The sequence below is a fragment of the Daucus carota genome, chromosome 4, assembly GCF_001625215.2.
Source record: "Daucus carota subsp. sativus chromosome 4, DH1 v3.0, whole genome shotgun sequence".
Classification (NCBI taxonomy): Eukaryota; Viridiplantae; Streptophyta; class Magnoliopsida; order Apiales; family Apiaceae; genus Daucus; species Daucus carota.
This window is the reverse complement of record NC_030384.2, coordinates 6,949,053-7,021,141: the sequence shown is the minus strand read 5'-3', so window position 1 is coordinate 7,021,141 and position 72,089 is coordinate 6,949,053. Positions and strand designations below refer to the sequence as shown.

At 37.2% G+C, this 72,089-nt stretch overlaps 2 protein-coding genes across 2 annotated transcripts; both read left to right on the top strand.

The window, feature by feature from the left end:
* Positions 1-4,388: 4,388 nt before the first annotated feature.
* On the top strand, positions 4,389-4,802 carry LOC135152142 (uncharacterized mitochondrial protein AtMg00860-like). Its single transcript, XM_064091974.1, has one exon. The coding sequence runs from the start codon at positions 4,389-4,391 to the stop codon at positions 4,800-4,802; it is 414 nt and encodes a 137-aa protein (XP_063948044.1).
* Positions 4,803-21,555: 16,753 nt separating this feature from the next.
* On the top strand, positions 21,556-66,169 carry LOC135152141 (uncharacterized). The gene is made up of 2 exons (XM_064091973.1): positions 21,556-22,654; positions 66,147-66,169. Exons 1-2 carry the CDS (start codon positions 21,793-21,795, stop codon positions 66,167-66,169), a joined length of 885 nt encoding a protein of 294 aa, XP_063948043.1. The 5' UTR covers positions 21,556-21,792.
* Positions 66,170-72,089: the final 5,920 nt, after the last annotated feature.

Here is a 72,089-nt window from a genome sequence, read left to right as displayed (position 1 = left end):
TATTAAAACGGTGATCGTGCGCTTGCGATTTAGAGGTATTATTTCTAGCAAATCAAGTTTTTGGCGTCGCTGCCGGGGATTATAATTAATTTTTCGCTCCTTTATTTTTAATCTTTCGGATTAGTTTGTTTCTCACTTTTTGTTTTTGTTTCGAGAAGGAATATTCGGGAATCATGGATTAAAGTGGACGGATTTCGCTTGGAATTCGGGAAGCTTGCTTTGGTAACCGTATCTCTCCACTTCTATCTTTCGTATTTATTTAGAAAATCACAAACAAATATGAAAATTGAAAAACACAAACAAATCAAAAATTTAAAATCCAAAAAAATATTAGATAGAAATACATATGTGTTGCATCATGCATTTAATCACTTAGGGCACATCATCTAGATTTTAGTTTTTGTTTTTAAATATTCGTACCTATATTTGTGGTGATCGTTGGAGGACCCAAAGGTACGTTAATTTCTTCTTTTCTTTAGATAAAACACGTAGTGTAGAAGCATCCATATTTGTTTACCGCATTTATTATCTCGTTGTGTGGTGCATCATTTTAAATAAATCTTAAAGGAAAAACCCATTCATAAGATAAGGGAAGGGATTTCATCACTCTTTCCTTGGCCCACAACAACTAATTTCTTCATTTGCATTTACCTAGCCTATAATAAAATTGAATTAGACGTTAGCCCCTAGGTTTCGCGCTCAATTAGGAAGGTACCTAAAGAACGAGATAATATTTAATTATTCCGACTCTTCGGTGTCTAAGGACAAGCGAAAGCTTACCTAGCCGATTAAGGTTTGGTGTCTAAGCGCGGAGATTGGCCTTTTGGCAATGCCTGCTCCAAACTTGCCAAACCGGTCCGAATAATTTTGGATTTATCGAGTTTTTGGTGGTCCTTAACGTTAGGAGCAAGGTGTAGGTCATTTTTATTAGGGAACCCTAGAATTAAGTTTTTCTTTCACTTTTACACCCTTTCTTTTGTTTTTTTTATTTTTTCGCACTTATTTGCTACGTGTTTACTATCTTGTGTATGCGAACTACTTGGGTTAGGAACGAATCATCTAGATTAGTTAGACCGATCATCGAGATTCCGTCTTCATCTTCTTCCGATTCCGAAACCCTAGAAGTTCCAGAACCGATAGTAAAAATGGCGTTGTCTCTTAAAGACCGTTGTTACCCATCCCGTTCCGCTCAACCATCGTGCATCACCCATCCTCCCGTTAATGGGAATAATTTCGAAATCAAGGCACATCACATTAGTATGTTGCCTAAATTTTTAGAGAGTGAAGATGAGGATCCCTATCTTTTTATTCAAGAATTTGAGGAGGTTTGTTGTTTGCAAAAACTCCAACAATTGAGCGAAGACTCCATTCGGCTTAGACTAATCAACTTTGCTTTGAAAGAAAATGCTAATAAATGGTTGTATAGTCTTCCCGTCAATTTTATTTCCACTTGGGAGAGGTTTGTGGTAATGTTTCTTAAAAAGTATTTTCCAAACCATAAAACGACTCGAATTACTAATGAAATGAATCAATTCCATCAAAGGGAAAATGAGTCTTTTTGGAAATTCTTTGATCGTTTCAAAAATCTTTTATCACAATGCCCCCACCATGGAATAGAGAAATGGAGACTTTGTAAGATTGTGTACGAGGCCTTAGATAGTCAAACAACCGCTTTGTAAGATTGTGGGAATTTTTCGACAACTTAGCCGAAAAAACAATGTTATGGGAGTCTACTAGGGAACCTAAGAAGTAGATCGAGGCGTCTAGCTCTAGGGGTTTGCACTCGATAGGAAACAATGTGGCAACCGATGCCAAATTAGCAACCTTTACTAAGAGACTCGAAGCTTTGGAGTCTCATAGTAGCCCTTCATCTTTGCCTATGTTCCCGAACTATCATGCTTCCCATCCCGAGATCCAACAATCTCACGATTTTGATCAAGTGAACGTGATGTTTCAACCCAAGCCTAGAAATGACCCGTTTGCACCAACGTACAACCCCGGGTGGAAGAATCACCCGAATTTCTCGTGGAACCAGGGGCAAAAATTTTCAAGCCCCACAACCTAATTTTCCTAGGCCCAATCCCAATTCTTTTCCGAATTATCAAAACCCGAGTCAAGCTCCATTGAATCCTCCCGGTTTTAATGATTCGGATAAGAGACTCAATTCCTTAGAGAAGAGCATCGAAACCTTAGTAAAATCACAAACTAACTTGACTCAATCCCAACAAACCTGCATGCAAACTTTAACCCAAGATCGGTAACTTTTGCATTCTAATGTGCAAGCCGTGTGTAAGTTAGAGTCCCAATTGAGTCAATTAGCGAGCACGTTGTGTGAGCGAGAAAAGAACAAATTCCCTAGTCAACCGGAGCCGAACCCAAAATTTCCACTCAATTAAAGACCACCGGATAATGTGCACGCTGTCATTTCTCTTAGGTCGGGTAAACAAATAGATACCCACGTTGGTGAGAACCTTGGCAAAAAAAGGGATTCGACTTCTAATCCAAGTCCACCCATTACTACCATTAATCATGACAAACCCGAGTGTTCAAAAGCCCGTGAGGAGTCGAGTGACCCAAACTCGGAACCGAATTCCGAGTTACAAAGTGAAGTCGTCTATAAACCAAGAGTCCCTTACCCTTAAGGACTTATTTCACCGAAGCAATCGGCTCAAATGGAGAAGATTTTGGAAGTGTTTAAGCAAGTCAAGGTCAACACTCCCTTTTTAGATGCAATTCAACAAATTCCGTCATATGCTAAGTGTCTTAAGGAGTTATGTACCCATAAGAGAACTAACCATGTCCCTAAGAAAGCTTTCCTTACGTCTCACATTAGTTCGATTCGCTCAAACCAAATTCCCGTGAAATACAAGGACCCCGGTTGTCCTACAATTTCATGTGTCATAGGAGAAACTTTTGTGGATAAGGCGTTACTAGATTTAGGGGCTAGTGTTAATCTCCTTCCATATTCTGTCTACTAAGCCTTAGGTTTAGGGCAGCTCCGACAAACCAATGTCACACTTCAATTAGCCGCTCGATCCGTGAAAATTCCTAAGGGAATGATCGAAGATGTGCTAATTAAAGTAGGTGATTTTTTGTTTCCCGTAGATTTTGTCGTCCTAGAGACCGGGGCGGTTAAGAATCTGAAGAATCAAATTCCCATCATCCTAGGACGACCCCTTTTAGCTACATCCAACGCTTTGATTAATTGTAGGAACGGCTTAATGAAGCTAACATTTGGCAACATGACAATCGACCTCAACATATTTCATGTAGGGAAACAATCTGATGATTTCTATGATCAACCTATGGATGTTAATCTAATTGATGAAATAGTTGATCAAGATCTCATGAATCCTAAAGATGCCCTTGAATTTTGCTTAAAACATTTTGGAGAGGATTGGGATGTTTCTGACTACACACATGAGGTCAACCAAATGTTAGAATCCACCATTCCTATAACAAGTCAAGAGCGTGATGTTGAACCCGAGCATTTTCCTTTACCTAAGAAAACGGTTGAGTCACACCCGCCGGAATTAGAACTCAAACCTCTTCCCGACACTCTTAAGTATGCTTTTCTAGGCCTTAACGAGTCCTACCCCGTTATCATTGCCTCTAATTTGACTACGTCACAAGAGGAAGAACTTTTAGGAATCCTTAGAAAGCATAAGGGAGCGATAGGGTGGAGCATTTCAGACATTAAAGGAATTAGCCCGGCGATTGTCCAACATAGGATTCATTTGGTAGAAGATGCAAAGCCCGTGAGAGAACCTCAAAGGAGGTTGAATCCTCCCATGATGGAGGTAGTTAAGAAAGAAATTCGTAAGTGCTTAGACAACAGGATCATTTATCCCATTTCCGATAGCAAGTGGGTGAGCCTTGTCCATGTAGTGCCTAAAAAGTCGGGCATTACTTTGGTAACCAATGAGAACAATGAGCAAGTTCCAACGCGTGTCCAATCCGGTTGGAGAATGTGCATAGACTTTAGGAAGCTCAATGCCGTCACTAGGAAAGATCATTTTCCTCTGCCTTTTATCGATCAAATGCTAGAGAGGTTAGCGGGTCATGCTTTCTATTGCTTTTTAGATGGTTATTCGGGATATTTTCAAATCCCGATTACTCCCGAAGACCAAGAAAAGACCAGTTTCACATGCCCTTTTGGAACCTTCGCATATAGACGCCTAGCTTTCGGCCTAACCACGGGCCCATCCACATTCCAAAGGTGCATGACTAGCATTTTCTCGGAAATGATAGGTGACTTTCTAGAAGTCTTCATAGATGACTTTTCCATCTTTGGACCGTCTTTTCACCAATGCCTTGACAATCTTGACTTAGTTTTGAAAAGATGTGAGGAAACGGATTTAGTGTGAAATTGGGAGAAATGTCATATTATGGTTAAGGAGGGAATCGTTTTAGGACACAAAATTTCTGAAAAAGGGATTGAAGTAGACAAGGCAAAGGTTGACCTAATTGCTAATCTTCCACCTCCCAAGTCCGTTAAGGAAATTCGCTCTTTCCTTGGACATGCGGGACTTTATCGTAGATTCATTCAGGATTTTAGTAAAAAGGCTCGACCTTTGACCAACCTTCTAGCTAAGGATGTCAAATTCGAGTTCACAAGAGAGTGTGTTCATTCCTTCAAAGGCCTTAAGAGAGAATTGACTTCGGCCCCGATCATGAAGTCTCCCGATTGGAGTCAACCTTTTGAGCTCATGTGTGACGCATCCGATTATGCCATAACAGCGGTTTTAGGACAACGAATAGATAAGAGGCCTCATGTCATTTACTACGCTAGTAAAACTTAAATAATGCCCAACTCAATTACTCTACCATCGAGAAGGAGCTTCTAGCCGTAGTCTTTGCCTTAGAAAAATTTCGCTCTTATCTTATCGGGTCCAAAATCATTGTTTACACCGACCATGCCGCCCTTAGGTATCTTTTCTCTAAAAAAGACTCAAAAGCCCGCTTGATTAGATGGGTGTTGTTGCTCCAAGAGTTTGACTTAGAGATTAGGGATAAGAAAGGTTGTGAGAATGTCGTCGCCGATCACCTCTCTCGATTAGTGGTTGAATCTACTAATGACTTGCCCTTAAGCGAGGCATTTCCCGATGAACACCTTCTCTCGATTTCCACTCTCCCTTGGTTCGCCGACATAGTCAATTACTGAGCAACCGGTGACATTCCCTCGACATGGTCCAAAAATGATAAAGCCAAGTTCTTTTCTCAAGTGAAACATTTCTGTTAGGTCAAAGTATCGTAGAAGGGGGGGTTGAATACGATACTCACTACAATTTAAAATTCTTTCGAATCTTGCGGATAAACAAATTGCAGTTCTGTAATGGGTTTCGTGTTCCGGATATTTATTGGGTCGATTTCTGAGGATATGAAAATATTAAACCAACACACAATATTTTCCAAGGTATATCTGTATATTGATAAATACCTCGAAGGTGCTATAAATCCAAACCCGAAGGTTCGGCTACAATGGCCACTACTCTCAATATTACAAACTCTAACCACTACTGATATTTCTATTACAAAGCTAGGCTAGGGTGTGTGTATAGTGGGAGTAGCCGTGCAGAGCACTTGGCCATTTCATCCCGAAGGATGATATTAATTGTGAGAACCACAATCACATATTTATAGGCTTTCATAAACTAACCATGGTTAACGAGTTCGTCCTGGACGACTTGAGTTCGTCCTGGACGGATTCGATTTAACTGTGGTTAAATTGAAAACGTCCAGAAATAAACTAACTCAAATGTATACAAGAGATGGCGCCAGTTCTATATACACACACATATATATACCAAAGTTGCGCTTGAACATGTATATATGTGTATATATAGAAAGTCAAAGGTTGCGAGTCAATTGTTGCGCCTCAAGTATTGCCACAGTGGTCACTGTAGAGGGACTTAGAGAAATCTTGCACTCTACAAACTTGCGCCTTGGACACAGTTTGGAGTCGCAACCTTTGACTTGGTCAAAGGTTGCGCTCCAACCATAGCTTCTACTGTCTTCACTGCATAGGTACTTAGAGAATTAATCCAAGGGGAGAGTTGCGCCTTTTGAGAGATGGACAGGAGGCGCAACATTTGACTTTTTGGTCAAATGTTGCGCTCCATTCTTTAGTACACTATCCTCCTTACTTAGCCGATTTCCCAATGAATAAACCAAGCGCAAGTTTTGACTTTCAGTCAAACTTGGCGCCTGATTCATTCACCTCACAGTGTATGCACTGTATGTACTTAGAAATTCTAAGTGATTGAAGGATGTCGAGGCGCAAACTTTGACTTGGTCAAAGTTTGCGCTTCAACAATGTTGGCGCCTCCCCTGTACAGTGTAGAGTACTTAGTCAATTTACTTGTACTCCCATTTTGAAGTACTCCCCTTGATATCTCACAGTTGACTGAGATTTGACTTGAGCTTGCTCCATCCATATATTTATATTATATTATATTCATAATATTATATAAATATATGTATAAATAAAGATATATATATAAATGTATATAAATAACATTTATATAAACATATAGTAATATATATATATACATATATTTAAATATATTCTCATATATTTAAATATATATAATATACATAAAATTATACGTAAATATAAATATAAATATATATAGGGATATATATATAATTACTTATAGATATAAATATATACATATTTATGCACATAATATAATATATATATATATACACTTAAATATATAAGTGTTTATGTAAAATATAAATTCATATACTATATACATATATATTTATTTAAATATATATACATATAAATATACATATACATATGTTTAAAAACATATATACATATATATTATATATATTATATTTAATTAAATATACATATATACATATATAATTATATTTGTACATATACAAATATATAAGTGCACACATATATAAAATGTCACTTCCTGATATGGCTTTCTGTGGAAGCTTTGACATATGGCATTTGAGCAGTAGACTTGATACAGCTTGCAGAGGCTAGGCATTTGGCTTGGCTTTGGAACAAATGACTTGTTATGACTTGATCAATTCTTCGATTGATAAATACTTTGCAAACTCCGTACGTGCTGACGCTTAGTGCACTGGTCTGGTTCACAAGCGACTAACACTGAAGTCAAACATTGTACCGTCTTTGTTAGCAAACATTGATCAGTCGGTTCCGGGTTAGTTATGCTTCAGTTTGTTGATTGTAAATAACCAACCAAGATATATAGAAATATCTTGCTTCAGGGGTTGCACTGAAATCTTTCGAGTACTCGGACAACATCTTCATTACTTCCACAATCTTGAATACTTCAATCTTTATTCTTCACTGAGGCATGAACATATTAATGAACTTCTTCCAGTGAACTTATTCCTTCAAGACTGTCGATGGCTTCTTCAACCTTTGTCTTCGTATCTTCTGATTCCGGTGCAGGCGTAGTGTTATTTACTTGTCCTGTTCTATTGTTGAGTTATCATCCCTATGTAACAGATAGGGTTGTCTTTACATTTAGACTTACAATCTCCCCCTATTTGTTTGTTAACCACAACAAGCAAATCCTCTGGAGGATAACTCAACTAACACTAGAAAAAGTAAAGTCCTGGACTAGTAAATAATGCTACAAAGTTTCTGGATCATATAATACATTTCCAGATTTCATGAATAGAAATAACAAATGTGCATATCACCTGTATTTCCTTGGTTCTTGCTTACCTGCCAGATAATCCTCATAGTCTGTCTTGAAGAGAATTCAAAACATTCCATTATGCAAAGAACAATCAGCAGCTTCATTGAATTCTTCAGTGGTAATGAATAAGTTCCTGTCTACCACTTACTGAAGAATAATTGTATCACCTTATACTTCTCCTCCCGTTACCTTGATCAGGTTCCCCTTAGTGATAAGTAGTTGTCTCCCCTTAGATGAAAGATCAATCCTCCTCCTTAGTTGAAAGAAGAATCTCCCCCTCAGTATTACACAGCTAAAGAGTAGTTTAATCCCCCTTAGTTGTAGACAACAGAAGAAAGCTAACTTACTTTTTCTTCCCCCTTTCATAAATTCTCCCCGTAAATATATTCTCCCCCTTAGTTGTGGAATCCTCCAAGGATATGTGGTATCAAATAGGTCAAGGAATGTGTACAATACTTCCTGTACCAAAAGATAATCTCCCCGTAGAGAACTAAACAACGCTAAAGCTGGGGTCGAAGAAAGAGTTCAGAAGAAGGGTTTACTTTGATTGGGTTGGTCCCTATGCTGAAAGAATAGGTTCCAAACGGAAAAGTAATGAGTAAAACTGACATTCCAGTAACAACATCCACTTTGTCTTTAGGTATAAATTTGGTAATTAGTAGGTGTCAACATCTAGGAAGAATCACTAGGAGGAACATGATGCCTATGAGCCCAATCCTTGTTATAGAGCTCTTTGATGTGTGGGGCATAGATTTCATGGGCCCGTTTCCTAGTTCGTTTGGCCACCTTTACATCCTTCTCGCGGTTGATTATGTTTCCAAGTGGGTAGAAGCCATCCCGACCCGGTCCAATGACAACAAAGTTGTCCTTCGATTCCTTAAACAGAATATCTTTTCTTGATTTGGTACGCCTCGGGCTATCATTAGTGACCAAGGGACACATTTTAAGAACCGTCAATTCGAGTCCCTTCTTAAGAAGTACTCAATCACTCGTAGACTGGCTACCCCTTATCATCCTCAAACTAGTGGCCAAGTAGAGGTTTCAAACCGGCAAATTAAGCAAATCTTAGAAAAGACGGTCAACTCGAATAGGAAGGATTGGTCCACCAAGTTGATAGATGCCTTATGGGCGTATAGGACCGCCTTTAAAACCGTCTTAGGAATGTCTCCCTATAGACTTGTGTTTGGTAAAGCTTACCATTTGCCGGTTGAGTTAGAGCATCGGGCCATGTGGGCCACTAGAGAATTGAACTTCGACTTACCCACCGCCGGTAGTCATCGGAAGTTGCAATTGACCGAGTTAGACGAACTTAGAAATGATGCCTACGAAAATGCTAAAATTTACAAAGAGAGAACCAAGGCCTTCCATGATAAAACCATTTTAAGAAAATCCTTTTCTCCCGGCCAAAAAGTTCTTCTCTACAATTCTAGGCTTCATTTGTTTCCCGATAAGTTGCGTTCTAGATGGGATGGTCCTTACATTGTTCAAGTTGTTTTTCCTCATGGTGCTATTGAAATTCAGGATCCTAAAAATGGTAATGTTTTTAAAGTTAATGGTCAACGCCTAAAACCATTTTTAGAATTGCCTGTTGATTCGGAGGAAGAGGTCATCCACCTCATCGACCCTTGATCATGTAAGTTGCTTCAGTAGTTAGTAAAAATCCCCTTCATATCCTATTCAGGTATTTTTCCTCTTTAATCTCTCATTTCAATTCTCTCTTTTGCATACATTGAGGACAATGCATGATTTAGGTATGGGGAGGGCTTTAGTGTAATTCTTAAAAAATGAAAACCCTAAAAATTGAAAAATTAGAAAATCCAAAAAATAGAGATGTTTTAGCTAAGTTGTCTTTCCCTCACTTGAACTTTAGGAGTAGTTGGTGTTTAGCATGTTTTCGAAAAGTATATATATGTGTAATGTCTTTTAGATAATTTGAACGTAGTTGAGTAAGGTTGTCTTTTTGAAACTTGTATCGACCGATTTGTACTCGTAATTCCAAGATGGCACACACAGTTGCACAAGACCTTTGATGGAGAGATTGTCTAGTGATGTTATTCGATACCTGAGAGAGAACCCACATGTTGAAACAATGTCGAATCGAACCTTTGCGAATAAAAAAAATAGAAAAAAAAGAGATAGAAAAAGAAAAGGAATAACTACTTCAATACCCATTGTTCTTTATAGATAAAATCTTTAGATAAATGGGCAAAAGTAGATTGGCTAGTCTAGTTTTGTGGCCTTTGTTACTCGAGCAATTAAGTCCGTAGGGGGATTTTAAAACCTAGTGCCCTAAGACCGTTTGGTTTGGGAGTCACTGACCTAAAGCTCGCTACATGGGTAACATAGAAAGCCTAAGAAAACGGACAAAATAAAGTCAAAGCAAAAAAAAAAAGGAAAAAAAAAGGAAGAATAAGAGTTTGTGTAAATTTTTGTGTCGATTCAAGTAGATTAGAGACAACTGTATCTTGATTATTAGTAAAAGAGTCTTTGAGTCGTATTTTCCTTAAAAACGCGTTTGTTAACACCAACGAATTTAGAGTAGAGTCGAGTAGACGCTTGTTAGAATGTCTCGAAGATTTTATGGGTATATCTTCTGTAAACCCTTAGGAGACAAAACTCCTCTTGTAGAGATCGTCTACGAATTTAACGGGCTGGTGAACCTAAAATCACCCGTCGCGCCTACGAAAAGGAGCCTAGGAATCGCATCTAGTTTTCTTAGTTTATTTTCTTTTCTTTTGATTTTACTCGAGGACGAGCAAAATATAGGTATGGGGAAGTTTGATAAGTGCATATTTTTAATATTTTAAATGCCTAATTATTGCTTGTTCTCACTTATTTATTTGTTTATTTGTCTTTTTTTTAGGAAAATTTCAAATGCTTGAAGAAATAAAGAATAAAGCAAAAAGGAGAAAAAGATGGGAAGAAAAGGATCATAGGGGAATATTCTCAAGGAAGGATCTAGATGGGACACCTACACCCCCTCAACCCTAATTTTCCCCTATAAATACACAACTCCCCATCATGTTTCAAGCACCTAGGATTTTCTATTTTTAGTTCACTACAATTTTAGGGTAGCCTCTCTTTTCTAGTCTAGATCTAGTTTTGATTTGTATGCTCTCTTCTCCTTTTGTAAACACACTTTAATATTTTAATGCAAGGTTTTACATTCTTGTTCTTACATTCTTGTTCTTTATGTTTCCTTTGGCTATGAAATCTTCCCCTAACTACAAAAAGTTTAAAGTTGTTTGTAGATTGGAAGGAGCCATTAATTAATTGTAGCTCTCTTATTTAGATTTAATTTTTGGAAGAAACTTAAACTCTAGCACAAAAGATGATTTGTGTGGGGGTTGAATATCTGGATTTAAAGGCTACCATATATTAGTGTTAATTCGGGATTTCAGTTTTTATTATAAAGTTTTTGCAGCCCTTTTAGGTTTACCAGTTCAGTTTTTAAATATAAAACACAAAATGCTCTTTTTTCAAAACAAACCCCTTTCCCCTGTTTAGATTAAACAACCCCAGCCCTGTTTTTGGTTTAAAAGCCCCAAATCACACTCTGTTTCTTTCGTTTTAAAAAAACTAACAAAACATATTCCGAGTCACCAAGTTCTTAGTTTGTAATTGAGCTGCTTCGTTTCTTTTGTTTTTGCTGCGTTTTCATTCTTTTCTCTGAGTCACGCTGAGTTGCAGGTTTCAGTTGAGTTTAGTAGCTGGGTTCTGTTTCCACGGGTTTGATTTTCTTGTTGTGTTTCTGAGTTCCTTTTCACCGAGTCGAGTCGCTGGGTTTGTTTCAACTGTCGAGTTTTGGCTGCGTTTTGTTCTTTGTTTAAGCTGCTGTATATCGAGTCATCATTGGTCGCGAGTCTTGTTCTTGTTGTTTGTCCGAGTCGGAGTCGAATCTTGTCTTGAGGTTTATGTTGTCTAGAACCGAGTTTTAGTGTGCTTTGTTTCTGTTTTGAGTTGTTGCTCTCCTGATGTGCTTTCTTTTACTGAGTTCGTTTTGATTTGTTTTGCTGAGTCGACTCGCTGTGCTGCAGATTTTAGTCCGGGTCCTGTTTTTCCTGGTTTTTGTTCAAAGCTGAGTTGTGTTGTAGTGTAGAGGTTTTCATTGAGTTTGCCTACTTGAATCCATTTACTGCCTATTTTCTTTTCGTGTTTAAATATCGAGTTGTATAGTTTTTATTTGGTTACAGAGTCTTTTAGTTTAGCTTAGTTTTAATACTAGTTTGTATGCTGGTTTTTTGCGTCGTAGTCCATTCATTGTGTCACTTCTGTATTGTTTTAATTCGTTTTGTTTCAGAGTCATGGTCTTTGTTTCATTAGTTTAAGTCACATCTTTTATACATTAAGTTTATGCGTAGGTTTTGGTTTCTATATTGAGTAATGTGATTTAGATTGATTAAAGATTTCGTCGAGTATGGCCACCTGTTAATATCAAGTATTGGTTTAACTTATTTAGTTTTGTTTTTGTTTTTTAATTCTCTCGCTATATCTAGTTTTTGAGTAAATTCAGAATAATTAATTAGTTAAGGTTTTGAGAACTAATTAGATTAGTTAATATAGAAAATTTAGATTTAATTTAGAAAAACCCTCTTCAAATTATATGTTCTAATTCGCCTAGGTTAATAATAATAGGTTGCGAAAATAATTTTAATCTCTGTGGACGGAATCATAAATATTAAAACGGTGATCGTGCGCTTGCGATTTAAAGGTATTATTTCTAGCACATCAAGTTTATACCCATCGTGGCATGTAATTTATGGTGTCTAGAATATTATAGATATTACTGGAACAAATTTCTTAAATTAATACGAATAAATACGAATTTTCTTTATCTCTGATTTGGGGCGATTTCTAAGGCCTATGGGTATTAAGTGAGACCGATGTGACTCCTCCACTGCCTAAAATTTAAATCATTGACGAATATTGAATTGAAGTGTTCTATTCAAAGAATATTGGAAGGTATACATGCCGCCCATCGTGGCGTAGTTCCGTAGGTTTCAGATAATTTAAGATTTGATGATGGTATACACATAGCTATGAAAAATAATATAGACCACCCCAACGTGGCTTATTGTTTAGTAATAGGACCGAAGTAACGTTTAAACAAATTTAGGTGGTATACATGTCACCCATCGTGATGTACCAGAAACTTATGGTGTTTAAACGTTAGTGCATTTAATTTTAATAATTGTTTGATGAACCAATAGGTCTTAATTTTTAATGCACCCTTTTTTATGTGTAATGTGATTTTTTCATGCATGATTCTCAGGATAAAAAGGGGCTTTAATCCACTGTTCACAATAGTTAAGGATAACAAGCTTGCCGGACCTAACTATATTGAATGGAAACGTAATCCGGACATTTTGTTGACTGCTGAGGAGTACAACTTTTGCACTTATGAACCCAAGCCTGAGCAGCCTGCTGCTGATGCTCCTGATGAGGATAAGGAGTATTATAAGCGGTGGATAAAGGCTGATGAGATGTCGCGATGTTACATTCTAGCAACAATGTCGGCTGTTTTGCAGCATCAGCATCAGGCTATGGCCACTGCTTCAGATATGCTCTTTAATCTCGAGGAATTTTTTGGAGATCAGAATAAGGCTGCTAGGCAAGTCGCGATGAAGGCTTTAATGAACACTCAGATGGCTTAAGGTACACCTGTAAGGGATCATGTTCTCAAGATGGTGTCACATCTGATAAGATTTTGGTTTTGAACAATTGTCTTTATGTACCTTCTTTTAGAAGGAATTTGATTTTGGTTTCTAAACTTGCTATGGATGGTTATAATGTTTGTTTGGATCGTAATGTTTCTATTATGATAAATAAACGGATTATATGTTCTGGTACATTGCAAGACAATTTGTATCTAATTAATCCTAGTCAACCTGCACTGCAACTACAACATAGGGTATTGAACAACACATCTTCTACCTCTAATAAAAGAAAGGAACCATCTAGTTTGAACCCAACATATCTTTGGCACTTGAGATTAGGTCATATTAACTTGAGGAGGATTCAAAGACTGGTAGTAGAGGAGCCTTTAAGCTCATTGGCGGTGGAGCCATTTCCAGTTTGTGAATCCTGCTTGGAAGGTCCAACATATTCTCGCACTGTGCCCGTCCAACTTGTCCGCCTCCGCCATGTCACGAATGTCCAACAAGCAAGAAGTGAATGCCTTCACATATTCTCGCACAGTGCCCGTCTGCTTCAAGTGCTTGAGCTTCTCCCTAGCCACCCATGCAGCATTAAGAGGCAAGAATTGCTCCTTGAGCTCCTTCTTTAACACCTCCCAGGTCTCCACCTTAGGCCTTTCGGTGCCATCGATATCAACCATCCTGGTACGCCACCATAAGTTATGACCAGCAAGATACATACTAGCCACAGTCACTTGTTCACCGTCAGGAATATGAGCCGCCTTGAAATACTGCTCCATATCCAACAAGAAATTTTCCAATGCCTTGGCATCTCTTACCCCGTCAAACGACTTAGATTACGGCACCTTTATCTTTCTCCCGTTGTCACCCGAGGTCTTGCCCCCAACAGCCACAGCCTTCCTTAAGATAGTCACCTCCTCATAAAGTTCTACAGAAGATTTCTCCAACTGAGCAAATCTCTCTTCAGCTTCCACCATGTGATTCTCAAGGACCCGTGTAATATTATCAATATCAGACCTCACAACTGCGAACCGTTCCTCCAAAGGCTCCGCATCAATTGGAGGGGCACCAATCAATGCCTCAAGTGCAGCAACCCGGTCACTAAGTGCAGCAACTGTAGGACCAGCCATAACTCCAACCAAGTTTTAACACGAACCTGGATCTGATACCAAATGTCACGAAGGCGTGCGGAAGCGTGCTAACACGGCTAAAATTTTCGCCTAAGTGATGCACCAACTCTACTCCTAGAGCTTGGCCAGCAATGCGCAGCTAACCCAACCTGCAAAAGGGATTAGTAATAATCAACAGAATCACAAGAGCCACGATATTCGGGGAAACCCCCAACCTTTTTATTAACACAAAAAGGTCCTAACAATCTAGGCCAGTTGTCCTTATATATTGGGACCAGCTACCCACTAACTGCTAGAATACAAGAGTGCCTACTACAAAGATCTTTCTCTCTCTAGAACTCTAAGTAGCTCTCTCTGTATTTGCTCTCACTTCTCTCTACAAGTGATTGCTCTCCAACTCTGAATGAATGAAGAGAATGAAGTTGCTCCTCCTTTTATAGGTGAAGTCACGGGCTTTTTGGGATGGCCTAAGGCCCATCCAATCTTCTCCATTAATGCTAAGATCTTCAAGATATGCTAACTCATCCTTGATTCTTTCATTGAATAAGAGATACGCCAAATCATGCTCCTGATCTTCTCCAACATTCTAGAAGCTTCCCCTTATTCCATATCTTTTATGACATGTCATATCTCCTCCTTCCATATTTGGAGATATGCCATTCATTACAAGATATGTATAAGTGCATAACACATACATCGAATCTAGTCACCCTTGCCTTGGGCTTCAACTCTGACCCAAGCCCATCATGATCCAATATCCAGCAAAGCCCACTATCTCTGACGCAATAGGAACTCTTCACCCATGTCATGGAGGACTCGTGGTGGAGGTTGACTCTCCCTTGAGTCGGCCGTGCCCTTGTTCAAGTCACACCCTGAAAGGCATATGTTAAGCCTATTTGTATTTAAGAGTATCAACTCAACTCTGATAAGAAAGAAAGTAAATTAGCAAGCACTATTGAAGGAATCCGTACGAAGAACGTCAAGTGATTTATTAAAATCATATGTCTGAAGAATTTCAGGATGCTGCTGCACACCACTGAAAGAAGTTCATTAATATGTTCAAGCCTCAGTGTACAAATAATATTTTGTAGCACGTCCAGAAGTCCAGAAGGTATAAAGTTTTAATACTTTATTTATTCAGAAGATTCCAAACTATTTCTACTTATGAAGAAGAACTACGAAGACAAAGACTCGATGAACAAGCCACTTCACAAATGTTTAATTGATAAAGAATATTTGATTCAGCTAGATACAGATGAACCAGACAGTACATTTGTGTGTCAGCTACTCCGATTAAATATTCTGCATCAACAATAGGTGGTCGTTCAATCAAGACAAAGAATCAGATCTTTTAAAGGAAGACAGAAGACCTGCTACTGAAGCTGTGCTCAATATAATTATTCTTTTAATTAATCCACATCTCAAAATAATTATATAAGTTATGTAATTTATTTATTAAATTAATTCACACTCGAATTAATTTAATTCATGAATTTATATAATTAATATAATTAAGTGGATAATTATTGAATTTATTATATAAGGAAAATACATTTTATATGGTTTTTGAGCACGGTATGACAATCTAATTGATTGTTATACCGCACTTTGCAATTTGCCTTAGTCAGGAGGCATGACAAACCAAAGGTTTGTCATACCGAATGACTTAGGCATGACAATTGATCATTGTCATACCGAAGTCACAAGGTATGACAATGCCTCGGTTTGTCATACCGTTTGTCATACCACATGAAGACTTAGCCTCCAAGGTTTGATTGTCATACCTTCCCACTGATTGTCATACCGTTTGTCATACGGATGTCATACCTATTCAAAATCAGCATGACAATGCTTGTAATTGTCATACCTTCCCACTGATTGTCATTCTGATTGTCATACCTTCCCTTAGATTGTCATACCTTCTCATTTGTGCCATGACAATGCTTGTAATTGTCATACTTTTTGTCATAGCACTTGTGTAATTGTCATAGAGCTTCCTAAGGGTTGTCATGCCTAGCTTTGTCATATTAGTTCAATGGTTTGCCTATAAATATGGCTTCACCACTTCATTTGTTCAATGTTCATTGCATTGTAAAGCTTTCAAGTTGTGCTAAACTTGCTATTGTTTAATCCACAGTTTTCTGTGCTTTGATCACTCGGTTGTTTTAATCCGCTAAGTTAGAATACTTCCTGTCAAATTTATTCTATGAACTAGTGGACTTTAAAACGAACCATATTAATTATATAACGACTTAAAAATTGTTATATTAATTAATTTAAATCTGATTAACAAGTTAAACTCCAATCAGATTATTCCGCCGCGATTATTTTGTGACGATTGTATTCAACCCCCCCCCTTCTACAATTGTATCTGGACCTAACAATTGGCATCAGAGCAGGTTGATACCATTTTCCGTATCAGATCCTATACACACTCTGTAACGTTTAAATATTTTTAATTCGAATTAATTTGTTTTAAAAAATTAATTTTGATTTAAAATATTTTTCTTTCAAAAATCCAAATCTCATGCAAACACTATTCACTTTAAATTCAAATATTTTTAATTCGAATTAGTTTTTTTTTAAAAAAAAAATTAATTTTGATTTAAAATATTTTTCTTTCAAGAATCCATTTCTCATCCAAACACTATTCATTTTAAATCTTTAAAAATGAGTACACAAAAGATCAGTAGCATTAAAATCCCACCGTTCAGCCAGGAACACTTTGGCCTATGGAAAAGGCACATGTTCCTATTCCTCCGAACAGCGAACAGAAAATACATCGGGATTTTGGACAAAGGTGTTATACTACTCCGATGAATGTCATATTAGCACACGAAGAGGATGGTGTGTTAATACCTCATCAGGTCATTCCGAAAGAACTTTCTGAGTACACATATGAAGAGAGTGAACAGATGAACTTAGATGACGCTCTTCAACTAATTTTGGTTGAATCTCTAAATCCAGTGATGTACAATGCTGTTGTAAATTGTACGAACGCCAAGCAAATCTGGGATACATTAGAGATTATCAATGAAGGCTCAGAGGAAGTTAGGGAAAACAAGAAAGAGATACTGATGGCTCAGTATGAACAGTTTGGTTCCAATCCCGGAGAAGGGATTTCAGAAGTATTTATCAGACTTAATAATTTGATAAATAATTTAAATCTGAATGGGAAATTCTATGACAAGAAAGAGGTCAACATGAAGTTTCTCTTAACACTTCCTGAACATCTGGAACACAGAATCACTGCCATCAGGGAAAGCAGAGATCTGAATGAGATATCTCTGGAGAGACTCTACGGAGTTTTGAAAACTTATGAACTGGAGCAAGTTCAGAGTAAACAGAGATATGGCTGGGGTAAAACACAGAACCATTCGAGAGCTCTAGTTGTTGAGTCACCTGTACTGGAAGAAAAGAAGAAGGATGTTGTTGTTCCTTCTAAGACTACTCAGGAATTTGTTGTACCTGAGATGGGTCAGACTGCTTCTTCCAGTGGTGACAAAGAGTTCTATACAATGGAAGAGCTTGAACAGTTAGAAGATCAATCTCTATCCCTGTTTGCCAAGAAGTTTGGAAACATGAGATTTCGGAAGAACCCTTCCTATAAATACAAACCTACTGTTAGTAAGTTTCAGAAGGGAGGCTATTCATCTTCAACAAGCAAAGGAGGATACAAGACTGGGATGGTGGACAGAAGTAAATTTAAATGTTTCAACTGTGGTGAACCTGGACACTTTGCAACTGAGTGCAAGCAGCCCAAGGTTCAAGGAAAGAGAAAGGATTCGTATGATGAGCTGAAGCAGAAGTATGATGCCTTAGTAAGAAAGCATCATGGTACTTCTGGAAGTCAAAGCTTCAAGAGCAAATCATATCTAGCAGAAGGGAAAAGCTGGGATGATACAGATAGTGATGAAGAAGAGCAGATTGGGAATGTTGCTCTCATGGCTAATGCTGGATCTGTTAGTATTGGTGTCCTAGAGACAATACTATTGTGTTCTATCGTAGACATTTATGGATTATGTTATATTGATTATGGAATAAATATTTATTGTGTCTTTATTTACTGCGTAATAAATTGAAAGCATAATAAATGTCCTTGGAATATTATATGTAATTCTATATCTCTAAGTACGTGACTTAGAAATGAGATTATGAGAATAATATCAATATTCCTAAATGTCCCTAGTCGAGTATCATTGTTAAGGGACAATAATGATGCATTAAGACTAGTATGTTTGTTGACTGATGATCACATCTCATTGATCATAGGTATAGTGATGCTAAAGTCAAGAACATAAGTGCATGTATCGACACATGGCACTGGAATGACCCACCGTGAGATTTTTACATGTTAATAAGTGTCATTAGAAATTCTCACTGTGATAATGATGTAATGATCCTCTGACTTGATATCATTATATTTCTATATGAGAATTAATATACTTTGGTTGCACTAAAAGTTACCTTTGACCGGGTAATGATGAAATGTACATTGGGTATATTATGAATCGTATGAGAAATATGAATGATCTAGAAAGGATTTAACCCTCCTATTTTAGGAGTGATATTATTGGCCTCTTGATTGAGTGAGACTATAAAATGCATGGTCGTGCTCAAATATTGATTTGTTTAATAGTCTACTCATTGATCAAGGAAATTCGGATTAGACGATGAAGAGGATGACACAATACATGCCTTGAGTCTGATCTATAATATAAGGTTAAAGGGATTATATTACATTGTACATTATTCACAAAAGGTTTAATTGAATCACCAATTATTATTATTACTTGGGTAGCAATGATGTATTACTAGATGCCGCTCATTGTTTATAATTTTATTATTGGATATTAAAATTATTGCCAGCGTAATAATAACCTAAAGGGTCACACACTTTGAACGTTTAAAGGAGTTTTAATTTAAATTCTGAATTTAAATTAAATGATTAAGTTCGAAATAAATTATTTCATTGAGCCAGTCTTAATTAAGTAATTAGAATTTCGAATTTAATATTAAAACCAAAATCGGATTAGGTTTGGAGAAGCCCAAATCCGATTAGGGTTTGGCCCATCTATCTCTCTTCCCTATAAATACATAATGATGTATTGTTTTAGGGTTAAGTAACATAAAATTCGTTTTATTATAAAACCCTAGCAGCTCTACATCAAGAGAGGCTAGAGAGAGAGAGAGAGGCTGCATTCGGCTAGTACCGGCTCCGGTGATCTTTGGCGATCAGACGTTCGTGTGGACTGCTTAGAGACGCGATCCTTAGACGAGGGCTGCGTGGTGATTGCTTGTTCCGGACCTCCATCTTTCGTTAACGTAAAGCTTCTTAAGGTATTATTTCGTATCTCCATGATCAGCCGTTCTTTATAGATGGATCCTCGGGTTAGGGTTTCGGATTTTTTTTTTGATTTTACGTCGATTATCCGCAGCGTTTGTTGCCCCGAAACCCAACAGTGGTATCAGTCCGAGGTTTATAAGGGGCTGATTTGGTTACGTGTTTACAGTATTCGATGCATGTATGCATGTTTTATGAATCTGCCTTGATATGGTTTTGAGATATGTTGATTATAACATGCTGTATTGATCATATATGATTCTGTTATGTTAAATATAGTGATATGATGATACTAGCATGATTATGATTTGCCATGACTGATTAGTATGCGATTTGTATGTTCTGCATATGATGTGTTGTTTATATAATGATATAAACTGTTCAACAAGATGGTGTATGGACATGATCTGGTCACTGGGGAATGATCAGCATGTATATGATATATGCTTCTGAAACTGCATATGATGCAGTAGTGGCAGAAGGTAACAGATATGATCTGTTGTTCCGAAATTGATGATTTTTGTATAGCACTTGTATTCAGGAATCAAAAAATTTCCGAGCTGACCTGGCAGCTCGACCCCAGCCTGGGGCTGCCGCCCCGGACCCCGCCCAGTGGCTGCCGCCCCCGGACCCCCGCCCGGTGACTGCCGCCCCCGGACCCCCGCCCAGGGGCTGCCGCCCCCGGACCCCCGCTTTGTATGGTTATGTGTTCTTATTTGTTTACTTGAGCATGGTGCTGGTTATGGCCTTAAGGACCCCTAGTTTAATGTTTTTGGTTTTGGTTGTATAAATACGACTTGCATGTCGTGATATTTATTCTTGTAATTTTAAATCTCGAATGTAACTCGAGTTTTCTCATGTAAGTACATTAGAATAGGTTGTATTCAATTATTCATTGTAATGTACTTGAAGATTGAAGGATGATCCACAAGGAGGGGAAATCAAGGAGCATGAAGACTTGTAATAGTTATACATCTTCACCATAGATTGACCTAGATTCTTTCATTAGCTTGAAAGAATCATATAGGATAAAGGCCATAACCATGCACGTTTACATACTGCACTTTACATATATGATGCATGAGATGATGATATGTATGCGTAGTTATAGAGATGCATGCTTAATTAGATTAGGATGTATGTATTCGATACGACACCCATGCCATGCTTGTTTAAACAAGATAAAATCTCATGAGAGGAATACAACGATCATGAGATTCTCGTGTTTATGAAACACGGAATTAATTATGGATTTTCGATATTCAATGAGAGGAAGATTCCGTCGGATTTGGGGTTTTTAAGTATAGCCGTTGTGCCAACACCTCAGGTCGGGTTTTCAACCAATCAAAGAGTATTGATTTGAAATATTTGATTCAAGGAAAAATTGAGGATCTCTTTATGACAGGATCATGGTCGTTTTAATAAAATCCCTAATTAAAATATTAAGTTAATCAGATGACTTCCAATGATTAATACTCGTCAAGATCTAGATTGAAAGAAGTAGGTTTGCCAAAGCAAAGTGCTTTAATCAATCATGGGAAGACGTGATAAGTAAATGTACTTAGTTATTGAATTATTGGGTCTAACTTAACTGAACCATCACAATAGGATTGTGGGTTTAGAGGCATGGAGTTTGGTGAGATTTATTACATAAATATGTGCAAAGGGTTGCTCCACCAAACTATCCAAGAGTTATATTTGATATAATTGACAAATGTTGTCCACCTAAATAGTCATGTTTTGAGAGTATTAGCCCACGCTAACTTAAAACATGGATGAAATATGGATCTTGGCTCACTAGAAAGATTTGCAGAAATGCTTTCCGAATTAATAGTTAGGGCTATTGATTTGAACAAAATAGTGGGAGATATATATTTTGAATATATATTTATAATCACTTGAACATAATTTAATAAACATCTGTAGACTAATTTATCTTATGCATTTGAAAATATTGTAGATATCCAATGGCAAATAATTCAAACAACTTCTCTGTACGATCAGTCCTTGAGAAGGACAAGCTGACAGGAACCAACTTCCTTGACTGGCAAAGGAATTTGAGGATTGTCCTCAAACAAGAGCGCAAGCTCTATGTCATAGATATTCCTCGCCCTACACCTCTCGCTGAAGGATCAACCCGTGCTCAGCATACTGCTTATCAGAAGCATATCGATGATGACACGGATGTTCAATGTCTCATGTTAGCGACCATGAGTGCTGAACTTCAGAAACAACATGAGAATATGGATTCTTATGATATGATTGAGCACCTTAAGCGTATGTTTGAGGGACAGGCTCGTCAGGAGAGGTTTGATACTTTCAAATCTTTGAATGCTTGTAAGCAGGGTGAACGTGATCCGGTAGGACCGCATGTTCTGAAGATGATAGGGTATATTGATTATCTTGAAAAATTGGGTGCCCCGATTGGTCCTGAGCACCAAATTGATCTGATCTTGCAATCTCTAAACAATAACTATTCTCAGTTTGTAATGAATTACAATATGAATGAGATAAACAAGAACCCCGCCGAATTGTTGGCAATGTTGAAAACTGCTGAAACCAACATTCAGAAGGCGTCCCCTACTCCCATATTGATGGTGAATAAGGGGAAGGCCAAAGGAAAGGGTAAATGGAAAGGCAAGAAGAAGATGGGATCTAATTCTAATGCCAATCCGAAACCTGGTCCAACTAAGGCCGTGAAGCCAAAAGGTGGTGTTCAGAAGGAGGGTGATTGTCACTATTGCAAGAAACCAGGTCATTGGAAGAGGAACTGTCATGCTTATTTGGAGGATCTGAAGAAGAAGAAGGCTGCTGCCGCTTCTGATTCAGGTATTTATGTTATAGAAGTCAATTTGTCTACTTCAACATCTTGGGTATTAGATACTGGATGTGGTTCTCACATTTGTATGAATGTGCAGGAGCTACAGGGAAGTAGGACGTTGGCAAAGGGAGAAGTCGACCTACGAGTTGGCAATGGAGCAAAAGTTGCTGCTATAGCTGTAGGGACTTATCATTTATCGTTGCCCACTGGGCTTATTTTAGAACTTGAGAATTGTTTTTACGTGCCTGCAATTTGCAGAAACATTATTTCAGTTTCTTGTTTGGACAAGAAAGGTTTTGCTTTTTCAATTCAGAACAATAGTTGTTCCTTTTCTTTGAATAATGTTACCTATGGGGTTGCACGTTTATTTAACGGTTTATATGTTCTTGACTTAGATACTCCCATCTATAATGTGAATAATAAACGACTTAAAACTGATGACTCAAATAAAACATACCTCTGGCACTGTCGTTTAGGCCATATAAATGAGAAGCGCATTTCCAAGTTACATAAGGATGGATACTTGGATAAGTTTGATTTTCAATCATACGAAGCATGCGAACCATGTCTCATTGGAAAAATGACTAAAGCACCTTTCACAGGACAAGGTGAGAGGGCCACTGAGAGATTGGAACTAATACATAGTGATGTATGTGGTCCAATGCGAACTATGGCAAGAGGTGGCTTTTACTACTTCATAACATTTACTGATGATTTCAGTAGATATGGATATGTGTATCTTATGAAGAATAAATCCGATTCTTTTGAAAAGTTCAAAGAGTACAAAGCTGAAGTAGAAAAGCAAACTACCAAAAGTATTAAGACTCTACGATCAGATCGTGGAGGTGAATACTTAAGCCAAGAATTTAAGAATTTCTTAAAAGAGTGTGGTATTGTATCACAACTTACTCCTCCTGGAACACCACAATGGAATGGAGTTTCCGAGAGGAGAAATCGTACCTTGTTGGACATGGTGCGATCAATGATGAGTCATGCAGATCTTCCAATTAGTTTTTGGGGCTATGCCCTAGAGACGGCTGCCTATACACTTAACCGAGTTCCTACTAAAACGGTCCAGAACACTCCATATGAGATATGGACTGAGAAACGTCATAGCATGTCATTTATGAAAATTTGGGGATGTGAGGCGTTTGTGAAACGTCAAAATTCTGACAAGCTAGGACCTAAGTCTGATAAATGTAATTTTGTGGGATACCCAATTGAAACAAGAGGTTATTCATTCTATAATCCTTCTGAGAACAAAGTGTTTGTTGCTCGAACCGCTGTGTTCCTTGAAAGAGAGATGCTTTCTAAGAAAAACAGTGGGAGGATAATAGATCTCGATGAAGTTCGAGAACCACATGATAACATTGAACCAGAGCAGGAACCTGAGCAGGATGTACATCAAAATATTGAGAGTAATCCTGTTCCGGAAACACAGGTTGTTCGTAGATCTAGTAGGGTTCGCCATGAGCCAGAGAGATATTATGGTTTTCTCTTGACTCAAACTGGTGATGTGATGCTTATGGATAATGATGAGCCTCTAACCTACAAAGATGCTAAGAACACTCCAGATTCCAAGAGATGGCTTGATGCCATGAAATCTGAGATGGATTCCATGTATGAAAACCAAGTATGGACTTTGGTTGATTTACCCGAGGGAGTTAAACCTATTGAGTGTAAATGGGTTTTCAAAAAGAAAACCGACATGGATGGAAATGTTCAGACCTATAAGGCACGACTAGTTGCAAAAGGTTTTAGACAGATTCATGGTATTGACTATGATGAAACCTTCTCACCAGTTGCTATGGTCAAATCCATCAGGATTTTGCTTGCAATAGCTGCTTACTATGACTACGAAATCTGGCAGATGGATGTCAAAACCGCCTTCTTGAATGGAAGCCTAGAAGAGGATGTGTATATGACACAACCTGAAGGTTTTGTCGATCCGAGATTTCCCAAAATGGTTTGTAAGTTGCGACGATCTATATACGGATTGAAGCAAGCCTCAAGGAGATGGAATATTCGTTTTGATGAAACAGTCAAAGAGTTTGGCTTCATTCAAAATGAAGATGAGCCTTGTGTTTACAAGAAAGTGAGTGGGAGCCATGTGGCATTCCTAGTGCTATATGTGGATGACATATTACTAATGGGGAATGACATACCTTCTTTACAGGCTGTTAAGACTTGGTTGAGCAAAAATTTCTGTTAGGTCCAAAGTATCGTAGAAGGGGGGGTTGAATACGATACTCACTACAATTTAAAATTCTTTCGAATCTTGCGGATAAACAAATTGTAGTTCTGTAATGGGTTTCGTGTTCCGGATATTTATTGGGTCGAATTCTGAGGATATGAAAATATTAAACCAACACACAATATTTTCCAAGGTATATCTGTATATTGATAAATACCTCGAAGGGTGCTACAAATCCAAACCCGAAGGTTGGCTACAATGACCACTCCTCTAAATATTACAAGCCCTATCCACTACAAATATTTATGGTACAAAACTAGGCTAGGGTGTGTGTATATTTGAGAGAGTTTGTGCATAGCACTTGGCCATCCATCCCGAAGGATGATGTAAATTGTGAGAACCACAATCACATATTTATAGGCTTTCATAAACTAACCATGGTTAACGAGTTCGTCCTGGACGACTTGAGTTCGTCCTGGACGGATTCGATTTAACAAAATAAATCTAACTCCAAGAAACTCCATATTGAATGTGCTCCCTTGTTCTCTCTCATCTCTTGGGGACGAACTTTGACTTGGTCAAAGTTTGCTCCTCAAGAGTGTGGATACTCCATTGTGATGTACTTAGAAAATTTTTCAAGTGAGGAACAGCCTTTGACTTTTGGTCAAATGTTGCTCCTCACATAGCTTCCTTGTTCTCTCTCATCACTTGGGGACGAACTTTGACTTGGTCAAAGTTTGCTCCTCAAGAGTGCATTGTCTTCACTTGTGATGATACTTAGAGAATTTTCTAAGTGAGGAAGAGCTGTTGACTTCGGTCAAATGTTGCTCCTCATATAGCTTCCACCATAGTGTCTTTTGACTTAGTCAAAAGTTGCTCCACCATTGTAAAAGCTTTCCTTGTTATCACTCCTTTGACTGAGATTGACTTGAGTTTGCTCCTCTCCCAACTTAGCCAAATTAGCTCAAATCTTGAGTTGGCACAAATCATATATTATATATATTATATTATATTCATAATATTATATAAATATATGTATAAATAAAGATATACATATAAATATATATAATTAATATTTATATAAACATATAGTAATATATATATATACATATATTTAAATATATTCTCATATATTTAAATATATATAATATACATATAATTATATGTAAATATAAATATTAATATATATATATAGAATATATATAATTACCTATACATATAAATATACATATATTTATGCACATAATATAATATATATATATATACACTTAAATATATAAATGTTTATGTAAAATATAAATACATATACTATATACATATATATTTATTTAAATATATATACATATAAATATACATATACATATGTTTAAAAACATATATACATATATATTATATATATTATATTTAATTAAATATACATATATACATATATAATTATATTTGTACATATACAAATATATAAGTGCACACATATATAAAATGTCACTTCCTGATATGGCTGTTATTTTACACCAACTATGAGAAAGATTGTAGAAGGGGGGGGTTGAATACAATCTTTTACAAATTTAAAAGATTCAAGGATGATACACTAAAACACAGTAAACAGAAAAACACCAAGTATTAAAAATACGGGTGGATTGAATGATCCACCCGTGAGATTTTATATAGAAGAATCTGTGGATTGTTTACAATTCGCACAGCTGCTGGTTCATCACTCAACAAGTTCTAACTCTCAGATTTTTCTCTCAAGTAATTTGAACAAGTTCAACTGATGCTACTAACTTGGTTATATACTCCAAGTTTTACAAAGCTTCTAGCTAGAATACAAAATGCACTCTAATCTAAAAACAATGCTGCACAACTTTGTCTTATGCATGCTTTCTGAGATGTCTTCATCTTTGACCATCATCTTGATTTGATCCAGATTGCACTGCATGAGATAAGTATGTTTCTGCTTCTTCTTTATTTTCCTAATTAGGCTTCCATGTCTATTTTAGTGTAATTCGATCCATGTGATTTGTCAGACTTAAGCTCTAGTCACTTTCAACTGCTCTTTGCTTCATCAGTTGAAAGTTCTGGTTACTTTCAACTGCTCTTGACTTCATCAGTTGAATGCCCGGCTCATCAGTTGAATGAATTACAAACTTCATCAGTTGAATGCTGTTCCAGTCTCATCAGTTGAATTCCTCAGCATCATCAGTTGAACACTTTGTCTTCAGTTGAATGCTTGATTTTCATCAGTTGAAACATCATCCAGTCTTCATCAGTTGAATAGTTACATCTCATCAGTTGAATATCCTTCACTTAGATAAAATTACATGGCATTGGATATTTACAATTAGCCATCCTATTCTACCCATCCGTTGATAATTCCCAAAGACAAGAAACATAACAATTACAACTGAAATTTGATAAAGGTTCTAAGTAAGACATGTTACAAAATGTTTATGTTATCATCAAAAATTATTGATTCCTAACAATCTCCCCCAATTTATGACTGGAGAAGATGCAGACATAAATTCTACACTTGATGATAACAAAAACATTAATAAAATAAAATGCAGAATTTAAATACAAGAGTTAGAAAAGATTACAGATGATTATGCTCCTCTAGACTGAGCAGTTACTTGTTCCTAGAAGATCTTCTTCTTCTGGACTTAAGTTTTTCTTCAAGAATATTAATTTGCTTCTGAAAGATCCTGTAGAACCATTCTTCATCACTATCTTGTCTGTTGAGCTTGGATTGGAGAGTCTTCAGAGTATTCAAGCTAGCAACCTTGAGTTGATCTTTAGGTCTGAAAAATCTCCTAACACCTTGATTGTCCCTAAATTCCATAACTGGAGTAGGTTCATGATGAATTTTCTTTCCAGTGTAGGGAATTTTCAGCCTTCTTTGTAGACTAGCATCTGAGTTCCATTCCTTCCTGATCTCAAGGATTCTCTTTAGTACCATTTGCTTTGCAGGTGGTGTAAATCCTCCAGTCCTCTTCATAGATCCATATATTTTTGTTAGAGAACTGAATCCCTCAGAATTCAGAACTCTGTGAAGAGGCCAGATGACATCACCCTTGTTTTTGTAAGAGAATACCAATCTTTCAGGTAACTTTGAAGTTGCTTCTATTCCTCTTACTTCTTGAAGATCATCCAGCTCCAGATCCAACTCAGAAATTTCTTCAATGTTAGCAATGATGAGATAGTCATCAGGGTTCTCAGGTTCTTTTGGAGGTTTAGGAGGGTTAGCCATCCTTTTAGCCACAGATTTGACTTTCTTCTTTGGCTTGGAAGGTTCTTGAACAAGAAAAGCTGGAATTGGGATATCTTCCAAGTCAACTGGCTCCTCCTTTGGCATTATTGGCTCATCATGGAAGTTGACATCTGGATGTACCACTGTGGTGTCCTTGATTGGAGAAGAAGGCTTTGAGATAGGCTTTTCTGGCACTTCTTCTCTTCTCTTGGCTGCCTCAGGCATCTTAGTCTTAGATTTGACTCTCTTTTTCTTTGGAGAAGATTCAAGAGGCAATCTTTCCTCATTTAAAAGCTCAGCTGCCAACTCCTCTTCCAGCTCAATAGCATACCTTTCATCAACCTCTATTTGATTTAAAGTGAGTTGGGATTCAAACTCCTCTTTTTCACATTCTCTGGCCACCTCTTCAGCTTTTGCAAATGAGTAGTGAGGATGGCCAGTTCCAATAAACAGCTTCTGGCCTTCTCTATGGATGATGGCAAAATGAGCCTTTAAGGCCACATCTGCACAGTCTTTATAACTTTTGATTTCTTGGCCCAAAAGCTTGTATTCATTTTTGTCAGGCCTGGCTAGTGGAAAGTAGATTGAGCTTGAGTCTTTTCCAGGCCTGGAGTAACCACAATTGTTTGGAAACAGAATTGGCTTGAACTCATTCAAAAATGATGGCTCACCCTTTTCTGTCTTGGAGGGAATAACAATCTCAGGTGTGATTACCCTGAGAATTGTGGTTGTGGTTGGAAAAGAGATTTGAGCTGTGGTGGCTGTAGAAGATGTAGATGATTTCTTGCCCAATTGAGCCACTCTCTTTGCAATGGAGTCCAATTCTTTCATCCTTTCAATCTTTTGCTTTTCCCTTTCAGTGTGGAAAGGAGGAGGAATTTGACTGATCAATTCTGCAGGAGTTGGTAATTCTTTCTCCCCCTTTTTGTTAGCAGCAAGTGTAAGGGATGGACTGGGAAGAGAAGCACCAGAGGCAAGAAGAAGATGTTGAAGGAGTCCAGTCTGAATTCTTTGATGCTGCAACATCTCATCCATTCTAGAGTTTAAGATATAGACATTGCCTTCCAGAGCTTCTACTTGCTTTTCCAATTGCAGTTGTTTTTGCTCAGAACCAGAAATAGCTGATTTGACCTGAGCTGGAAGCTTTTCATCAATTTGTTTGGTCAGATCAGTCTTAACAGAGGCAATGAGACAATTGAGATGCTCTATCTCTTTCTGAAAGTGGAGAGATTGATATTTGTGAAGCTTGAGGTTTTCCAGAGCTTGACTGGCAATGGTGGCAGAGATGGCTTGAGAGGAGGATGAGCTTCCAGGTTGTGATTGAAGAAGAGTGGAGGCTTGCCTTTCCAGCTCCATGCTAACAACAATTGCATTGGCAGACTGCATGGAGAGCCATGAAGGCAGAGAAGTTGTAGGTTGTTCACCAAGAGATTCCTCAAGAGCATCATTGAGGTCTTCATCACTATCATCATACTGAAAATCATCTCCAGCATTGGCAGGCAGAGCTGTAAATGCCTCCTTTGCTCTAAGCATGGAAGATGTAGTGTGAATCAGATTAAGGTGCCTCTCAGCTGCTTGATTATCCAATCTTGCAAAATCTTGAATGGAAGACATTCCATGAGTAAAAGTCTCAGGGTCTAGTGAAACACTATCCAATATGGATCTATATTCAGCTTGAATCTCTTGTTCACTAAACCCTTCATTGACACCTGCATTTCTCTCATTATCTCTCTTTTCTTGCATCAAGGGCTCCCCTTGGCTCACCACACAACTCACCTCTCCCTCACTTACCCTTACTAAAGGGTCACTCATATCCTCTCCTTTTTCCTGGCTAGAAGAAAATGCCAGACTCTCCACACCCTCTCCTTTTGCCAGCTCACTAGGCTGCCTCTCCACTCCATAGCTCACTCCACTCAATCCTAAAAGTGTTTGTGCTACCATGTGATCAACTGCTGTAGAAGAAGGTAAAGTAATTGAAGTAGTAGCAGTTGTCAACTGATGAGAGACATCAGTTGAAACATGAGTAAAGGAGGCATTCAACTGATGAGAGCTGTTAAGCAGATCAGTTGAAGGACAAACACTTGTCAACTGATGAGAAAGATCAGTTGAAGAAAATGAAGAAATAGGTTTAGAGGCTGTGATAGTTGAGTCTGTGGTGATTGATTTTAATGGTATATCCACAGAGCACACTTTCACAAAAGAAGGAATTGGAAGAGAAAGATCCAACAAATCATCAAAGTGATGATGACCAATCTCAGAGGGGGACTTCTCCATGAAATCTAAAGATGGAGAATTTACAAGTGTGGTGTGAATCAATTCCACATCCACAGAAGAGGTTGGGGATTGTGTTTGAGTTGTAGAAATAGTAAGATCATGAATATGGGTAATTGGATTTACTGAAGAAGGGGGCTGTGACTCCACATTTATTGGAGTCACATCAATCTGAATTTGAGAAATGACAGGAATACATTCCTGTGTGTGTGCAGAGTGCTTTGATTCATCACTTCTTTTCTTCTTTCTCCCATAGGCTTTAACAGGTGAAGAAGTGGTGTCCCTCCCCCTTTTTGACTGTGTCCTTGGCTGAGGACTGTTTTCAATAACAACATCCTTTTGGGAGGATGCTGCTAGGGATGTGCTTAAATCCATATTAACATCTACAGTCTTTTGGGAGACTGCAGAGTGGCTAGGCTGGTTAGCACTCACCTCTCCATCCTTATCCTTAGGGTTTCTTTGATGATCACCCTTTCCCTCCCCCTTACTTCCTCCAATCACACTCCCCTCAGGCTTGTGTTTCTTAGTTTTTACAACAGATGCCTTTTGGGAGGCATCTGAGGTTGGTTTAGAAGACTTGGTTTTAGAGGGTTTTGCTACTTGTGTAGGCTGTTGATGGGCCTCTTCAACAGCCCTGATAGCAGAAAGCAAAGAAGTTGAGGGTTGAGAGAGAGTAGTAGGAAAGCCATGTACCTCTTTGTGCTTTCCAGCCTCCATTGTTGGCAGGTACACCACCTCCAAGGAGGGGTATAAATTCATCCTAAAGAGGTCTTTAAAGACTCTCTTTTCCTGCACAAAACTGGGAAGCTTGGCTTCCTTGTTAGTAATAACTAGCTTATCATTGAGATGATTAGCTAGCATCATAAGAAATCTGACATAATATATATTCCTAGGTCTATCAGTTTTATCACCTAGTTTCTCCCCAATTTCTTGGATCATCAAACCACCAAAGTTGAAATATTCATTAGTCAGGTACATGTAAAGCATTTGTAAGATCTGGGAAGTAAGAGCATTGAAATTACTAATCTTACCAGAAAATGCCTTAATAAAAGCATCACATAAATAACTCCATTCTCTCCTAAGACCCCTTCTTTCTATTTTACCTAAGGCATCAGTTGGCAAAACATAATTCATGGCATAAAGTAAATTAACCAACTGATTATCACTAGGCAAAGATAAAACAGTATTTTCAGGAATCTTAAAGCATGCTTTCATAACATCAGCATTAACAGAGTAAGATTTATTATTGACAGAGAAAGTTAGAGTTTCATGCTCACTATTAAACTCTGCAGAGGTCCACATTTCCTCAACTATTTCATGGTAGATGATGGGAGCTTCAGTCATAGCATAAGAGAGCTGGCTTGACTTGATGAACTCCATCATCCTGTGATACTCTTTCTCCTCCACAGCCTTGGTATCCACAAATGACGCAAAGTTGTTCTTCTCATAGATAAACCCACTTGGTGCAGTGTACTTCTTCATTGGTGCCATTGCAGTTACAGAGAAAGCTTGAAGAAGAATTAGAACTTGTTTTTGCACAGAGAGAGAAGAGAGCTTTGAGAATTCGAAAGAGTAAGATGAAAAGAAATGAAAATAGATTAAAACACTTAAATACTTTCTCAGAAAATTGCTGTGATTGGCTGAGAAATTACCGTTGAGAAGAAATTACTCTTATTGAACTCTACAAAAATTACACACACGATCGTGTGTATAAAGTAGGTGAGAGACAAAAGAAATTTCAACGGCTCAGATCTGATAATACTTTCAACGGATGAAATAAGCGCCTCTTTAAACTTCCTATTCAACTGATGAAGATCAGTTGAAGGCGTCTTCAACTGGTGTCATCAGTTGAATGAAAAACAGCGCAGGAGGATATTGTGTCAAACATCAGTTGAAACAATTTCACTAGTTCATCAGTTGAAATATTATAGATTTTATCCAGAATTATAATTAATTCAATTTTGATAAATCAAAATTAATCAAATTCTGGCTGCCAAATTACAGAAAAATTCACTCTAAATTAGGAGAAATTTAACATACCTAATTTACTCACCAACCTTGTGAATGTGGATTCATCAAGAGGCTTTGTGAAGATATCTGCAATTTGTTCTTCACTTGGAACAAAATGCATTTCAACAGTACCAGCCATCACATGTTCCCTTATGAAGTGGTATTTGATGTCAATGTGCTTGGTTCTTGAGTGTTGTACTGGATTTTCAGTTATAGCAATAGCACTGGTGTTGTCACAAAATATTGGGATTTTTGAGAGGTTTAATCCATAATCAAGTAATTGATTTCTCATCCACAATAATTGTGCACAACAGCTTCCAGCTGCAATGTACTCAGCCTCAGCTGTAGAGGTTGATACAGAATTTTGCTTTTTGCTAAACCAAGAAATCAGTCTGTCACCAAGAAATTGACATGTGCCTGTTGTACTTTTTCTATCAATTTTGCATCCTGCAAAATCAGCATCTGAATATCCAATTAGATCAAATCCAGAGTCTTTAGGGTACCAAATGCCAAGATTTGGTGTTCCCTTAAGATATCTGAATATTCTTTTTATAGCAATAAGATGTGATTCTTTAGGATCAGATTGAAATCTAGCACAGAGGCATGTAGAAAACATAATATCTGGTCTACTAGCTGTCAGATATAAAAGAGAACCAACCATGCCTCTATAATTAGAGATGTCCACAGATTTCTCATTAGGACTTAACTCTAATTTGGTGGCTGTTGGCATGGGAGTCTTAGCTTCTTTGCAATCCAATAAATCAAACTTTTTAAGTAGATCATAGATGTACTTAGTTTGATTTATGAATATACCTTCCTTTACTTGTTTAACTTGTAAACCAAGAAAGTAGGTGAGTTCTCCCATCATGCTCATTTCATACTGACTCTTCATAAGATTAGCAAACTTCTTGCAAAGTTTCTCATCTGTAGAACCAAAAATTATATCATCTACATAAATTTGAACCAGAATAAAGGCACCATTTACATTTCTGTAAAATAGTGTTTTATCCACAGTTCCTCTGGAAAAATGATTATCTAATAAGAATTGAGACAGAGTGTCATACCATGCCCTTGGTGCTTGCTTTAGTCCATAGAGTGCTTTTAATAAAAAGTAAACATACTCTGGAAATTCTGGATCTTCAAAACCAGGAGGCTGACTGACATATACCTCCTCTTCCAGTTCACCATTTAGAAAAGCACTCTTGACATCCATTTGATAAACTTTAAAGTTGGCATGAGCAGCATAAGCTAGGAACATTCTTATTGCTTCCAGTCTTGCAACTGGTGCAAAGGTCTCATCAAAATCAATTCCTTCAGATTGAGAGTATCCTTTAGCAACAAGTCTGGCCTTGTTCCTGGTGACAACTCCATTCTCATCCACCTTGTTTCTGAATACCCACCTTACTCCTACAATTGTTTTATTTTTAGGCTTAGGCACCAGCTTCCAAACATTGTTTCTCTCAAATTGATTTAATTCTTCTTGCATAGCAAGAACCCAATCAGCATCTTTGAGAGCATCTTCTATGACTTTAGGTTCATCCTGTGAAAGGAATGCACTGTACAAACACTCATCTTGAGTTGCTCTTCTTGTTTGTACAGATGCATTTGCATCTCCAATAATTAGCTCAAAAGGATGATCCCTTGTCCACTTTCTTTGTGGTGGAAGTGATTGTCTTGATGATGTGGCTTCATTGTTGAAGTTCAGGTTTCCATGTTGGAAAGCTCCCCCTAAATTTGACATCTCATTATTTCTAGACTGATTGAAACTTTGAGACATTCTTTCAACTGATGATCCTTGAGGTGTTTCAACTGATCCCTCCAATGTAGTTTCAACTGATGCTTCAGTTGAATTTCCAGTTGCAGTTGTTCCTTGCACTAGAGAGTCATCAGTTGGAATATTAATTCCAGGATTAATTCCAACATTTTGAATAATGTCATCATCATCATCACTGTCATACAGATCACCTTCACCTTCATTTTCAAATCTGAGATTATCATGAAATCCTTCATCTGAGAATCCTTGAATCTTCTTATCATCAAAAACCACATGGATTGATTCCATAACAATGTTGGTTCTCAGATTATATACTCTAAATGATTTTCCATCAGAGTATCCAACAAAAATAGCTTCATCTGCCTTGGCCTCAAATTTTCCAAGATTTTCACCTTGATTTCTTAGAACATAACACTTGCATCCAAATACATGAAGAAAGCTAGTTGTTGGCTTCTTTCCTTTGAAGAGTTGAAAGGGAGTTAGATTATGAGGTTTGGTAATTAGTGAAATGTTTTGAGTGAAGCAAGCAGTGTTCACAGCTTCAGCCCAAAAATAGGTTGGAAGTTGAGCTTCATTAATCATGGTTCTTGCAGCCTCAATAAGAGTTCTATTCTTCCTTTCAACAACACCATTTTGTTGTGGAGTTCTTGGTGCAGAGAACTCATGAATAATTCCTTCTCCTTCACAAAATTCTTTCATCACAGAATTCTTGAATTCTGTCCCATTGTCACTTCTTATCCTTCCAACTTTGACATCTGGATTGTTGTTTAATGCCTTGATATGATTGATGATGATTTTCCCAGCTTCATCCTTAGAATGCAAGAAGAAAGTCCAAGTGAATTTTGAAAAATCATCAACAATCACTAGGCAATATTTCTTCTTTGAAATAGACATGATGTTGACTGGTCCAAACAAATCCATATGCAAGAGCTGAAGGGGCTTCACAATTGATGAAAGAGTCTTGCTTTTGAAAGAGCTTCTCTTTTGCTTTCCTAGCTGACAGGCTCCACAAAGTCCATCTTTTGAGAATTCCAGCTTTGGTAGACCTCTTACCAAGTCCTTCTTTACTAACTCATTCAAGGTTTTGAAATTTAGATGAGACAATCTCTTATGCCATAGCCAACTGTCATCTGAGCTTGCTTTGCTGAGAAGGCAAGTGATAGATTCAGACTTGACAGAATTGAAGTCAGCTACATACACATTTCCTTTTCTTTGTCCAATCAGAACCACATTGTTGTCATCTCCTTTGGTGACAACACAGGCTGCAGGAGTGAAATTGACTTTGTAACCTTTGTCACAGAGCTGACTGATGCTAAGCAAGTTGTGCTTAAGACCAGACACCAATGCAACTTCATCAATGATGACATTCTCTTTAGCAATCAAGCCATATCCCATAGTATATCCTTTGCTGTCATCTCCAAAGGTAATGCTAGGGCCAGCTTTCTCCACAAACTTTGTGAGCAGGGAGGAATCACCAGTCATGTGCCTGGAGCATCCACTATCCAAGTACCACAAATTCTTCTTGTGGTTTCCCTGCACACATTTCACAAACAGATCAAGTTGATTTTGGTACCCAAATTGCTTTGGGTCCAGATTTGTTAGTCTTAGCAACCTTTTCCACCTTCTCAACCTTTTCCTTGGATTGAATAGGTTCAATCTTTGGTTTTGGTTGAGAAACTGGAATATCAACTTTGTTTTCAAACACAGGCCTTTGAGGCATGCATACATTGTTCATTCCATGCAAGTTTGAATGAAATTGAGGCATGTTAAAGGCATTGAAATAAGGATTGAACATATATGGCATGTTAGGCTGAGAATAAGGATTGTGAGGCAATAAACCAGGCATCATATTCATAGCAGATAAATTCATGTGAGGAACAGATGTCATAGGAATAGGCAAAGACAAATTAGGAGCAATCACAGTTTTACAATTAGCAGATAAATGATTTACACTACCACACTTACTGCAGGTTTTCCTAAGAGCACTAGCATGGGGAGTGTAATTGGTGTGCTTGTTAACTCCTATTTTGCCATTTCTATTTCCTTTCTTCTTTTTAGTCTCCTCAGATTTATGCTCACTAGTATCCAACTTCTTCTTGTTCTTGTTACTAGAATGAAGAGTGTTATTAACACTATCACTGGTCTCAGAAGAACTATTCTCACCTTTAACAAAATTCTTTTTAACAGGACCATATTTCTTGTTAAGCTTCTTGAGAACATTCTTGTCAACTGATGAGTTTTTGTTCAACTGATGACTCTCATCAGTTGAGACTTTGTTCTTCAACTGATGATCATCATCAGTATTCTCATCACCTGAACTGTTCTCAGATATCTTAAGCACTTTCTTATTCCTCTTCCATTCATTCTCCACAAAGGTTTCTCTGCCTTGCATGTTAATGATATTGGTGGAAACATCTCTACCAGATTTCCATTTGGCAATGATCTCTTGTTCCTTATCAAGCTGCTTTCTTATGACCTCTTCTCTCTTCAGAACAACCAAGAGATCATCCTTGGCTGTCTGACACTCAATCTTCAGCTTCTCAAATTCAATAAATTGAGCTTCTAAGGCACTGTTTCTATCACTAAGAAAGGTGTTAGCTTCCTTAATTCTACTGTTTTCCTTAGTAAGAGATTTTAAAGAAACATGCAAATGATACAGTTCAGTAGACATTTCATTAATGGTAGCATTGCATTCATCTTTAGTTAACTCAACTAGGTTTGTAGTGAATACCTGACTACTGCTTCCAGTGTTTTCTTCTTGATCTGTGGAGTTGGCCATTAGAGCTAGATTGACAAACTCCTCCTCTTCATCAGAATCATCTCCAGCTGCCCAATCATCCTTTGTGATGAATGCTCTTTCCTTTTGTTTGAGAAGTTCATAATATTTCTTTTTGTAGTCAATGTTTTCACTTGACTTCTTCTCAACTTTAGGCTTTCTGCACTCATTTGCAAAGTGACCTGCATTCCCACAGTTGAAGCACTTGAATTTTGATCTGTCTACCATGCTTCTATCAGACTTGGGATTGCCTTTAAAAGATTTTGCAGAATTAAAATTCTTTTTGAATTTCAGTTTGGAGAATCTTCTTGACAAGAAGGCTAGATGCTCATCAATTCCATCACTTTCTTCACCAGAGTCAGCTACTTCTTTCTCCTTTCTTCTTCCTTTGCTTGACTCTGAGCTCTCCTCTTTGACCAACTTCTCAGTTTCTTCAACTTGAGACTTTCCCTTGTCCTTGACAGTGTCCTCCAGAGATGCAACTAGAGCCACAGATGAATGCCCTTTCTTTTGGCTTTTCTCAATCTCTTCATCTTGTTCCATTTCAAGCTCATAAGTCTTTAAGGTTCCATACAGTCTCTCTAGAGTATAGTCTTTAAACTCTTGTGTGTTTCTGAGAGAGACTGTCATGGGTTTCCATTCTTTGGGAAGAGCTCTTAAGAATTTCAGGTTTGAATCCTTAACTTGATATACTCTTCCAAAGAGCTTTAGACCATTTAACAGTTTTTGAAATCTGTTAAATGTATCACTCAAACTTTCACCAGCCTTGAAATGGAATGACTCATATTGTTGAATCAGAAGCTGCATTTTGTTCTCTCTTACTTGCTCATTCCCTTCACAGATGGTCCTGATGGTGTCCCAAACTTCTTTGGCACTTGTGCAGCTAATAACACTATCAATCATTTCTTGATCCAAACCATTGAACAGAAGGTTCATGGTTTTCTTGTCCTTGTGCACCTCCTCAGTATCTTCTTGAGAATATTCATGGACAGGTTTTGGAATCATCTTACCTACCATGTCTTCACCATCAGCTCCCATGCTTGTGCAGACCTTCATGGGGACATGAGGTCCTTTTTCAATGCAGTTCACATAGCTTTCATCAATGGACAACAGATGCAGATGCATTCTCACTTTCCAGTGAAAATAGTTGTCTTTGTCAAGAACAGGAATCTTCACTCCAGCATCCTTCTTTCCCATCTTTCTCTAGCAGTGTTGATCTTTTTCCCTGTTTGTTGGGAACCTCGCTCTGATACCAATTGTTATTTTACACCAACTATGAGAAAGATTGTAGAAGGGGGGGGTTGAATACAATCTTTTACAAATTTAAAAGATTCAAGGATGATACACTAAAACACAGTAAACAGAAAAACACCAAGTATTAAAAATACGGGTGGATTGAATGATCCACCCGTGAGATTTTATATAGAAGAATCTGTGGATTGTTTACAATTCGCACAGCTGCTGGTTCATCACTCAACAAGTTCTAACTCTCAGATTTTTCTCTCAAGTAATTTGAACAAGTTCAACTGATGCTACTAACTTGGTTATATACTCCAAGTTTTACAAAGCTTCTAGCTAGAATACAAAATGCACTCTAATCTAAAAACAATGCTGCACAACTTTGTCTTATGCATGCTTTCTGAGATGTCTTCATCTTTGACCATCATCTTGATTTGATCCAGATTGCACTGCATGAGATAAGTATGTTTCTGCTTCTTCTTTATTTTCCTAATTAGGCTTCCATGTCTATTTTAGTGTAATTCGATCCATGTGATTTGTCAGACTTAAGCTCTAGTCACTTTCAACTGCTCTTTGCTTCATCAGTTGAAAGTTCTGGTTACTTTCAACTGCTCTTGACTTCATCAGTTGAATGCCCGGCTCATCAGTTGAATGAATTACAAACTTCATCAGTTGAATGCTGTTCCAGTCTCATCAGTTGAATTCCTCAGCATCATCAGTTGAACACTTTGTCTTCAGTTGAATGCTTGATTTTCATCAGTTGAAACATCATCCAGTCTTCATCAGTTGAATAGTTACATCTCATCAGTTGAATATCCTTCACTTAGATAAAATTACATGGCATTGGATATTTACAATTAGCCATCCTATTCTACCCATCCGTTGATAATTCCCAAAGACAAGAAACATAACAATTACAACTGAAATTTGATAAAGGTTCTAAGTAAGACATGTTACAAAATGTTTATGTTATCATCAAAAATTATTGATTCCTAACAATGGCTTTATGTGGAAGCTTTGACATATGGCATTTGAGCAGTAAGCTTTGGCATAGCTGACATTTGGCTTGACTTGGCTTTGGAACAAATGACTTGATATGACTGGATCAATTCTTCGATCGATAAATACTTTGCAAAGCTCCGTACGTGCTGACGCTTAGTGCACTGGTCTGGTTCACAAGCGACTAACACTGAAGTTAAACATTGTACCGTCTTTGTCAGCAAACATTGATCAGTCGGTTCCGGGTTAGTTTATGCTTCAGTTTGTTGATTATAAATAACCAACCAAGATATATAGAAATATCTTGCTTCAGGGGTTGCACTGAAATCTTTCGAGTACTTGGACAACATCTTCATTGCTTCCACAATCTTGAATACTTCAATCTTTATTCTTCACTGAGGCATGAACATATTAATGAACTTCTTCCAGTGAACTTATTCCTTCAAGACTGTAGATGGCTTCTTCAACCTTTGTCTTCATATCTTCCAATTCCGGTGCAGGCGTAGTGTTATTTACTTGTCCCGTTCTATTGTTGAGTTATCATCCCTATGTAACAGATAGGGTTGTCTTTACATTTAGACTTACAATCTCCCCCTATTTGTTTGTTAATCATAACAAGCAAATCCTCTGGAGGATAACTCAACTAACACTAGAAAAAGTAAAGTCCTGGACTAGTAAATAATGCTACAAAGTTTCTGGATCATATAATACATTTCCAGATTTCATTAATAGAAACAACAGATGTGCATATCACCTGTATTTCCTTGGTTCTTGCTTACCTGCCAGATAATCCTCATAGTCTGTCTTGAAGAGAATTCAAAACATTCCATTATGCAAAGAACAATCAGCAGCTTCATTGAATTCTTCAGTGGTAATGAATAAGTTCTTGTCTACCACTTACTGAAGAATAATTGTATCACCTTATACTTCTCCTCCCGTTACCTTGATCAGGTTCCCCTTAGTGATAAGTAGCTATCTTCCTTAGATGAAAGATCAATCCTCCTCCTTAGTTGAAAGATAAATCTCCCCTCAGCAGTACACCACTAAAGAGTAGTTTACTCCCCCTTAGTTGTAGACGGCAGAAGAAAGCTAACTTACTTTTTCTTCCCCCTTTCATATATTCTCCCCCTAAATATATTCTCCCCCTTAGTTGTGGAATCCTCCGAGGATATGTGGTATCAAATAGGTCAAGGAACGTGTACAATACTTCCTGTACCAAAAGATAATCTCCCCATAGAGAACTAAACAACGCTAAAGCTGGGGTCGAAGAAAGAGTTCAGAAGAAGGGTTTACTTTGATTGGGTTGGTCCCTATGCTGAAAGAATAGGTTCCAAACGGAAAAGTAAGGAATAAAAACTGACATTCCAGTAACAACATCCACTTTGTCTTTAGGTATAAATTTGGTAATTAGTGGGTGTCTCACTAAAATGTTCTGCAGGTGTATCACTCAACACTCAGTTTTCTCTCGGTTTTTGGGTAAGGGTGTCACTCACGAGTTCTGTAAGTGTATCCCTCCACACAAATACTGAGCTTCCAAAATGCTGAGTACCTGCAAGAAAATCACCTTAGCCACCCTTAAAGGGGGTCACCGGTGGTGCAATGGGAGTTCGTAATTCCCAGTCCCTGCAGACTCATCAGATAAATCCGAATCATGGTCCACAAGTTGCCAACCACTAAGTGGCTTATCCAATTAAGGATCCAGAGTTGTTTGCTCTGGGAGGTTAGACAAAGGCTTAATTATGGCAAAGGCCTAAGTCCTCGTCAATGTCTGTGAAGACACTTGATTCAAGAGAATCATCAACCATAAGTTCACAACGTGAAATGGAATGAACCGTAGTTGCTTCCGTCAATTCTTTCAACAACTTGTGAGCTTTCAATACCAATTATTATTATATGTACCTCACAAGTGTTTCACTCTTCTCAAAATCCTATGTGTTTGCACTCACTCATGCTCACATATTTCTCATTCTGATATCTCACTGGTCCTTCTCAGAATCTCACCAAGTGTTTAACTCTCAGTGTTTGGCTCATAGTGTTTCTCTCAGCACTCAAAGTATGGTCTTCTGTACCTGCATGAGAAAATCACCATAGCCCCTTCAAGAGAGGTCACTGGCGGTGCAATGGGGTTTCGTAAATCCCCGATCCTCAACCGACTCATCAATAAATTGACTCATAGTCAGAGAGTTGCCGATCTCCTATAAATAGGAAATCCATTCCGATTGGATCCAGATCTGTTCTTTTCTGGGGAGGGAGACGAGAATCCTGAAGATTTGGCAATTGAGATCCTCGTTTCCTCCTTACACCTGTAAAGGCATCAACCATCTTATCTACCGTAAAATGGTAAATGAAGAAGTTGCTTCCGGAACAAAACCTTTAACCTTACTGTGCACTCTCTTGTATTGTGTCCATAAGATTTTTGTTTAGGCTCTTCATCAGAGTGATTACTGATGATGTGCTTGACTCAATACAAGATGCTCTGGCTGACGAGCGAATTTCAATGGACTCATCCTGTTGAGAGAATGATTCCAGAGACTGTTTAATTGCCTTTTCAGCTCTATATTCTTTTGAGAGAATACAGATGAGCAACAGTTACCTCAAGTTCAAAACACCTTTTTTTTTTTTTTGAGAGGTAGAGCTGTGGGTACACTATCCCTCACATCCTTAGTTGCTGTAACGAGTACAGTTTCTCCCTCATTGACCTCTAGTCTAATAAGTTCCTTATTACTCCAGGGGAAAAGTTGGGATGTGTTCTGAATTTGGTTTTATAGTCTGGGATAAAGATTGTTGGTTTTCAACCTTATGACTATCTAGGAAAGCCAAGAGGCTGATAAAGTTCCGAAGAACAGAATGAGATATAAATGCACTTTAGAAAATCTATGATTTTGAATGAGAGCAATTGCATTTAATCTTTTGAGGAAAAAATTTACATAAAGAATGACAATCACAACTGATGAAAGAATCAAAGTTTTCCATTAAAAACTGGTTTGAGTACGAGAGTCTGAATCTATGCATAAAAGGTTTAAATGAACTTGTCTTTGAAAAAGACACAGACTCCTATTTCTCACTACAATTTTAAAAAGGAAAAAGAAAATTTATGTGCTGCAGTGTATAAAGCACTCGCCACACTAATTAGTGAAAAGGCCTCATACTAGCATATCGTCAAAACAGACGCTTCAAGTGACAAAGATCACCAAGTACACAAATACAAGATAATCAATGTCTCATCCTATGACGCTACATGTATAGATGCAAAATATTCTAAGAAATATTTATGAAATAGAGTAGTGGATACCAATTGTTGAAATCAATTGATAAGAAAATTTCTTTGAAGAAACTCACCACTCCAGAACATAAATATGAGACAGAATAAAGATTATGTTGTCTCCCTTGTACTCAGAATATTAAACACCTAAAATATATTAGCACTAGTGGTTTTAAGAAATATGCAATAATATTTCACCAGTGCCAATACATCACAATCAATTCACAAATAAAACATCAATAAAGCATCAAAGAGAGATACCAATTAAATAATTCAAAATGTGAATTAATCATGCATCTATTATTCTATCAAAGTCAATCATGAAACAAATAAGCATATAATTGTCATGGATCACAATTTAACTAAGATAAAATAATAACTACCTACGCAATATCATATGATTATCATATGAGCATATAACAACTAAAATCATGACAATCATACAAAGATATTCGCAAGCCCGAGGGAAAGTTGAAGAAAAGTTCACAAGTCCTATACATGTAATCATTAAACACAAGTGAATTCACACAACTCCTCTCAGAAAAATATTAACAATTAATATTAGTGATCTACATATAAGCATGCAATAATATCACTAACACTAAAAGTATCACAACTATATGCAGTTAGACATGAAATAAAATATCAATTAATAAATCATCAAATATCCAACACAAATAGTTATGCTTCAAGTATATGCACTAATATAAATGGATTCAGCCTAGAGAGAATCTAAGTAACTCCACAAATACTAGTATATCATGACTAAATTCTAACTAGATTCTAACCACATACCAATTACTGATACAAGTCACAAGTCTAGAAACAAATAAGTCATGCTTCAGATTTTATACCTATAAAAAATGAATTCAACCTAGAACATAATCCTAAGTATTTTCACAAATACAGATATATCACGACTAGATTATGACAAAGTTCTCTACTAGATACCAATTGTTAAAGAGGTATAGATCAAGAAAAATAACATAATTAAGTCATGCTTCATGTCATCTCTAATCATTTAAATCATGAACAAATAAGTCACTTAATTGTCATGCAACACAATTTAAATAATTGAAATAACAAACACTCATGCTAAAACATATAATCACCGTCTAAGCATGCAAAGCAATAAACATGGCAATTACATATAATAGCAAAAATCACGAGGTACTGGATTTTAAATAAATTCACAAGTCCTATGTATAGACAATTTAATACTCATGAATTCATTCAAGAAATACGATAGACATGCTCATGAAAGAAGTAGTACCTTATAGAAAATATAGTATGTGATCCACTTGCAGTTGAGTAAAGTGATGAGTTGAATGCCTCTGAGAATTGACATTTCAGTTGATGTACCTTTCTTGTACTGATCAAGTCCAGTGGTTGTTGGCATAAGTCTTGGCAGGTCTAAAATCTTCCAAAATGCGCATATTTAAAAGATCCTTGACTTCTTTTTATTGCCATCATTCTTTAGGCTAACTAGTAGACCATAAAGAATTGCAACTTTCCAACAAACTCATCATATCACTAATCATGTCCGTGACGATCATTAAGTCTTGGATAGCAACTCAATGAGAGCTGATGAAGAAAGTCCTTGAAATGTTGTATGAAGCTTTATCTTCTAGCTCACTGTAATATCCTGAACTCGAGTCTTGTCAATGGTGCTTTAGTTCAATCATGAAGGTCGTGGAGTCCCCTAAGATGTAGAGTCCTGAACTTGAAGATTCTGTTTCCATCATCTTCATAACCTTCTCTTTGAAGTTATTCTAAGCAACCAAATTGGCTTGTCCCTCGTAACAGAGCCAAAATTATCCAGTTGGAATCTGAATACCCGACAAGTACTAGGTACCGAACTGTCTTTAGGTCAGGGTATCAGAATCCGCACAATCTGCTTTTCAAATTGATTGAGATCATCTTGCTGTGCAATCACTCAATCTGGATCCCTTTAAGAGCTTCTGAATCTTCCTCAAGTTTCACTTCAGATTGAAACTAAAAGAAATAACATCCTTTCACAATAGCTCTCCTAGTCTTCACTTCACCATTAGGAACATTTAAGAACTAGAATCCGGGAATGATATAGACTCAAACCCTTTGTCTAAGCAGATACGTTCTTGATATGTCTTGTTCATCTTCAATGTGGTGTTGAGTTTGACTAGTGGATCCACCAAATGCTCCCCCTAAGCTGTTGCTGGGATTTCTTTAATAATCCTTATACTTGCAAAGAGATTCTGCTTATATCTGAATCATTATTATACCAATAATATCACCTTTAACAGCTTGGAGCAAAGTGTCGTTCAATGTCCTGTCCAGACTTACAATCACCTTCTGTTGATTAATCACAATCACCCTGTAGACTGTAGACTCCATAGAGTAGCCGAGGAAAGTATTCTTTGATCTTCAAATGCAAGACTTTCAAAGAGGCATTTTCCTCCAAACACATACCACGAGTTAGTGTTTGCTTCTGATTGGCCACTGGCAAGAATGGTGTCTTTCTGGATTTATCAATGATCAGGGTTCATCTCGATCAACCTTCATTTGTGATGTCTCGTCCTTCGAACACATACGAACAACACGAATGCATCTAGAGTAGTCAATGATCATCGCAAAAAGATATCTGGCTTTGTTGTAGACATGACATTAACTGATCCGTAGAAATCCATACGTATCATCTGAAGCGGCTCAGTAATGTTGATCATATCTTTGCTTCTGTGCGATGCTCCTTCGACTTCCCTATTTTGACATAACTCATATTCTTCATCCAATAATGAATTCCAGATGAGGTAGTCCTCTCACCAATTATCTTCTTACGAATAGAAAGAGCTCCTTGTTTTGACATACAAGTGCGAGAGCTTCAGATGCCATAGCTAACACTTATCTCATGAAGCTTTACTATCGAAACAGCTCACTCCATCTTCAATTGAAGTTACATATTAGCTACGATCAAATTCAAATCCTTCCTGATTTGAGATAAAACACTATTCCATGAACTGACATAATGTCCTTTGTCAGAGAACAGTCTGATACTAGGAATTTGTGTGCTTTGACTCTTTCAAGAAAGATATGTTTCCATGATGACATTCCAGGAAAACAGGCATGTCCCGCAAGAGAATCTTTGTTGTCATCTTTCAAAGATTATTGACGGAACTGCTCACACGATCACATTTGCTGACAGGGTACTTTTGGTAAATATATGATTTCAGCTACTCAGCAAACAGAGTGCACCAAAAATCATATGGAACATATGTAACCTGCAATCACAAATGGAAAGTGTTCTATGGTCCCCAATCATAACTGGGTCCGGATGGATTAGAGATTTTTCTTTAACAGTGGTAACAACAGAATCAACCTTAACATGCTAATTCTTATTTAGACATTGCCCTAATGTGATTCTCAAACATGCTTTTCTAAAATTAATGCAAGTACACGGACATGCATTCAAGACAATAAAATAAGCAGACATGATGTTGAATACACATGGCAAATAATCAAAGATAAGACAAGAGCAAGGTAGGCAGTTATGCAATTCAGAAGATTCAGTACTCTCTACTTAAACCAATTAACACAAGTGTAACAGGTAGCAAGTAGAATTACAGATATTCAATAATCTTCTAAGAGCATAAGGATTAATCCCAATCTGTTGTTATACGGCATTATACTATCTCTATTACCTAAGTTAGTTTTAGATCTAACATGAAGTTCTAAAAGTTCTACTAACACAAGGTAGACATTCCATCATAGAACAAATAAATTCCTTAACAAACAATTCAGATTAGATAAGCAAATCTAATTGTACCAGGGAATCTGAAAGTAAGTGCTTTAACAAAGTTATACATGCTAGGATCATAACCCCTAAAACTAAGAGTCGTATTCCAAAGGAAAGCTTCTAATCTCACCATTGCAAATAATCAAATCCTAAATATTGATACACATGTTAAGAATCTGCTAAAGACACATGCACAAGATTATCATCAATCCTAGTTACCAGAACAGTGATCTAGCATACTAGTTCAACATTATCTATTGTGATGCTATCATGCTTGTGCTTGTGTGTTAAACAATTCTACTCAGATTTATAACATGCTTTGAATATAAAGAAATATGTAATGCATAGTTAGAAAGAATCGTACCTGAGATGTGCGAGTTGAGTCATCTTCAGAGAATGCTAGGATAGCCAGATAACCATAATCATCCTTCTCATCAGCAACTGATCCAGCTCACACCTTTCCTAAAATAGCATAAGAACTTGTTGTGATGTTTCTTTCAAAACATCCACTTGAATTTCAGACAAGCCCTATCATCCTTGTTTGTCGAGGCTTCAATATATATAGCAACCCTTCTTTGCTTAAGATACCAAACAATATTGTGTGTACTGACCAACTCAGTTTTCAAACAACCTGTCGAACTGAACCCCGAAGAGTCTCCACTTGAAACCAATGGATTCCATCTGAATCTGACATGACTAAACCTCTCAGATAGTGTTATGCTAATCCTTGAAGTTATGTCCTCACATTCTTCAAAAGTGTTAACTTTCGTCGACGTGAGCTTCCTCAAATTCAGTAGTTACAAACTCTTTTGTTCAATCCTAAGGTTCTGACATAAATGCACGAAACTGATTTGGTGCGGTAGTAACTCGATAACTATATCCTTAAACCTCCACAGTTCTCTGTCTTTGATTCAGTTGATTCTGGATCGATTTTGCATTGATACAATTCACTGTTGAATTGTATATCCCTGAATCACTGAGTTAGATTGAAATCCCTTGAAGATTCTTCTGCAAAAACTTCTCTTTTCCTACTACCAGTGATGCCATTCAAAGTTGACATTCCGAGCCCTGGAAAGATGCTTCACTGCAGATGTAGCAAATTTCCATCCTGATCTGGTGATCTGATAATCAAGTCGGAGTAATTACTCAGATCAAGGCCTGAAGTACCTTCTTCAAAATCAACTGTTAGTAGTACCAAATTAGTCTTCAATAGAATCTTCTTCGAATCACAATCAGCTTTGTCGAACATAGAAAACTGCTTCTAATAATCCTTTGAGAAATCAATTGGATTGGGTCATCAACGTACTTCCATTACCGGTTCTGAGAATCTGGTATTTGAAAACCCGGTGTTTGTCTTGTAATCTGTCAGCCTGATCTGTCTCAACTAATGTCAATCTGATTTGTCTTGGAGTAGAATAATTAAAAAGGTTACGGGACACTTGATTATTTAAACTAAGTTTAAATTATAAAGAAAATAAATTTAAAAATAAGTTTTAAAAGATGAAAGAAAATAAAGTATAAAATAAACTTAGTTAAATCTATAAAGTAAATTTAATTATATTTAAAAAATAAATCCAAATAAATTCATAATAAACTGAATAAGTTTAGAATAAATTTATTTTAAATCCATTTAGTAAATATATTAAAATTTATTAAATAAATTTAAATTTTGAAAATATTCAAGTGTCTCGTCTCCAATTAAATCATAGCTTCCAAAACAAACTAAATTGAACTTGAACTTATATCCATAATCAGTTAAATCCTCTTAAATTTATATATTATATTTTAACTTAAATATAAATTATAAACTATAAAAATTTAAATAATAAATTTATAAAATTTATGATAAACTTAATAAAGTCTAAGAGTAAACTTTACAAGTCTAAAATAAATTTGAACAAATTTATTAAATGAATTTCATAAGGTTTATAAAATAAATTTAATTAAGTTCATAAAATAAATTTAATTAATTCATAATAAACTCAATTAATAAGTTTAAAATAAATTAAATCAAATTTATAAAATAAACTTATTAAAATTTAAAATATAAATTTATAAGTCCTGGTCCAAAGTTCAGTATCCAACAGATAATCCTTGCTTAGGCCTACGGACAAATTCAGCAACACAAACCGGAAGAACATTTCCCCTAATCAAATATCAAAAACTAGGTTCTTGATTTTCCGTACGATAAGGATCCTGATTTGTATATCAATCAACCTGGCTCTGATACCAATTGTTAGGTCCAAAGTATCGTAGAAGGGGGGGTTGAATACGATACTCACTACAATTTAAAATTCTTTCGAATCTTGCGGATAAACAAATTGTAGTTCTGTAATGGGTTTCGTGTTCCGGATATTTATTGGGTCGAATTCTGAGGATATGAAAATATTAAACCAACACACAATATTTTCCAAGGTATATCTGTATATTGATAAATACCTCGAAGGGTGCTACAAATCCAAACCCGAAGGTTGGCTACAATGACCACTCCTCTAAATATTACAAGCCCTATCCACTACAAATATTTATGGTACAAAACTAGGCTAGGGTGTGTGTATATTTGAGAGAGTTTGTGCATAGCACTTGGCCATCCATCCCGAAGGATGATGTAAATTGTGAGAACCACAATCACATATTTATAGGCTTTCATAAACTAACCATGGTTAACGAGTTCGTCCTGGACGACTTGAGTTCGTCCTGGACGGATTCGATTTAACAAAATAAATCTAACTCCAAGAAACTCCATATTGAATGTGCTCCCTTGTTCTCTCTCATCTCTTGGGGACGAACTTTGACTTGGTCAAAGTTTGCTCCTCAAGAGTGTGGATACTCCATTGTGATGTACTTAGAAAATTTTTCAAGTGAGGAACAGCCTTTGACTTTTGGTCAAATGTTGCTCCTCACATAGCTTCCTTGTTCTCTCTCATCACTTGGGGACGAACTTTGACTTGGTCAAAGTTTGCTCCTCAAGAGTGCATTGTCTTCACTTGTGATGATACTTAGAGAATTTTCTAAGTGAGGAAGAGCTGTTGACTTCGGTCAAATGTTGCTCCTCATATAGCTTCCACCATAGTGTCTTTTGACTTAGTCAAAAGTTGCTCCACCATTGTAAAAGCTTTCCTTGTTATCACTCCTTTGACTGAGATTGACTTGAGTTTGCTCCTCTCCCAACTTAGCCAAATTAGCTCAAATCTTGAGTTGGCACAAATCATATATTATATATATTATATTATATTCATAATATTATATAAATATATGTATAAATAAAGATATACATATAAATATATATAATTAATATTTATATAAACATATAGTAATATATATATATACATATATTTAAATATATTCTCATATATTTAAATATATATAATATACATATAATTATATGTAAATATAAATATTAATATATATATATAGAATATATATAATTACCTATACATATAAATATACATATATTTATGCACATAATATAATATATATATATACACTTAAATATATAAATGTTTATGTAAAATATAAATACATATACTATATACATATATATTTATTTAAATATATATACATATAAATATACATATACATATGTTTAAAAACATATATACATATATATTATATATATTATATTTAATTAAATATACATATATACATATATAATTATATTTGTACATATACAAATATATAAGTGCACACATATATAAAATGTCACTTCCTGATATGGCTTTATGTGGAAGCTTTGACATATGGCATTTGAGCAGTAAGCTTTGGCATAGCTGACATTTGGCTTGACTTGGCTTTGGAACAAATGACTTGATATGACTGGATCAATTCTTCGATCGATAAATACTTTGCAAAGCTCCGTACGTGCTGACGCTTAGTGCACTGGTCTGGTTCACAAGCGACTAACACTGAAGTTAAACATTGTACCGTCTTTGTCAGCAAACATTGATCAGTCGGTTCCGGGTTAGTTTATGCTTCAGTTTGTTGATTATAAATAACCAACCAAGATATATAGAAATATCTTGCTTCAGGGGTTGCACTGAAATCTTTCGAGTACTTGGACAACATCTTCATTGCTTCCACAATCTTGAATACTTCAATCTTTATTCTTCACTGAGGCATGAACATATTAATGAACTTCTTCCAGTGAACTTATTCCTTCAAGACTGTAGATGGCTTCTTCAACCTTTGTCTTCATATCTTCCAATTCCGGTGCAGGCGTAGTGTTATTTACTTGTCCCGTTCTATTGTTGAGTTATCATCCCTATGTAACAGATAGGGTTGTCTTTACATTTAGACTTACAATTTCTCGATGAAAGACTTGGGCGATGCGACCTATATATTAGGGATCAGGATCTATAGAGATAGATCAAGAAGACTAATCGGCCTAAGTCAGAGTACATACATTGATAAGGTATTGCATCGATTTGGGATGCAAGAGGCAAAAAGGGGATATGTCCCAATGTCTCACGGGATATTGATCTCGAAAGAAAACAGTCCGAAATCATTGGATGATAAGGACCGTATGAGCAAAGTTCCATATGCTTCGGCAATTGGTTCCATAATGTATGCAATGATATGTACTCGTCCTGATGTCTCGTATGCCTTGAGCATGACGAGTAGATACCAGTCTAATCCAGGTGAAGGTCACTGGACGGCAGTCAAGAATATTCTTAAGTACCTAAAGAGGACTAAAGATCAATTCTTGGTATATGGAGGAGAAGAGAAACTAGTTGTAAAAGGTTACACAGATGCTAGTTTCCAAACAGACAAAGATGATTCGATCTCTCAGTCTGGCTTTGTATTTTGTCTAAATGGAGGTGCTGTTAGTTGGAAAAGTTCAAAGCAAGAGACGGTTGCCGATTCTACAATGGAGGCTGAGTATATAGCTGCTTGTGAAGCAGCCAAGGAAGCTGTTTGGATCAGAAAATTTCTTACAGGACTTGATGTGGTTCCTTCAGTATCAGATCCGATAGATTTGTACTGTGACAATAATGGAGCCATTTCACAGGCTAAGGAACCCCGATCTCATTCCCGCACTAAGCATATACTCAGACGATACCACCTACTCCGAGAGATTAACACTCGAGGGGATATACATATATGTAAAGTGCATACAGATGATAACATTGCAGATCCACTGACCAAGGCTTTGTCGCAGCAGAAGCACGAAGGTCATACTAGTTCCATGGGTATTAGATACATCAGAGATTGGCTCTAGTACAAGTGGGAGATTGTTAGTATTGGTGTCCTAGAGACAATACTATTGTGTTCTATCGTAGACATTTATGGATTATGTTATATTGATTATGGAATAAATATTTATTGTGTCTTTATTTACTGCGTAATAAATTGAAAGCATAATAAATGTCCTTGGAATATTATATGTAATTCTATATCTCTAAGTACGTGACTTAGAAATGAGATTATGAGAATAATATCAATATTCCTAAATGTCCCTAGTCGAGTATCATTGTTAAGGGACAATAATGATGCATTAAGACTAGTATGTTTGTTGACTGATGATCACATCTCATTGATCATAGGTATAGTGATGCTAAAGTCAAGAACATAAGTGCATGTATCGACACATGGCACTGGAATGACCCACCGTGAGATTTTTACATGTTAATAAGTGTCATTAGAAATTCTCACTGTGATAATGATGTAATGATCCTCTGACTTGATATCATTATATTTCTATATGAGAATTAATATACTTTGGTTGCACTAAAAGTTACCTTTGACCGGGTAATGATGAAATGTACATTGGGTATATTATGAATCGTATGAGAAATATGAATGATCTAGAAAGGATTTAACCCTCCTATTTTAGGAGTGATATTATTGGCCTCTTGATTGAGTGAGACTATAAAATGCATGGCCGTGCTCAAATATTGATTTGTTTAATAGTCTACTCATTGATCAAGGAAATTCGGATTAGACGATGAAGAGGATGACACAATACATGCCTTGAGTCTGATCTATAATATAAGGTTAAAGGGATTATATTACATTGTACATTATTCACAAAAGGTTTAATTGAATCACCAATTATTATTATTACTTGGGTAGCAATGATGTATTACTAGATGCCGCTCATTGTTTATAATTTTATTATTGGATATTAAAATTATTGCCAACGTAATAATAACCTAAAGGGTCACACACTTTGAACGTTTAAAGGAGTTTTAATTTAAATTCTGAATTTAAATTAAATGATTAAGTTCGAAATAAATTATTTCATTGAGCCAGTCTTAATTAAGTAATTAGAATTTCGAATTTAATATTAAAACCAAAATCGGATTAGGTTTGGAGAAGCCCAAATCCGATTAGGGTTTGGCCCATCTATCTCTCTTCCCTATAAATACATAATGATGTATTGTTTTAGGGTTAAGTAACATAAAATTCGTTTTATTATAAAACCCTAGCAGCTCTACATCAAGAGAGGCTAGAGGAGAGAGAGAGGCTGCATTCGGCTAGTACCGGCTCCGGTGATCTTTGGCGATCAGACGTTCGTGTGGACTGCTTAGAGACGCGATCCTTAGACGAGGGCTGCGTGGTGATTGCTTGTTCCGGACCTCCATCTTTCGTTAACGTAAAGCTTCTTAAGGTATTATTTCGTATCTCCATGATCAGCCGTTCTTTATAGATGGATCCTCGGGTTAGGGTTTCGGATTTTTTTTTTGATTTTACGTCGATTATCCGCTGCGTTTGTTGCCCCGAAACCCAACAGGATCATCTTCACCTCCTCTTGCTGGAAGCTTTCAGGTAGATCCTACATGCCCTAAACTGTTTATGCAATTAGGACTTGAAAGAGATGATGCTATTAAAAAGATGAAAGCTGCTAATCTTAAAATTGATACTTTAGTCTTAGAAATTCATGCTTATAAGATGAATGAGATGAAAGTATTAAAACCTAAAATAGAACAATTGACTATGGATTTAGGATTACAATGTGCTAAAGTCAAAGTTCTAGAGAAAGGTGAGATTGCTTTAAGACTTCAGCTAGATGAAGAGAAAGTTAAGTGTAAAGCCTTTAAGGATGCCTCCACTATAGTCAAAGAACTTAATGATAAACAAGAGATCAAGAGAACTGTTGGAATAGGTTTTGACTATAACAAATCCGTAGGTAAGGCTAGTAACATTACTCCTTTTAAGAAGAGTGCTGAGGAAAGAGGAATTCCTTTTGTTTTGAAAGATTCCCTTAAACCTTTGTTTAAAACCTCAGAAGCTGAACCTCTTTTAGAGACTCCTGTTGTCATTAGATATGAACTCAAACAGGAAGACCTTAAATTGAAAGAGAGTAATGAGAAGAGAGATGAGATCCTGACATCACTGAAACCAATCAAAGTGAAAGGCAATGTTAGATTGCCTAAAGCTGGTTTAGGTGTCAACTCTGAGAGAACTAAATTCAACAAGCCTAATAATTTTGTGAATAGTAAGAACAAGAACAATAGATGTCATTCTACTGAGAACTTTAAATCTGATAACAAGGTTAGAGTAGAATCTATTGATGTTCCTACTACTATGACTGATACTCCTGTTGTTCCTGCTTTTGATGCATGTCATAAATGTTGTGGTGTTGATAATTGCATGACTTGTGCTTTCAATATGATGTCTGCTTATTTTAGAAATTTGCATGCTAAAAATGAAAACACATCTCCTAGACAACACACAAACAATAAGCATGCTAGATCAAAGACTGCTAGTCCTCCTCGTGTCAGGAAGGAGACTTGTGTTTCAAAGCCTAAAACCAAGGTTTTTAAGGCTGTTGTTAAGGAAGTAAGTTCAGTCAAGTCAGAACCAAGTATCAGTCCAAGAGGCTCTGTTGTATTACCTGATAGAAATCAGTTTTTTAAGTATGCTGGACCCAATCAAGTGTGGGTCCCAAAGAATGTTTAATCAAGTTGTCTTTTGCAGGGTGCCAGTGGAGTTGTTCGAGTTACTTGGGTGCTTGACAGTGGAGCGTCAATGCACATGACTGGCAATAGATCCCTGCTGGAAGACATAAGAGAAGGAGCTGGCCCGACAGTGAGTTTTGCTGATAATAGCAAAGGTCGTACTGTGGGATATGGCAAGTACAAAATTGGAAGGATCATCATAGAAGATATTGCTATAGTTGAAGGACTTCAACATAATCTCCTGAGTGTCAGTCAGTTTTGTGACAAAGGATATTATGTTCATTTTGAAAAGGAGATATGTATCATTAAACATATCAAGGATAAGCGTCCTTCACTATGTGGCATAAGGAAAGGCAACATATTCGTAGCTGATTTGTCTTCAGGACCAGGAAACGAAGTTCACTGTTTCTACGCCAAAACGTCTACTGAAGATAGTTGGTTATGGCATAAGAAGCTCTCACACCTCAACTTCAAAACCATGAACTCTCTAGTCAAGAGAGATCTAGTGAGAGGTTTGCCTTCCCTGGAATTCTCAACTGATGATCTTTGTGAAGCTTGTCAGAAAGGAAAAGCGAAGAGAGCATCTCACAAAGGCAAAACCATCAATACCATTACAGATCCACTTCATTTGTTGCATATGGATTTGTTTGGCCCCGTGAATGTTGCATCTATTGATGGAGGAAGATATGCCTTAGTCATTGTGGATGACTTCTCGAAATTTACTTGGGTTTACTTCCTGGCTTCCAAGGATGAAACCCCGTTGACAGTGATTGATCATATAAAGTTAGTTGAATTGGATAAAGGTGTGCCAGTCAAAGCTGTAAGGTCAGACAATGGCACAGAATTCAAGAATCAAACTCTAATCAACTTTTACTCTGAAAAGGGAATTAGAAGGCAGTATTCAGCACCAAGGACTCCACAATAGAATGGAGTCGTCGAAAGAAAGAATCGTACATTGATTGAAGCTGCAAGGACTATGATTGCTGAAGCGAAGCTTCCACTGTACTTTTGGGCTGAAGCTGTGTCTACTGCCTGCTATACCCAGAATAGAACTTTGATCAATAAGGATCATATGAAAACTCCATTTCATCTGTATAACAACAAGAAACCTTATGTCAAACATCTTCATGTCTTTGGAGCCAAGTGTTATGTTCTCAAGGATGGAGAAGAGAACTTGAACAAATTTGAGCCAAAGGCATCTGAAGGAATTTTTTTTGGTTATACTAGTAATGCTTATAGAGTTTTTGTAATTGATACTCTGTCAGTGAAAGTTAGTGTCAATGTAACATTTGATGACACTAAACTTCCAAGTATACAATCTGCTGATCCATCTGAATCTCTGAAGTTTGATAACTATCCAGATTTTGATTCAGATGATGATGTGCCACCTGAGGTTGCAACAGGTGATGACAACAATAATAATGATCCAGGCAATGGTGGAGGAAATGGTAATAATGCTGAAGATTCCACTGATGCTAGTGGTGGATCATCAAGTCAACCTGGCAACAACTCAGGGGGAGCTGATGGATCAACTAGTCATACACATCAGCCTAATGATAATACAGCTGAATCATCAAGGACACAACTTCCGAGGGAAAGGATTTGGAGCAGAGATCATCCCTTTGATCTGATTATTGGTGATCCTGATGTTGGTGTAAGGACTAGAAGTGCTACGACAAATGAATGTCTATTCTCTGGTTTTCTTTCACAATTAGAACCAAAGAAAATAGATGAAGCACTTGCTGATCCTGATTGGGTTCTTGCCATGCAAGAAGAACTCAATCAATTTGAGAGACAAGAAGTCTGGGCCCTGGTTCCAAGACCAAAAGGAAAGTCTACAATTGGATCTAGATGGGTCTTCCGTAACAAGTTAGATGGTGATGACATTGTTGTGAGAAACAAAGCCAGACTGGTTGCAAAAGGTTATTCTCAGGAAGAAGGAATTGATTATGATGAAACCTATGCTCCAGTTGCTCGTCTTGAAGCCATCAGAATATTTCTTGCATTTGCTGCACACTGCAACTTCAAGGTTTATCAGATGGATGTGAAAAGTGCATTTCTGAATGGAAAGCTAGAAGAAGAAGTATATCTGGAACAGCCCCCTGGCTTTGAAAATCCAGAGTTTGCTGATTTTGTGTACTTCCTATTCAAAGCTGTCTATGGGCTTAAGCAGTCACCAAGAACATGGTATGACACCCTCTCTGAATTTTTAATTGAAAATAAATTTACTAGAGGTGTCATAGACAAAACTCTCTTTTACAAATTGCATGATAATGATATGATATTTGTTCAAATATATGTTGATGATATTATATTTGGTTCTACTAACGATAACTTGTGCAAGAAGTTTGCTAAGTTAATGCAGAGTAATTATGAGATGAGTATGATGGGTGAACTATCCTACTTCCTTGGTCTTCAAGTAAGCCAAAAGGAAGATGGAATATTCATTTGCCAGTCAAAGTATGTCAGAGATCTTCTAAGAAAGTACAATCTAGAAGACTCTTCTCCGGCAAAGACACCCATGGCCACTGCCACAAAGCTTGACCAGGATAAATCTGGTAAGAAAGTTGATATTACAAGCTATCGGGGTATGATTGGCTCATTACTTTATCTTACTGCAAGTAGACCAGATATCATGTTTGCAACATGTTTATGTGCTAGATTTCAGGCTGATCCTAAGGAATCACATCTTATAGCCGTCAAAAGAATCTTTAGATATCTTAAGGGTACACCTGGTTTAGGTATTTGGTGCCCTAAGAATACTGGTTTTGACTTAACCGGCTATACAGATTCTGATTATGCAGGTTGCAGGATTGATAGAAAGAGTACGTCTGGAAGCTGTCAATTTCTAGGACGTCGGTTGGTTTCCTGGTACAGCAAGAAGCAACACTCTGTGTCCACTTCTACTGCTGAAGCTGAGTACATTGCTGCTGGCAGTTGTTGTGCTCAGATTCTCTGGATCAGGAATCAATTAAATGATTATGGTATTTCTGTCGACAAAATTCCTATATTTTGTGACAACACCAGTGCCATAGCCATTTCAAACAATCCAGTGCAACACTCCAAGACCAAGCACATAGATATCAGGTATCATTTTATTCGAGAACATGTCATGAATGGAACTGTGGTGTTACATTTTGTGCCCACGGCTGATCAAATTGCTGACATCTTCACTAAACCACTTGATGAATCCACTTTCTCTAAGTTGGTTTGTGAGCTAGGGATGTTAAATATGCCATGATTCTCTTTGTATATTTTATATATTTGTTTTATATATTATTATATATTTTTGTGAATTTTCTGTGTAATTATATGTATTTTATTAGATTTTATATAATTGTTTGTACATTATCTGATAATTTTCTGAGTAATTATGCATGTTCATATATGTTTCTGTTAATTTTCTAAGTGCTGCATACTCCCCTGTATTATTTTTCAAGCATTTAGATAATTATTTGTGTCTATTTTGTATTTTTCAAAATTAATTAAGCATAAATATTAGTTTTTAAGTTAATTCATTTTAATGAATTAAAGTTAAATTCATAAATATTTATATTTAATTAAAGTTGAATTTTACAAAATATTTGTGTAATATTTTAAATATTATTTGTATTAGGTTTTTGATTTTATGTGTAAAAAGGTTTTATTTCAAAAGAAAATCAAAAATCATAATATTTGTATTTATTTTTCAGTTTTTATTCTTTTAAAACTCGGTATGACATTGTTCAGAATGTCATACCGTGTGTTTTTTTTTTCTGTTTATTTCAGTCGGTATGACAAACCTTTCGTTTGTCATATTGAAGTGATATAGTGTGTTTTATACTCTTTAAAAACTCGGCATGACAATGTAAAACATTGTCATACCGAGGTAATTCACCTACCCACCGCCTCTTTTAAAGCTCGGTATGACAATACAAGTGATTGTCATACCGAAATTTAAATCACCCCTATGACATTCACTTCCTTTGTCATACTACCATTCATCTTCACCTCCTTCATATATACACACACTGCCGTATACACACACGAACGCCATTGTTATTCTTCGAGTTTTTTCAAGTTTTTTGTGTAAAAACTTGCTGGTTTTGTGATTTTCAAGCACTACTCACTTGCTGGTTACCATTTAATCTTGTTCTAAGCCGTTATACTGCCAAATTTTTTCTTGAAAATCAAACCCTTGTTCGAGATTTCGAGGCTGTTTTATGCGATTTCTTGCTCGATTTTTGACTCTAAATCCTTGCTAAGATCATCTTCTGTGGTTTCCTTCTACATTTCGAAGTGTTTAACAGATTTGGAGGTTGGGGCTTTTCGATTTTTAGTTCGAATTTTGAAGGGTTTTTCGAGAATATTATGACTTGTTTGGATTATTGGTGAACTTTGGGACTTTGTTGGATATTGTGGAATTAAATTGGCTATTTACAATTTAATTAATTTTTAATTCGAGTTTATTCAATTAATTCGAATTATTAATTAATTGGTTAATTGTTAATTAATTATTAATTGAAATTTACGAGAAATTTGAGAATTATCATTTTATTTGAAAAATTCTCGTTTAATTCAATTTTTAATTATAAAAATGGCTGGCCAATTTGTTATCGGTGAGACCAACTACAACGGGTATTTGGACCCTGATTCCAGCTTAGAGAGATTCAGACCTTGGGTGAGGTTTCTGAATAGTCAAAGTTTAGTCAGCACGGCCATCACTGCTCATGCTGATTTACAGATTCGTCCACTCCAAGACTTCTACTCCTCTGCACTCAATACCACTCTCTTGGACAGCTACATGGTTTCTGGAAATATTACTGGTGGTCGGAGCATTACCATTTCAGTAGATGATGTCAACAGAATTCTTGGGTTTCCCCGAAACAACTTTGCTGAGATTCCGACAGATGCTGAAATTACTCAATTCTTTCAGACCATTCTTTATCAGGGAGAGATACATCTACCAAGGATGCTGAAAGGGAACTTGAAACCTGAGTGGGATTTATTCTTCGATACACTGGCAAAGGTCTTTTCCCCAACCACTCGAAGTAACTTCAATATCATATCCTCCCTTCTTCAAATCATTGGATTCTGCATTGTTCACAATCGACGAATCAACTTTGGCAAGTTGATTCTTCAGTCAATTCTAAAGAAGTTGGGACCACTCAGTAGTCGATCCGTTGCACAGAATCCCAGGGTTGTCTGTTTTTACCCTTGGTTCTTAATGCTGTTTTTGAATGATAAGATGACGGACGCCGAGAAGAATTTATACTTCAACTCTCCAATTGCACCAACTCAGCGTGTCTGTACGAAGTTGATGAAAGCTCTCACAAACAAAAGAAAATATGAGAATCTTCCACTCATAGTGACTCCATACCTGATGGAGCAGATCAATGCTCAGCCACAACAACTTCATCAATTCCAAGTGGCTCAACCTCAACAGCAACAGCCTCAACAAGCTCAACCAGAACAACAGCAACCACAACAACCAGAACCACTTCAAATGCAACAACCACAACAACACCAATCACCATATCAATCACCACACCAATCACCATATCAATCACCACATCAATCTCCATACCAATCACCACACCATTCCCCTCTACATCAAACACATCAATCACAATCATTTGAAGACGAACCTCAGGAATACAACTTCTTCGAAGCTCAACCGTCTTCATCTGAACCTCTACCACAACAACAACACACCCACTATATACCACAAACACAATCAACCTCCCAACCTTTACCTGCTGACTCAACATCAAATCCAGAGTTGCAGTCCTTTCGATAGGACCTACAGGTAGCTCAGGTACTTTCTGATTTCTCATCTAATTTTAATGTTGATGTATCAGATTTTGTTGGTGACATTGATTTTGTTTTCCAGACTACCAGCAATGAACCTGACAACACACAGGTTCATATCCAAGCTGACGAATTCATTCAACCAACTCTTTCTTCTGCAAACACTGCAATCAACACTACTATTCAACCTATTCGTAAGATTGCCAGAAAGAGAAGTTCGAGCAGTTTGATGAGTCAACCCGCAGCTCTATCTTCCATTAAGAAGCCTAGGTTGGAAGCCCTGGAGACATCTGCAGCCTCATCCTTGCCTTCCCAAAAAGGCTTGGACTTGGAACAGGCAATGAAACAGTCTCTGGACTCATTCTCTCAACAGAATGAAGCCATTGAAGTTGACCGCTCTGCCACGGTACCCTGTACAGAGTCAAGCACTGCGCTAGCACTCACGCTAGTGCAAGACCAAACAAATACACAGGTTACTATGTTTACTGATTGCACAGATTTTCAAAACCAGTTTATCATGTATGAAAACTATTCTGATCAAACTTTCTTTTCTGATCAGGCGGTACTTGGCAACGTGCAAGTAAACTTGCCCTCACAGGCTTCCGGAGGACAGTTTGTTCCTCCACTACCTTTGAACCCATCTCAGGGGGCATTGGTAGTTTATACAGGTACAGCTGGAAGAGTGCAAACAATGAGTGATGAAAGGCAAACACCGAGCGATACACATGCACGTGAGGCTAGTGAAACAGCTATGAGTGTACGTGAGGTGAGTGCACACACTGACCCGGCTCTGTTTGAGGAACAAATGTCTAAGCTTAGAGCTGAATTAGCCCGGATGATAGCTGAAAATGAGAGGCTAAAGGGTGCACAGTTGGTGACCCTAGAGAAGAAAGCTGATGAAAGGCCATCCAGTTCTTCCAGGGATGAGCTTAAAGGAGAAATTCATGAGTTGACTGTCGAGATGAGATCTAATCATGCACTGTATATGTCAAAATTTGATGATATCGACAGAAAGCTGGATCAACTCCTAAAGAACTCAAAGTCAGATACTGATACCTCCAGAGAGGATCCCTCAACTAAGGGGGAGAATAGAGGAGATAAAGGAGATGGAGACAAAGGTGACAGAGATGACAGGGGAAATAGTTCAAATCAAAGCAACAAAGGGAATACTTCTGAATCTGCTCCTGACAATTCTGAAAAGTCAAAAGGCAAAGAGCCGTTACATCAATCTGATGATGTCTTTAATTCTGATAATTATGATGACTTTCCAAAAGACATGGATGATGATGACGTCTTCGATGCTACATACCGTCAAGCAGAGGAAGAAGGCAAATTTGAGGAGAGCTATTTATTCCAGGATGAAGAACCTGTTGATCCTGAACACGAAGAAAATGTCCGGAAGTTTAAAGCTGAGAATGAAGCTAGGAAGCGTAAGCTTCGAGATTACCAGAAACTTCTAGAGGACAAGTTAATAACAGAAGAGCAAATCAAGAAAGAAAAGCAGAAAATCTATGATGCTGCGTGCAAGCAGAAGAATCTTGATATAAAAAGGAAAGTTGGAAAAAGCTGGGACATCGCAAAGAGGATTTTCAATGGACCTCAAAGGGAGTCTTTTAATGACAGAAAGTTCTTATCTCTGATCTACGATCTTCGAGAGGTAAACCCTGACGAGGATATTTTTATGCATGCCTTCGCTTTAGAAATTGATTACTTGACTGTTGGAGTCAATAACTTGCTAGAACAGTGGGAGCTGATTGTATATACACGGAGAAATGGTTCATTCAGATTATCTGTTGAATTTCTTAAATCGTTCTCTGTGTCTGAGCTCTGGGTACTTCGCAATAAGGTAAAGCGATGCTCCAACCTGAACGAACTCCTTCGTGATAAGCTGTTGGATTGTGCTGTCTTCAACAGTCCACGGGTTGTCAAGAATCCATATTGTGTAAAGTTCGTTCACAAGGAGCTCTTAAGCACTGTCTATCTGAATGAAGAGGCTTTATCAAAGTATCCTGCTAAGCAACTGGCTCTAGCATCCACTCTACTTCGAACCAAGGGCTTCGCTTCTAAAGCCAAGTCTGATGCTGATGATGTGATTCTAGCTTACTGCACCCGAAGGAATATTTCTCAATATTTCCGGAGGATGAAGAATGTTACAAAGGCTCAGTCATCGGACTTCCAGGAAGACCCTGTAGAGATGGAAGTGTTACATCAACTGGCTCTGGCACGAGAACGTAAGAAGCGTGGTGAGTCCACTACATCAGAAGTGCCATCCAGAGAAGAACCGTCAACTCCTGTCCTTCACAGTTCAGATATCGAAGAAGGAGAAGTTGATCTTTAGATTTGATAAGGAATTTGTAATATATGTTCAGTAAGAACATCCTTATGTAATCTAATGTACTTGTTTGAATTCTGGTGAATGTTTAATGAAATACCAGAAACTTTTTGCTATTTACAATTCATGTTTAATCCTTTGTCTTATCAGTTAGTTGAGTTATCCTCTCGATAATTTGCATGTTATGTTAACAAACAAATAGGGGGAGATTGAAAGGCATATGTTAAGCCTATTTGTATTTAAGAGTATCAACTCAACTCTGATAAGAAAGAAAGTAAATTAGCAAGCACTATTGAAGGAATCCGTACGAAGAACGTCAAGTGATTTATTAAAATCATATGTCTGAAGAATTTCAGGATGCTGCTGTACACCACTGAAAGAAGTTCATTAATATGTTCAAGCCTCAGTGTACAAATAATATTTTGTAGCACGTCCAGAAGTCCAGAAGGTATAAAGTTTTAATACTTTATTTATTCAGAAGATTCCAAACTATTTCTACTTATGAAGAAGAACTACGAAGACAAAGACTCGATGAACAAGCCACTTCACAAATGTTTAATTGATAAAGAATATTTGATTCAGCTAGATACAGATGAACCAGACAGTACATTTGTGTGTCAGCTACTCCGATTAAATATTCTGCATCAACAATAGGTGGTCGTTCAATCAAGACAAAGAATCAGATCTTTTAAAGGAAGACAGAAGACCTGCTACTGAAGCTGTGCTCAATATAATTATTCTTTTAATTAATCCACATCTCAAAATAATTATATAAGTTATGTAATTTATTTATTAAATTAATTCACACTCGAATTAATTTAATTCATGAATTTATATAATTAATATAATTAAGTGGATAATTATTGAATTTATTATATAAGGAAAATACATTTTATATGGTTTTTGAGCACGGTATGACAATCTAATTGATTGTCATACCGCACTTTGCAATCTGCCTTAGTCAGGAGGCATGACAAACCAAAGGTTTGTCATACCGAATGACTTAGGCATGACAATTGATCATTGTCATACCGAAGTCACAAGGTATGACAATGCCTCGGTTTGTCATACCGTTTGTCATACCACATGAAGACTTAGCCTCCAAGGTTTGATTGTCATACCTTCCCACTGATTGTCATACCGTTTGTCATACGGATGTCATAACTATACAAAATCAGCATGACAATGCTTGTAATTGTCATACCTTCCCACTGATTGTCATTCTGATTGTCATACCTTCCCTTAGATTGTCATACCTTCTCATTTGTGCCATGACAATGCTTGTAATTGTCATACCTTTTGTCATAACACTTGTGTAATTGTCATAGAGCTTCCTAAGGGTTGTCATGCCTAGCTTTGTCATATTAGTTCAATGGTTTGCCTATAAATATGGCTTCACCACTTCATTTGTTCAATGTTCATTGCATTGTAAAGCTTTCAAGTTGTGCTAAACTTGCTATTGTTTAATCCACAGTTTTCTGTGCTTTGATCACTCGGTTGTTTTAATCCGCTAAGTTAGAATACTTCCTGTCAAATTTATTCTATGAACTAGTGGACTTTAAAACGAACCATATTAATTATATAACGACTTAAAAATTGTTATATTAATTAATTTAAATCTGATTAACAAGTTAAACTCCAATCAGATTATTCCGCCGCGATTATTTTGTGACGATTGTATTCAACCCCCCCCCCCTTCTACAATCGTATCTGGACCTAACACACCCAAACCTGCCTCTCTCACCCTTGCGCCATGCTGCCTGACTCCCATAAGCCAAGTTTGCCACTATAACTCATGAACCCAAACTCGGTCTCTGTTGCTCTGCCCCATGCTTAGACTGTTCAACTGTATGCAAGTGCCCAACTCCATCTCAAGCCCCAAGTTCTCACCTTAGTGCCATGCCAAGCCCGAACGCCTGGCCCATACTCGTGCTAGGACCCAACTCAAATGAACCTCCCATCGAGCTCACAGTCCCGGCCCTTAGCCCGAGTCTTAGACGCCGCTTAAAGGTCTAACAGAAGCTCTAATTTACACACTACACAAAATATAGTGTCAAGAATATAATTACTCGTAAAATGCAAGAGAGAAATATTTCAAATTGCTATTTTACAAGTTAAATCTACGGCTACTCAAAATCTATCAAATATCACCAAATCGTAACAATCTCTACTATTATTAAATCGGGTAGCGACAATGTTAGGTCCAATCAAACGTAGAAGAGGGGGGGGGGGTTGAATACGTCTATACCAATTTCTTCGATTTAATTTAATTGCGGAATAATTTTGTTTCAGTCCATGTTAAATCAATCGTAAATAAACAACTCCAGCAAGTCGGGGGAATATTCTTTATATTAGAAATAATCCTCGGGTGCTATAAATTCCAACACAAGTGTCGGCTGCAGAGACTACAAACACTCTAATACAAACTCTCGATAAAATCGATATTCTAATTTATCTCTCGAGAATGTGTATAGTGTGTGCACTTACAAAGTGTGTAGATGTTTTTAAATGAAAACATCAAGCTCTATTTATAGGCTTCCAACATCTAACCATGGTTAACGAGTTCGTCCTGGACGACTTGAGTTCGTCCTCGACGAATTCAATTTAACTGTAGTTAAATTGAATTAGTCCAAAATGAATCTAACTCAAAATACCAAAGTTGCGCTAGTACAAGGAAGAGAGAAGTCATTGCAAGTCAAAACTTGCGCTTTGACTTTTCTGGTCAAACATTGCGCCTTCAGAGGATTCCACTGTATGTGTCTTACTTAGAAATAAACTAAGTAATTGAATTTGCGCTTCCAAATTGCTCAGAGAAAGTCAGTCAATTGTTGCGCCATTGACAAGTCAATTCTTGCGCCATACATTGATTCACTGTGATGTGGTGTACTTGGAATAAATCTAAGTAAGAGTTGAGCCAAGGTCTGTTGGGTAGAGGCGCAACATTTGACCGGGTCAAATGTTGCGCTTCCAAATTGTTGCGCTTTCACAGTAGTAGAGTAGGGACTTAGAAATTTCTGCAAGGATGGAAGTTGCGCCTTTGACTTTTCTGGTCAAAGGTTGCGCTCCAAAATCTCACAGAGGAAGCACTTGGAAAATATTCTAAGTGTTCACCAAGTTGCACCACCTTCCTTGTTATCTCTCATTTGACTGAGAGTATGACCTGGAATATCTCTTTTTAATATATATACATATGCATATATTTATATATGTATTTTATAGTTACTTGAATTAATTTATTATTCAAGTAATTATCAATTAATATCATATATATAAATATATATATATACACATAAATATTTAATATCAATTCCTTGGATCCACCTTACAGGAATAGTTCGATTGACTTAATCAATTGATTCGTTGATCGAATCCACTGAATACTTTCGTACGCCCTGACGTCCTGTGCACTGGTCTGGTTCACGAACGACTCGAACTGAAATAATTTCTTGAATCCTTTTGCTTGATAATATATTTGATCAGTCATTCCGGGTTAGATGTTGCTTCGATAAATTTGATTATAAATAATCAAATTAAATATACTGGAATCTTCTGGTTTTTGATACTTGATCTTTAGGCAATCTTGATAGCAGAAACATATTGTGTTTTATTCTTCACTGAGGCTTGAACATGTAAATGAACTTCTTCCAGTGGACTGATGTTCGTCTCAGATATCTTGATTGTCTTTGTCTGTTCGTATCGAATCTCCAACCTGTAAATTCCTGTATTATACTTACGTATTGTTTTCTGTCTTTTGTTGTGTTGAGTTATCGTAATTACATTTACGTTACATTATGCTTTACAATCTCCCCCTATTTGTTTGTTAGAGTTCGACAAGCAAATCCTTTAAGAGGATAACTCAACTGACACAAAGAAAAAGCACACTAATTTAAACAGGAAATAATACTAAGTGCAGTCTGGATTATATCTTACGATTTCCAGAAATCAAAGGTAAATACAAGTAGCCATTGTTCCTCTAGCCTGAACTAATCTTTCCTTGCTTTCTTGGCTGTTGCATTGATTAGATACTGCTCAGCTCTTCTTTTTACAGCATCCTCCTCTTTCTTCTGAGTGAGTTTGTTCTCAATTTCTTCAATCCTGGCAGTGATAGTGCTCAGTGCCACTTGCTCCAAAGTATTCTCAGGTGGAGGTTGCTCTAGATTCTTCTTCATCTTCTCTAATGTCTGTAGATGAACCATCTTCTTCAATTTCTTGAATGTGATATTAAGTTCCATTCCTTCAATTTTCATGATTACCCTTGATGGATGAGCACGAACTCTTGAAGTGTTGTGAACAGTTTCTACAGCTTTCCTTATCTCCATAAGATCAATTAGTTTCTGATAAGTGGATTTCATATCCACTTGGAAGCCTTCATTTTGACTTAAAACGATGAAATGGCCCAAGCTTTTGATGTTTTTGATATTTTTTAGTGTTGTGTTGTGTAGGTTTCTTGGAAGGAGGACGAAGAGGAGGATCATAGCTTTCATTGAAAAAAAACGGCGAAGCAATCGGATGCACGAGGAGAGAGTTATGGGCAAAGAAGTGTCGGGTGCGCGTTCTGCCATTGTGAGGCCCCCGCCTGAGATGTGAGGCCCCCGCCTCACACTCTGGGCGGGATTTTTGGCCCGTTTTGACCGTTTTTGATCCGTTTGAAGGCCCGTTCGCTGGGAAACTTAAAGAAAGGCTTGGGGGACTTAAAACATAAACTAGAATCATTCCAAGGAGCACGTGACTGCTACGGAAAAGATCAAGATCGAATTTCATAGCTTTTACTTTTGTAATTCTTCGAAGTAGGCGTAACTTTGGATGCTCGTTTCGGATTTGTTTCTTAACTCTTATTCTCATACTTTGAGTTTGTTCTTCCTATTCAGTACCCTGTTTACTCTTATTCCCATGATGATGAGAAGTTCGATTATGAACTAATCATTATCGTGGGATTCTAGCGGATTTATATATGGATTTCAGTAGTTGATTTGCCTTAATTATTTGTGTGATGAATGCTGATTTCTTCGTATTGGTTGTGCTTATTCGTCTTGGATGCGTAGCTAACATCTTAGATTGTTTGTTAATCTTTATTGAAGCGACAGTGGATATATTGATTTAGAACTTGCCATGCGAACATAGGATTATGTATACGATACATGATTAGTGATGTGATTTTACCCATCTTGCATCGCCCTATGTAAACTTGATAGATAACTTGTTCTTCAACCGTTATGTTTTCAAATTCTATAGACATATAGGGTCTAAGCATAATTGGTGTCTGTTTACCTTCTATCTTAATTGTGGATGTGTAGCAGTATGGTGCACGTATAACGACAGTTAGCGTGTATCAGTTTCGTGTTATCTGATTAGTTATCAACCATCACATATCGATAAGGTATAACTCTGAATGAAGTATATAATGAAGTTAGAATCCCATGTTTTATTCTCATAAGTAATCCGGTTAATCACTTAGTTATAATTAGACTTAATTAGTTAATTTAGATAAAACCAACCAAATTGTTAATTGTCTGAGCATTGAATAATAATCATACATTGGTGCATAAGTGCATATTTCTGAATACACCAGTCTCTATGGGAACGAACTGAATTTGATTCTATACTACTTGTGACCACGTACGCTTGCGTGATTTTGTGCGAACAGTTTCTTGAGCACCCCCTTATCTTCCTTGACCACAGACCACTTGACAGCACCAACTGCTCGAGTAATTCTCTTTGATGAAAATTTTCCTATATCTTTCAGTGGTATAGCTGTAGCCTCAGAATCTTTCTTCTTCTTGAATATAATGGAGGTTGGATTGAAAGTGACAACAGGTGCATTAGGATATTCAGGAATTTCAGGGTTGAGTGGAGGCAGTGGATATGGTGGTTGACGATTGATTGCTGACAAGTCCAAGTCTCTAATAGCAGCAAAGTTCAGACGATAAGCATATAGCAATTCAGCAGTCAGTCTTCCCATGCTGGTCCTAGAGCACTTTTCTCTTACTTGATCTTCCAGATACTTCAGTATTCTAGGAGAGTAAGTTGATAATGCTTCATCAGTGAGTCCAATACTCTGAATCATACCATCCTTGAAATACTTAATAACTGAAGGCTTGTCATGATTTACAATTCCAATGTCAGTGATCCATTCTTCCACCATATCTCTGAATGCTTCATTATGCTTCCTACCTGTTGAGATGATCTTGTTCCTTACTACAAACAGCTCAGTTAGAGATAGATCTCTGAGAAACTAACTTGACACTTGCTTGAGTCCATGGCCTTCTCTTTTCAGCTCGAATGATATGTTCACCATCCATCCTCTCCTGGGAAGAACAACTGATACAGTAGAAATGATATCATTTCACACCTCATGGTAGTCATGTAGATCCTTGTAGTTGTTCCGGAAGGAGTCAAAGATATCTTTCACTTCATCATCATTGTTTTCTTGAACGACCTCTGGAAAATCAAACACTGCCCTGGCAGCATCCCATTCCTCTCCTTCCTTATGTAAGTTAGCAAGTCTCTTTTCCCTACGAATTTGTCTTTGATTTTCTAACTTCTCCCTCGCTCTCCTTTGCTCAGCAAAAATCTCTAGAAACATCAGCAATGTCTTGAGGATTTGCAATTTCATACTCTTCAGGAGGGAAGATGTCATTATGATATGCAAGTTCATTAGCAAAGACTTCATTGTCAGGGATTTCTCCTTCTTCCAGATCATCATCATCAGCACCAACCATTCTTATTACCCTGTCATCAACAAACTCAGGGATGTACTCATCATGACTGTAACTGAATTGACCTCTAAGAGCAGAGTCAATTAATTCTTCTGACACCTCTGTGATCACCCTTTTCCCTCGTGCTTTTTCTACTGCTCTCTCCCCCTCAGTTGAGTAATCCTCTATGGAAGGTTGAGATGCCAACAACTTAGCCTCGAGTGCAGCCAACCTTTGCTCCATGGTTGACTTAATCTCCACTAACTCCTCCCGTTTTCAGCTTCAAGATGTTGAACTTTTAACTTTAGAGCTTCAAATTTTGTCACAGATACAGTTGGAATTGCGGATTCAATTGTAGGTTGGGCTGAGGGGTTCTCACTTGTACGTTCTGCAGGTGTTTCTCTCGTTTCACTCATAACTGGAACACTCAATGGGTTAGAGGGTGTCTGTTTATCAAGTTTTGTTGGTGTTTCCCTCACACTCAAAGTAGTTCCAGCATCCATCTGAGATGTACCTGCAGAGAAAATCTTCTTAGCCTCTTCTAGAGAGGTCACAGAAGGTGCAATGAAGGTTCGTGAGCCTTCGTCCTCAGTTTCCTCGTCAGATGAATCTGATTCATAGGAAACAAGTTGCCAACTACTTGAAGGTAGTGAGTCCTTAAGTGGATCCTGAGTTGGAATCTCAGGGTGGGTAGACACAGGGCTCGAAGGATGTGATCCTTGAATTGGCGAAGCACCCTGGTTTCCCCCAACTGCCTTTGATGGCGAAAGACTTTGTGACAAGTCCTCCATAACTGGCACACTTCCTGAAATGAAGGGCTCAGAAACAGATTGCCGTTCACCTTCGAGAGGTGAAGAGTCCCTTAAGGGATCTGGGAATGTTCCTCCCAGGGGGGTAGACAACGGTGGAGATTGTGGCAAATCACCCAAGTGTCCCCCAGAATCCTGTGAAGGCACTTGATCTTGGATAGGATCGGAAACAACAGTGTCGATCCCTGACATGGATGACAAAGTGTTGGCGACCGTCAATTCTTCAAACGTGTGTGCAACCTCACTGGGCAATGGAATATCATGTGGTTGAGGTGGTGAAGAAATAAACATGTCTGTAGTTGTCTCAGGTTCTATTCTCCTTTCCTGACTAGGAGACAGAGCTGCAGATTCAGAAACAATCTCCTTATGTGGTGCACTTAAGGCACTTTTTCCCTAGCGCTCAAATATATCAATTGGTTGGCTAAGGGGCTGAGAAGTTTCTGCTTCAGTGATTTGTGAATTGGTGCCTTGGTTATGAATTTGTGGGATTTCAAATTCACTAGCACGTGTGAGAGGTGAAGATAGTGGATTGGAATCCAGTAAGTTCTGAACCCAATCCTCAGGCGCACTAAAAGACAAGTTGTCAGGATCAGAAGGGATACCTGACTGAAGCATTGGATTGTAGGTGTTGGTGAAGAGCTCATCAATATCCACCATGACATCACCAGTTGGTGCAGCTGCAGTGGATTGAACAGGACTATCGACTTCATCCTTTGAGTCAGTGGAATTGTCCTGTAGTGAATCCTCTCCTTCAGATTGATCATTATTCTCAGAGGAGTTCTCTGCAGCATCCTCCACTATCACTTCTTCCTCTTCTGGAGTAGTCTGAGCCTCAGGAATATTGACTTGTATGATTGGCTCAGTTTCTGGCTCAGCTTGCTGCACTAGAACCTCTTCAGCAACTACAGGAATAGCAACATGTTGAACATGGGGTGGAGGCAAATTCTGGTTGTTGAGAAATTCTTGCATTGCCTCAGGAAGCACCACATGTTCATTGTTGGAGTATATTTGATGATTCTCCAGCATTGATATTACTCTTGTAGTCATGAAGGAACAGATGACATTGTCTATATTTGGATAGACAGCACGTTCAGCAGGGGTCAACATCTGATTCAACACAATCTGGAAGAATCGAGGGTATAGGAGCACATGACTGTTCTTCCTCAGAGAATCCTGAAAAGCTCTCATAATCAGATGACCCAAGTTGATCCTTGTGTTCTGAGCAATGGCAATTCCAATTTCTTGATTGAAAGTTGTAATTCCATGGAATCCACCAGTCTTGGGTGCAAACACATGAGAAATGGAATTAAAGAAGAAATTCCATTCCCGAGGCAAGTGCTTGACATATAGCTTGGCTGGAAGTTCCCTCTGACAGTGGATGGCATAGAAAAAATTAATTCTTTCTGCTCTGTCAGGAACTGCTTCAAAGTCTTCAGTAGGTAGTTGTAGAGAATTATTCAGGGTGTTCTCAGTGATAGACAATGTACGTCCCTGAATATTGCAAGTAAGTCCAAGTACCTGTCCTGCATTTACAACAGAAACAGAAGACAAGAAATCTCGAAGAAGAGATTTGTTAAGCATAACAGACTCTGTCATAGCAAATCGTGCAAAAGAAATCTCCGACATATAACGAACCCAGCGTCGATAATTTGCTTGCGTAATTAAGTTATTATTTTCAACAATTGTGAAATTTGTCTTCGGAATATCAAAATATGCAGCCATTTTTAATTAAAATTAAAAATGATTAGAAATTTCGTTTCACGAAAAATTACGAACAAATATTCACTTGTTACTAAAATAATTAATTAAATACGCTCCGAAAAACCCTAATATCCAAGAATTTTAGATTTCGATGAAATTCAAGTATGTTGTTCCTCTCGAAATTCTAAGATTAATGGGATCGGTTATGCAAATTTTCGACCCTTAGATCACGTTCAAAACTAGCCTAGAAGTTTAAAGGTTTCGAAAAACCCTTTCAAAAAACGACTACGGATCGTGATGAAACTGGTGTGTATAGAAAGCTCTTGACCCGGGGAATCCAAAACTGGTCTTATAATCAAAAATAGGCAAGAGTTCGTCGGTGTTTTGTTCGATTGAAGATGGCAGAGTTCGAGAGGTTTTGAATAGTGTATGTATATGAAGTGTGTGTGTATAGCAGTTTGAAGTGATAAAAGAAAAGAAAAGAAAATCAAACTTTTATATGCACTTATAGAAAAAGAAATGTCTAAGTGCCACACAGTGTAACACACTAGTAACCGAGGCGCAAATTGGTTAAAGACCAATTTGCCCTCTATGCTATGCACAATATGGAGTAGGAGACGCAAGTTTCAAAAGTACGAAACTGCCTCCATAGACATGTGTATAACATAAGGCGCAAC

Coding starts and splice junctions, on each gene's coding strand:
- LOC135152141 (XM_064091973.1), top strand. CDS start 21,793: ATGGCAAATAATTCAAACAACTTCTCTGTACGATCAGTCCTTGAGAAG. Junction 22,655..66,146: donor TGCTGCCGCTTCTGATTCAG/GTATTTATGTTA, acceptor TACGATTTCCAG/AAATCAAAGGTAAATACAAG.
- LOC135152142 (XM_064091974.1), top strand. CDS start 4,389: ATGGTTAAGGAGGGAATCGTTTTAGGACACAAAATTTCTGAAAAAGGG.